The following is a 52,449-nucleotide window of genomic DNA, read 5'->3' as shown; positions in this document are numbered from 1 at the left end:
ACGAGTCGGTACTCGGTACATAATCAACAGCAAATGAAATATGGTGTGTTAGTAGGCATTTACTAAGATCTACCTGCTTCAATTAGAGTGCTGCTAGATTTATCTCTATTTTCACTTATATTTGAGCTAAAAACTGTTCGTCATGATCTATATCTTCTAATGGATTAGAAACTTGCAAAGGACTAATGTAAGTGATCATTCTTACTACAGTCAGTGTCAACCCGTTACATTGTGTCTGATTTATGAACATCAAAATAATATATATACAGTGAAATATTGCCTATTTGCCTACCTTATTGGTTGTAGCTGAGGCATATGAGATTTAAAAATATAAATTTCTCAGTTACAAGACAATAGGATCTGTATTCATAGATACAACACTCTTCGAGGATCGGCGGTGGAAACTCTTCTTCTTTGCAAACTTGGGTTTGGCGTACCAAGATGGTGGGCTTACGACACTGTCTTCAAAACTCTTCATGCTAGCGCTTCTCTGAGAGCCTTCCCTCTCCGAAACCCTGGAGGAAATCGTCTTTACGGTGCTGGGCGGGGGTTTAGCACTTTCCTCTGTGTCATATGGAATATCCTTCATCTGGATCACTTCCACATCTGTGTCACTAAGATCTTTACTCGCCCGTTTCATTTTCGAAGCCTCTGTCTCTGTATATCCGATCGTTTTAGTATAAGTACTCATACGCCTAGATTTATCTCTGAATAGTAACTTCCTAAATTCCTTCCGGAACGTCGGGTGGGTGATTATGTAAATGAAAGGGTTTATACAAGCCGCGGTCTTGCAGAATAATGCCGGAATCATAGAAGCTATCGGCGTAATTAAATCCTTCTTACCGAAAATGCCCATGAGCGCTACGATCGCGTAGGGGGTCCAAGATACGAAGAACAATGCAATTACAACTATAACTAGAGCCGCTAGTTTGATTTCGGCTTTACGTTTGACTTGTTCTTTGACGTGCCTGGAGGAGAGTCGTTGTTCTTGGTTTTTGGTTTGAACGTTTCTATTGCAGACGACAACGCGGAGTATGTTGAGATAGCAGAATGTGATGGTTAAGAAGGGTGCGACCCAGGCGGCGCAGAAGAATGTGAAGATGAAGTAGCGGGGTGGGAGTTCGTCAGTGAGATAGTCAAAGCTGCAGCTGGTGAGGTAGCCTTCGGGGACGTAGCGGCCGTAGCCGATGTCTAGGGCCGGGATGGAGGCGAAGACACCGGCGTAGATCCAGGCGCCGACGGCGAGCAAGCGCGCGCGCACGGCGGTGAGCGCGCGTAGCGGCTCCAGCGGGCGCACCACGGCCCAGTAGCGGTCCAGCGCGATGGCGGCCAGCGTCGCGATCGACGTGGTGCCCGTCAGCCCGCCGACGAACCCGTAGATCACACATCCTGGGAACAATACCTCCAATAAAATATTTGTTTAAAATTTCAGTTGGGTGTAGAGTTACAGTAATTGTCATTGGTTAACAGACATATCTGATTTTAAGTGGGTGCTATCAATCTTAACTTGATTTGTCTTATATTTATTTATACTTGGTAATGTAAAATCAAGTAATATTATAAAAATTCTTCCACTGCTACTAGTCGTTTGTTTAACGCTTTACGTACATATTCATGAATATTTTACATGAAGCCAAAATGAAATGTTAACCTCATATCATACATTTAATTACATTTTGAGATATATGGGCTTATAAATGAAAACAAACAATAAGTACATTAAACATTATTTACATTTTTTCCTCGCGTCATGGAATTTCAAATTAAATGAAAAGCAACGTTTATGTCACTCGCGTAAAACAAACACTCGACTCTTTTTAGTGTCGCACCAACCGTAAGGAGCACGCTTTCAACATTACTCTTTTCATACTCATTTTACTTGCGTGTGCAATTCCATTTATTTAAGTATATACCATTCCTTTTATTTCCCAGTTTATTGTATTGCGAGACCTTTTACTGACACTTTAACATAATTTACTCTTATTTATCCTCGTAAGACCCAGGCCAATTTTTGCGTTTTTGAATTCGGAACTTTATTTTATTTCTATAAGAGTTAAACATTCTAATATAATTTGTAAGTGTAAAAGTAAAACTTACGTGGTTAAGGAATAGGCGCTTTTATACTTTACTACTTTACCTTGGTCGTCCACTGCAACGACAAGATTTATCGTCACGATATAGCAAGACACTCAAACGTACCTACAGTACCTACACAAACACATATGTTTCTTTTGTGAGAGAATGTCGATCGCTACTCCCTATTGCTTTAAATATCATATGTGAACTTACCGGTTTTCCCAAAGCCGGTCCCATATTGTACGAGTTGAATATGAAGACCGGCGTCTTAGTCAGCATGAAGAAGTCGCTCAGCGCCAGGTTGGCCACCACGTTCACATAGTACTTACATCTACACGTACGTTTCTTTAGCGAGAAAATGTCCATTGCTACTCCCTGTATGCTTTAAACATCATCTGTAAACTTACCAGTTTTCCCCAAAGCCGGTTCCATATTGTACGAGTTGAATATGAAGACCGGCGTCTTAGTCAGCATGAAGAAGTCGCTCAGCGCCAGGTTGGCCACCACGTTCACATAGTACTTACATCTACACGTACGTTTCTTTAGCGAGAAAATATCCTTCGCTACTCCCTGTATGCTTTAAACATCATCTGTAAACTTACCAGTTTTCCCCAAAGCCGGTCCCATATTGAACGAGTTGAATATGAAGACCGGCGTCTTAGCTAGCATGAAGAAGTCGCTCAGCGCCAGGTTGGCCACCAGGATGTTGCCTGGAGTGCGCAGAGTGCGGCATCTGAAACGTGGTTGTTGTTACTTAAGACCGAAGCAATATGTTTTATATGGCGCAGTCAAGTTTTTTGATGTTGTTAGGCCCTGTAAGCCAGGGGATATCAAAAACACATATCTTGTTAACATACACGGAAGGCGGATTTTTATTTAACAATTAGTTAAGGTTTTGATCTTGTTTTGATACGATCCTGACAATCGCTCACGCTGATTGGTGCGCTCGAAATGATATCAGAGGAGATGCCCCATAAAAGTGCGAGCGATCGTCAAGGTCGTGTCAAAACGAGATCAAAACCAAAACAATTATTGAAATATAACATTTTTCGTAAATAACCGATAAGAATATAGTCTTATATCTAAAGATGCTTGGTGTGATTAAATTTTACATACCTAGGTAATTAAAGATCCAATTTACCTATAAGATTTATAATACGTAATCAGGGCATCCTGGTGCACAAAAATAATTTGATTCACCCATTTAACTATTATAAATATATTACTAGGTATTTAAATAATATTTTCTGCGACTTTTACGATTTTGGCCCTTTTTAATTCGTTATTGCAAAGTAAAATTTTTGTATACCGTAAAACGGGGTGAGTAGGTTTTGCGGGGAGAGGTGGGTTATGAATGGGGAGAGAAGGTTTGAGAGGGGGGTGAGAAGGGATTTTGAGGCTACTGCTACAAAAATAATGTATTCCGATTTAAAATGGAGCTATAGTAATACGCATAATAAAAAAAAATCGATCCAACAACCTTCCAAAATCACCTTTGTATGAAAACCCCTCTCACCCCAAATACGAGGCACTACGAGGTGAAGTGGGTTTTCCTCTTTATCGTCAAAGTTATGAAATGGAACTACCCAAAATAAAATAAAAACTAAAATACAAACGTCCGGAACACTTATTATATACACCATTCAGTTTTCATATGTAAAAATAAAATGTTATCGAGGTTTAAATTTCAGTTTTGACCCTACTCACCCCATTTTACGGTAGTTTCTCATGATAAAATACATATCAGTATAAATCAAAAATATTGAAAATACATTGATAATTTTCTCCGCAAGTCAGGCATACGTAAAAAAGATTCCACTGCTTATTTCATCAGCTAAATATTTTTATCAAAAACATCTGCCGCATTCAATGTATTTTAAGTGGGTAGTTGGGTACCTACTTAACCCTAACCACTAAGTATAAGAACATGTTTGAGCCCAAAGATGATAGATAGTTCGATAAGCGCCTTATGCTAGTTATCCATTGTTATGCTGAAATAACAACCACTTTGCGGTATTACGTACCTTAATGTACGGTTAGGTATTTTGTTGGGGCGATAAATTCAATACCTACCTAACTGTGGGCTATATTTCTGGAAAGAGTTACAGTTTAATATTTTACTGTTTCGTTTGAAAAGTGGACTATTTGTTGTCGAAATGTATTGTTATCTACACAAAAAATACGACGTGATCGGAAAAGACCCGAAAAAAAGGAAGAATGAATTTAACTACTGATTACTGAATTTTTTACTGAATTGTAACACTTTAATCATAATATATATGTAGGTACATGACTTTACAATAAATAAATGAAATGAACTATGTTTTGATTCCGATTCTGTTAAAAACCTCTTTGGTACAATGACAACTCAATGCAACACGATGCTGCTTCGTGACGATGTGTTAACAATGTTATACGTGGAAAAATTACGATTAATACAAGCTTTTCCTCAAATAACCTTTCAAGACAATTTGATCAAAGGTTTCAATACGCAAGTATTTTATTTGAAATCGAAAATAACTTGACGTGACGCAACTATTGATTACAAGTTAATTTAACACAATAAAACGTTTACTGCCGTAACCGTAATTTATCATTGTAAAAGACGACGCGTTATTACATCGTTTACTATAGTAGATTGTTAACCAAGGGTTGAAAGGAACCCATTTCTGTCGAGGTAGTTTGGCGCTCGAACGCAGTGAGAGCGCCAATAGTCCGAGACGGAAATGGTGCCTTTCACCCGAGTTAAACACTCTACTTTTCATATCGAATGCGAGGAAACCAAACAAGACAAGGCAATTTCGCAAAATCAGTGATTGAAGTACCCAATAGACCTACGGCCATGATATTTTTCCTTAGGACTTACTTGCAATCGGAGACTTTACATGTGTGAAGATTAATAACCCCTAGCGAAAATCATTTAGATTGCAATATTTACGAAAACACACATTTTTTAACAAACTGCAGTAATTTTAAAATGATTTGTTCATTATAGTATGAAAATCAGCGGGATTGCCTCTTACTTTTTAATTTTATACTTTTTCGTTATAAAAGCCGCAACAGACTACCAGACCGCACCGCGACCTTGGTACGCCGCACCACGTAATAACATAATAAAAGTATTTTAAATATTAAATAACAATTAAATTAATAATAAAAGATTTTTTATCTTGTATTTTATTTATTTTCATGAATATAGTGCTAAATAACTTTAAAAACTAATTTAATATCGTACAAACGTTTAACTGTGGCTGCCTTTGCTCATTTACGCAAGTGTAAGGTTTAAAAAAATATTTTTGGTGTATTCCTTTTGGTTCCCGCCTTATGAAATCGAGTAAATAGAATTCAACGAAAGAAATCAAGAATAATTAGTTTTTAACAATTTACTTACATCATTTTTTATAAAAAAAAGGATCAACGTGGAATTAGTAAAATTAAACAATTACCAATTATTCCAGGCGAGGAAATAAAGACACTATTTTTCCATTTTGTTTCCACCCAGTTGTTCGTGGGACGGGGACGCAGAGGAGTACACCACTTTTCTGCGCTAGAGCATAAACGTATCACTTTCTGCGCACCTTTTAGAACAACAACGACCCACTTTCAGAGCATGAGATATGAAAAGTAAATACCTACCTATGATGAAAAAATATACCTTTGACAAATATCATCATCATCATCATCATCTCAGCCATAAGACGTCCACTGCTGAACATAGGCCTCCCCCTTGGACCTCCATACGTGCCGGTTGGAAGCGACCCGCATCCAGCGTCTTTCGGCGATCTTAACAAGATCGTGTGTTGACAAATATAGCAGAATGAAATTACCAAATATTTTCTTGGGGATTGGGATATTGGGTGAAATGAAAATGTTGACGACTTTCCAATAAATAACACCAATGTACCTATGATCGTTTAGATACGAGTAACTATATACCTAACAACACAGAATGCCTAAAATTTCTTGACTATTACTCTGCATATGCATGCTATGTATGTAATGTATGCTTTATTATTATGAGTACGGGCAATACCATAAGTGTATTGTAATAACAGGTATTTGTTATAGATATTTGGGGTCGCGGTTTCGAACACGGCTCCAATAATTTCGATGGACTAAAATACCAAATAATCTTTAGTACTCCAAACATGAATCTAGTATTAAACTGGATTGGGTATGAGTGGTGGGGATAACTGACAGAACGGGATAGTCTTACGTATCTTTCAGTAGGAGTAGCAGAGAAAGCGCTATTATTGTTTGTCCTTATCACAGTCTCACATATTTTTTGTTCCCCACAATTTTTTTAGTATGGATACACAACGGAGTGGGCAACAAATAAATTCGACCAATCACAGTGTCGCATTTATTTGCGTATGTTTTGTCCTTCACGGAGGCACGCGTATACCACTTCTATCCTATCCTACCTTCTATGGCTCCAAACAACACAGAACAGAAATTAGATGTAAGTAGATATTTACATACAACATGCAGAAATAATACTTATCGTAAAGGGTACCTACACTCCAAAACTTTCTCCGAAATTATAAATTTAATTTAAATTTTATAATTATTATAATGTGGTAGGTATGTTGATGCGGACCCCAGGCTCCCATGAGCCGTGGCAAAATGCCGGGATAATGCGAGGAAGAAGAATAGAAATGGTATGTTTATATATATATATGCCGATATAAATTAGACCATCTTTACTATCATGTCGTAAACCCAGGGCCGTCTTAAACTATGCTGAGGCCCATGAGCACATAAGAATTTGGGGCCCCTTTAGAAAGTAAAGAAAGCGAATTAAACTAACATTTTTCTACTATGACCTTCTATATATTATAGGTAATCAAATATAGGTACTGTTACTGTCTGTACTTCGGGCCCCCTGAGGATGGGGGGGCCCTGGGCGCGGGCCCCGTGTGCCCTTAAGGCAAAGACGGTACATGAGGTTGTAACTTGTAATATAGTTTTCATATATAAGGTGCTAACAAATTAGTCACGGATATTTTTACAGCTGATAGTACTCGGTTCTCGGAGTACATTTAAGTATGAAACATCATTGGTTTTGTTATGTTTTTTTGGAGAAAACTAGGAAACAAATTTGCTACGTTAAAACACCCTGTTAATAAGATAATTAAATGAGACCTGTTTAGACACTCTAGAACCCTATTAAACTTTTAAACATCTTGACAAGTACATAATAGGGGTGATTATTTTAAAAATTAATTATAATATTTTTTTTTGTTCGGTAAATGAAAACAAAAAAATGATATACATAGGTTCCTTAATTACAGTTAAAAGTTAATTGTTTTAATGTAATTAATGTATTATCTCTTAAAATATCCGTGAATAATTTGTTAGCACCTTATATACAAATTGTTGGAGCACAATAACCAAGTGGGGAGCAAAGTTACAACTTTGGGCCCTTCAAGCGGATATGATTCTTCTCAACCGAGGGAACGCTCAAACCTGTGTGCGACACCAGGGCGGATCCGTGGTGGATGTTTCTTTCGCCACCCCCGAAGTCGCGCGCAAGGTAATGGACTGGAAAGTAGAAGGGGATGTCGAAACACTGTCGGACCATCTGTACATCCGATTCAGAATTTCACCCACTTCTGGACAAGCAGTTCCTTGCGGAGAACCTAGTAAGTTTACACGATGGACCTGGAGCAAAATGGACAGAGAATTGGCCCTTGAAGCCGCCATTGTTCAGCGCTGGGCCAATACAGGTCTGAACAGAGAAGTCCGGGTTAGTGTAGATGAGCGAGCAGTTCACCTACGTGCGTCATTGAGAGAGGTTTGCGACGCGGCCATGCCCAGAGTACGGCGTCGACCAGCGAGACGGCAAGTCTACTGGTGGTCGCCGGAAATTAACGCCCTCCGGGTCACAAGCAACGTTGCCCGCAGACGATACGTCCGTTGTCGTCGACGTACAGACATAAGCCTGGAGCTAGAAAACCAACTTCATGGAGAGTATCGTGAAGCACGGAAGGCCCTACAAGTGGCAATCAGTCAGGCGAAGTCCAATGCGAGGGAGATACTTCTAACCGAACTGAGCCAGAATCCGTGGGGCCGCCCTTACAAAACAGCTCGAAAGAAGCTTCGGACTCAGACTGTCCCGGTTACGGAGACCCTCTCAAGCTTGGAGCTAGAAAGAGTAATGGCAGGGCTATTTCCAGATTCGACGGGTCATGTCCCACCGCGAATGGCTCCACCCCAGCCCATTGACGAAGGAGCGGAGACAGATTTCCTACCGATTAGAGATGGGGAAATGAACGCGGCCCTAAATAGACTTCGAGCCAAACGAACTGTACCAGGTCCAGACGGCATACCGGGGCGGATGCTGTTTGTGGTGTCTGAGTTTCTAGGTGATGTAATGCGGGAAATATTTGATGAATGCCTCCGCCTTGGACAGTTCCCGAGGCCATGGAAAGAGGGTCGAGTCTGTCTCATACCAAAAGACAGCGCTCCGGGCCAGCCTCCGAGTTTTAGACCTATTGTGCTGCTGGACGAGGTGGGTAAATTATTTGAGAAAATTCTCACTACTCGCCTAGTTCGTCACCTTGAAGACGTTGGACCCAATCTTTCGGAGGCTCAATACGGCTTCAGAGCGGGCCGATCCACAATCGATGCCCTTACCCAACTAAAAGCCCTAACAAAAAGTGCGGTTGACCAAGGAGAAGTGGTCCTAGCGGTATCCCTAGATATCAAAAACGCGTTCAACAGTATCCCGTTCGAGACGCTGATTGAGGCACTTCGATATCATAGAGTACCCTGCTACCTAGAAAAAGTGATTTGTGCGTACCTTCAAGACCGCCAAATTATCTGGGAAGGAGCAGACCGTAAACTAGGTCGAAGACTGGTTAAACGCGGCGTTCCACAGGGATCCGTTTTGGGACCAGTACTCTGGAACATTGGTTTTGACTGGCTTCTGAGAGGACCGGTCTTGCTGGGGATGGGAATGCTGTGCTATGCGGATGACACTCTCGTCACGTATAGAGGGCGAAATTATGAGGAAGCGGCACGCAGGGCGACCGTAGGGACCGAGATGGTGATTTACCGCATACGTCAACTCGGTCTCAGTGTCGCCCTGCATAAAACGGATGTCTTACTCTTTCATGGTCCACGCAGAGGGCCGCCCCGTGGTGCAAAAATTGAAAACGATGGCGAAACCATGCTGGTTAAGGCCCAAATGCGCTACCTTGGCCTGGTACTGGACGGACGGTGGAGCTTTGGGGCACATTTTACTGCTCTCGCACCGAGGCTGGTGGCTGCTGCTGCCGCGTTAGGGCGATTGCTGCCCAACATTGGAGGGCCGGACAACCGATGCCGGCAGTTGTATTCTGGGGTACTGCGCAGCATGGCCATGTATGGAGCCCCTTTGTGGGTTGACGCACTCACCACGCAGAATAAAGTCCTCTTAAGAAGACCTCAGAGGGCTATTGCGATGAGGGCAGTGCGGGCTTACCGCACAGTTTCGTGGGCGGCAGTGACGATATTAGCGGCGGATCCCCCATGGGAGCTTCAAGCACGAGTCCTAGCTGAAGTATATCGCTTCAAAACCCAACGGATGACGGATGGCGAAGTCCCTTGCTGGCAGGAGTTAGAGCGTGTACGTGCCCTGGCACAGGATCACATGCTTCTCCAATGGGACGAAGACCTAGGGGCATCGCCTTACGGCCGGGCAACAATAGAAGCCATTCGTCCTCACTTGGACCATTGGGTAAAGCGGCGCCACGGGGCTCTTACCTTCAGGTTAGTGCAGGTCCTCTCTGGCCATGGGTGCTTCGGAGCGTACCTGTACCGGATTGGACGAGAGGAGTCTCCAGCGTGTTACGAGTGCGGCGCACAAGTAGATTCAGTGCGCCACGTGCTTGAAGAATGCCCCGCCTGGGAACTCAGCCGAGCCGTATTACGCCAAGAAGTGGGAGCTGACCTGTCACTGCCAAGCGTTGTATGGGCGATGCTTGACAGCGAGAGGAGCTGGAGAGCTGTAGCCTCTTTCTGCGAGGACATAATTTCGCAGAAGGAGGCTTCGGAACGGGAGCGAGAAAACGATCCGGAAGCGCACCCGCTCCGTCGACGCAGGCCAGGAGGTCGGCGCAGACGTTATGCGCATCTGCTACCTCCGCCCTAGTAGACCCATGTGGGGATTGGGGAATCACCCACTATGGTAGTATCATTGAACGGGGGGGCACTAAACTACTTAATGCCCCATGGAGCCTGCAGCCCGGTTGCGGGCTGCCCGCTGGAGCGTCGCAGTTGAATGCTCACCGCGATCCTGCGCCGCTCCGTTATAGGCGGAGGTGGCACTCGTTGGGTTTTTAGACGGTAGTAGGTCCTCGCCCTTTAGTCCGTCATACCCGTCTTGCTCCCCTCGAGACGGGATGCGTAAAAGCATTTTCCCAGCGTAAAAAAAAAAAAAAAAAAAAGACCTTCGAAAAAAGAATCTGAACAATATCGGTCGTTGCGATATCGTAAATGTGTGTAACACAAATGTAATAAATTATTTTTATGTCTAATCAAATACCAACCAAATATGTGATAGCCTACTTATCACGTATAGGTATATATATTTGTTATTGAGAAGGTACTGAATTGACATAAGCATAGCTATTTTATTTGTACAGCTGCCTCTATAAACGTATAAGCAATAACTTCCATTCTTCCATTGTTATTAGTCATTACCATTACCATCCGATAAGTGGTCGCGTCTAAATATGTGGAAGTACAATTTATTCATAGTTTTAACGTTTCTGTGTGCAAGGGCTACAAGTAATGATATTTTTGACGAGGCAAGGCTTGTGCCAAAAATGTGTGATGAAGATGAAGACAATACAGAGGTAGATTTTTTGCCGGGTGTTTTTGATACAGTAATTAATGGTACCAAAAATGTGATAGAAAGCGTTCCATTGCCTGATTCAAATGCTACAGGTAGGTTTCATTTTCATTTATATTAATTTAAAATATAAATACATACCTAACATGAAAATGAGTAACTTTATTATGGAAATTTCTATATAAAGTGAATAGGTAGTACATACTCCTTTGTGCATAAAACTTAACGAGCCTCTGTTGTATTTTCTCTTTTTCTGACGAATGCAAATGTAAAAATGACAGATAACGACAAACTACTATCAACGGCTCGGCTGTTAAGGGGCCCACTGATTAACAGTCCGCCGGACGGTATCGGCCTGTCAGTTGTTCGGAACTGTCAAAATTTTGTACTAACTGACAGGCCGATACCGTCCGGCGGACTGTTAATCAGTGGGCCCCTTTAGATTTGGCAGACATTTATGAATAGAGTCATTCGATTATTTTGAGCACTTCGTTCAAGTAGCTTATTTGGCTTCTGACCGTCCTTAAGCATTACTCGTTTAAATATCTATAATACTTATCAACAAAAGTTTTATCAGACTGCGTCTCAGAAAAGTACGCCGATTTTAACAAAAGCAGTTGAAAGTACCTAATTTATTTAAGTAGTTCACTATTTTCTCTATCGGTGCTCTCAAAGATAAGGACGGAGCACATTTAAGCACATTTAAGCTAGGTAACTAACCATAGACTTGAAGTCCATTTAAACTGCCGTTTTAAAATAGGTTGTCAAAGAACCACACCTTAGATCTCATCTTTTGACGGCCAATGAATTTATTTTCAGTACCATTTCGTACCTTGTCACAGTGACAATAGTAAATAGGTATGATATGAGGTACCTAGGGAACTTTCATATTGATTGTCACTGTAACAAGGTACAAAATGATAATGAAACTAAATTCTTTGACGGTAACAAGATGAGGATATTAACAGTTTTTATTATAGCGATAAGATGTGGAAACGTATGATATATCGGAAACGGATTTTTGGCAGATGTATCGTTTGCTGAAGCATGTGCTTAAATGCATTGATTACCGAAAGCATAATATTTTATATTTTTTAAAATAAGCATCGTAAAGCAACAATTAGATAAGATTTGTTTGAAAACTTTACAATCTTTGAAAATAAAATACACGCTTTTAGATAAATGAAATTTTTGTTATGTAGGATATTACGCTACGCTAGTAAATATCTCTCTTATATTTATTTAAAAAGAAACTAAATAGAAAACTGTACTCATGAACGTTCCTTCAGGCACATATATTATTAGTATTACATTTAACATTACACATACTATATACTATATACTATATGTATTTTTTATTTTATTTATTATTTAACAGGACCTTTATACAATTGTACATATCGGCCCTATCAAGTCCACTTCTTAGGTATAGCTTCAAAAATTCCAATCAAAAATAATATCCATATCAAATTTATAACCTGTTATTACAATCAGAACCGCCTTAGGATTACATGACTCAAAATCATAACAAAATAAGATCATAACCGTAAAAAAAATCTTAAGACAGAATATAGGCCTTCAACAAAATTCTGTATAACTAAATACAGGGGCCAACCAAATTCATTAACGATTACATTTTACGCGCGCAAAGCATATTATGTGAGTCATTAAATTTAATAAGTAATCTTTTTATCTTTAGGTAAACATGATGACTTGGAAAGTACCAAGTGTGTTGGTGACGGGCTTCTGGACTTCATACAATGTGTGGTGGCATCGAAGATAGAAAGTTTTCGGCAAGATCTTAGCGAGGTCGCGTTCCCCAAAACACAGCCAGGGATCTTCAAGAGGCACAACATGAACTCCAAGATCGAGGGCAGCCTAGAAGAGTGGATTAAGGAGTTTATCAAGGACATGGATCCAGATACAAATTGTACATCTGATGAATAAACGATTTGTGTATACCTATATAAATTGATATTGAATTGAACTTACGCATTTTAATATATATGTAGGTGTAGTCAATAACATGTACGTCTGGTTGATTTTATTATTATTAAAGATGCGCAAAACGATTCACTGAGTTGAAGAGATTGATTCATATCTTTCGCTCGCGGTGATGGTACATTTACATCACTCATTTCGCTCATTTTGTTCAGTGGATCTGTAGGGTTTACCTTTGTTTTGCCGGCGATTTTTCTGCAGATTTTCGTTTCACAGAATTTTTTTCAAGTAATTTGAAATCATAAAATAATGTTTACACTAAATATTTACTTCAAATAATTTTAGTTCGGAATAGTTTTGTTTCACCAAAAAATTCAAAACATTAGTTTTGTTTCAAGAACAATTTGTTCATTTAATTTCATTTCACAAAATCATCGATCTGTGGAAAAGTTACTTCTTATAAATACGGTTCACCAAAATTTGAGATGCAGAATAATCATTTAGTCGAATTTTATTTATTGAGTCGTTAATTAAACGCAATCTGCTTCTCTGGAAGGAATTCGTTTTTTAGGGGTTGCCGTTCTAACCTAATCCGTTTTTCTGGCAACAGTTCGTTTTCTTGGGGGTCGCAGTTCTAACCTAACCTAACCCACTTTTCTGGCAACAGTTCGTTTTCTTAGGGGTCGCAGTTCTAACCTAACCTAACCCACTTTTATGGAAAAAATTCCATTTTTTGGGGGTCGCAGTTCTAACCTAACCTAACCCACTTTTCTGGCAACAGTTCGTTTCCTTGGGGGTCGCAGTTCTAACCTAACCTAACCCACTTTTCCAGCAACGGTGTGTTTTCATAGGGGTTGCAGCTCTAAACTAACCTTAACTCCTTTTTTAGCTATTTCAATGAATACTACGAGTATGTGAAAGGTAATTTAGTGAAATAATAATTGTTGAAATTAATATTCTGTGTGTCGCACAAATAATATTCATCATCATCATCATCTCAGCCATAAGACGTCCACTGCTGAACATAGGCCTCCCCCTTGGACCTCCATAGGTGCCGGTTGGAAGCGACCCGCATCCAGCGTTTTCCGGCGACCTTAACAAGATCGTCTGTCCATCTTGTGGGTGGACGTCCTACGCTGCGCTTGCTAGTCCGTGGTCTCCACTCGAGCACTTTTCGACCCCATCGGCCATCTTCTCTGCGTGCAATGTGGCCTGCCCATTGCCACTTCAGCTTGCTAATCCGGTGGGCTATGTCGGTAACTTTAGTTCGTCTACGGATCTCCTCATTTCTGATTCGATCACGTAGAGAAACTCCGAGCATAGCCCTCTCCATAGCTCGTTGAGGGACTTTGAGTTTTGAGATGAGGCCGATAGTGAAAGACCACGTTTCGGAGCCGTAAGTCATCACTGGTAACACACATTGATTAAAGACTTTCGTCTTGAGGCACTGAGGTATGTCGGACGAAAAGACATTACGTAGTTTTCCGAACGCTGCCCAACCGAGTTGGATTCGGCGGTTGACCTCTTTCTCGAAGTTGGACCTACCTAATTGGGCTACTTGTCCTAGGTAGATGTACGAGTCAACAACTTCGAGTACCGAGTTCCCAACAGAGACTGGGATGGGCACAACATTGGCATTTGACATAAGTTTCGTCTTGTCCATGTTCATTTTCAAGCCCACCCGTTGTGAAACTCTGTTGAGGTCATCGAGCATCACGCTGAGTTCCTCCATCGACTTTGCCATGACTACGATATCGTCGGCAAACCGAAGGTGAGTGATGTATTCGCCGTTGATGTTGATGCCAAGTCCTTCCCATTCCAGGAGCTTGAAGGCGTCTTCCATTACGGCAGTAAACAGTTTCGGAGAGATAACGTCTCCCTGCCTTACGCCTCTTCGCAATGGAATCGCCCTCGTGCTTTGCTCCTGTACTCGGACCGACATGGTGGCGTTACTATACAAACACTTCAACACTTCGATGTACCGATAGTCAATATGGCATCGCTGAAGAGACTCAAGCACCGCCCATGTTTCCACCGAATCGAAGGCTTTCTCATAGTCCACAAACGCTAAGCATAATGGCAAGTTATACTCTTCGGTCTTCTGTATAACTTGCCGCAGCGTATGGATGTGGTCTATGGTACTATAGCCTTTTCGGAAACCGGCTTGTTAATAATATTAAATGAATAATAATTCTACAGTCAGTATTTTATTTTATTTAAAAATCTTTAAATAAACAATTCTGAATTTTAATCAAGTTACAAAGTATGTTTCTTTTAAATGAATAATCGAAGAAACAGAATTAATTGTAAGAATAATATGCGATTCGATTATTCTATGAATAATTTTCTGTATAACAAAATTCATTAAAAATTTGGCGGTAAAATAAGGGTACACCAGGTAGACTATATTGTTCACGAGTGAGTAGAGAGAGATGTCAATCAAGCGGATGAGATAGATGAGTTACTGAGCGAGTTAAATTATCAGTCAGTTGAAGAGTGAGTGAGTTCAATCAAAAGATATAGTTCATTTAAATCACTCACTCGTGAACGACACATGTCTAGTTATTATTAATCTTTGAAGAAGATTTCAGTGCCATTGTAATTGTTGAATTAATTTTACCTATTATTTATACCTATGAACACAGTCATGGATATTTTCTATGTACCTATACGTATGTATATACTTCGTCTAGTACCCATAGTAGGTATAAGTACCTAGTTAAATTATTTTAAGTTGGCCGTTTAGGACTATGCGGTCAGCTTAATTTTTTTTAACTTATACAAGCTTTGCTTAGTTTGAAGCTAGGTCGATCTGTATAAGATTGTCCTCAAATATTTTATTGTTTTGTTTTGCATCACTCACAGCGCATATTAGAATCTTATTGAATTTAGCGCGAATATTTAAGTTTCATTCCAATGTCGCCCAGGCGTAATCATAAACTACCTTACAATACATTATTCATTTAAAATTTCAGCATTTTCATTGAAAGGGGTCTGCAATCGAAGTTGATTTCCTGGCAAAGTCACGGCGCTCTATTGTTAACATAAACCTTACTTATTCCGAGCTTTTTATTCAAAATGTTCTCCAGAAATTTCCTTTTGTTAACTTCCTTTATCGTAGCTTCATCTCAGTATTGATTTATGTCACATTGCCAGTAATGAGGTCTACTGATAAACAATTCTCGCTAAACGGAAGTTAATTTTCAGCAATAACGATGAGTATTTGATCATTGCCATTTAATTAATTTTGATTTGGGGATTTAAGATTATCCGTCATTTGTAGATAATTATACTTATGTTGGGGATTTCTGCTTAGGACGGATTATCTGATTTACTGTCTCCCATCTCCGCATCAACGTTATACATAGGTACTGTTTATCAGAAATTTAACAATATTCTCTCAATTCAGAATAACAAGATCATTTAGATCATATTATTATGTTCATGCTAAATGTTGTTTAGTTAAATTAATTAAGTTAATTAGGTGTCTCACGGTACTTATATCAATTAAGGCACCAAGTTTTTTTGTTACTTTTTGTGTTATTGACGAATATAATTTTCATTGTCTATACGTACTGATGATATTTCGCAGATCTCGATCACTAAGGTTAAATGCGATACTTTTTACTTACCTATAAATAAAGTCAAATAAAAAATCGTTCGAGAATGATTCGCAAAATGGACATCAGATGACTTAAGACACACTAAAACGGTTATCATTTCGCGCGGCCACCGGATACCCAAAGTCTTCGAGCAACACCGGCTTCCGACACATCGGAAGGGAGGGGCCCAAGCGATATCTCACTGTACAAATCTTTCTGCCATTTTTCGCGGGGGGAAAGGTGCACACAGTCACACTTCTCACACACTTACATACAAAATCCAATGTGTAATGACGACACAAATACATAGAAAATGACACACGTCAATGACAAATCTTGCAAACCTCGATCTCTTTTTGTGTACGGACGAGTGACAAGTGTCACAACACGCACACTAACACATTTTCGTTGAAGTATGTTATTGTATTCTGAGAGATGAGAAGTCGGATTTGTCGCTCGACCGATCCGCAATTTGTACTGAGCGAGCAAAATCGATAAATCCAACAATTACATGAGACTAAAATATAATAATTGTGTTTGAATGTAATTAAACGTATGATATGTAAAAAAAATATTACATGTGAAATGTAACACTTTCTTTTTGTAAATTTGATGTCCCCGACCTCTTTTTATTATAACAAAAAACCGAGCAAACAGGCATTTTTGTGCAGCAGTGTTCACGCGCGCGTCTGGACTCGATCTAGTGAAAAATCCAAGTGCAACTAGTTTTATTACCCGCGCTAGATTAGATTGACGCGCTAATCTTGTACCTCGGCAGAGGGGAAATAGTGCGAATGCCGCCTCCCTTCCGTGTTGCTCGAAGCCCAAAGTAGAATTTCAGCACTTTATAATTATAATCGTAATATATAATATTGATTTATTGTAGGTATTCAGAGGGTCGTTTGACAGAAATAAATTTAAACCATTTGTTTGTTTTTGATACATTCCGATTCTAAAGATGCTTACAATAACAAGAGCCATTACTTTGGCGTCGGATACCACTAGACATAAATTAATGTCGAGGGTCGCCATCTAAAGTTGGACCCTTTCCGACCCGATGGGTTTCCCAAGTCTTCTCTGTGAGGTGCGCAGACATATTGCAAATGATTACTTAGATACCGCAAAGCGCTACGGTGCCGTTTTCAAACATATAGTAAAAAAATGAGCTCTTTCATTTGATATGTAACACGATATAGTTTAAAAAACATTATTTTTAATTTTCTCATTTACCCCCCAAAAGTCACCTCCATGTTTAAAATTCATTTATTCACGTAAGATGTCCGTCTTTGGGTCACGAATTTACATATGTGTGCCAAATTTTATCTTAATTGGTCCAGTACTTTTGGAGAAAATGGGCTGTGACAGACGGACAGACAGACAGACAAACGCACGAGTGATCCTATAAGGTTTCGATTTTTTTCCTTTTGAGGTACTGAACCCTAAAAAATCGTAAACTGGTATATTTTAAAGATTAGGTATAAAAGGTGTTTTTGATACGGAAACTTTGTTTTAATACCTTCCTCAAATAAATAAAGATTACAGAGAAAAATCGATTTCATTAAAATGCAAATTCTGCGATACGAATGTATCAAACGAGATTAGCATTATTAACGAGACTGCATACTTATACTTGTATCTTTATTTGTGTTAAGTGGAAACTAAAAGCCCAAAGGTAAATACGTACTTAAACCTCCTTGCTTTATATTTTTGAAACAAATAAAAAAAAATTGGACAAAAGCTGAATTGCTGGTATAAGCTAGTTCATAAACAGGTATATAAATAAACCTTGCCTACTTCAAATCGTGGCGGTTACATCGACAGAGTTACTGACCAGTGCATTTAAAGGTTCTTTGGGTTCAAATTGTTATGTTCTAAATAGGTATTTTTTTTTTATCAAAGTCAATAATATTATAAAAGCGTTGGTAAGGTGTGACCAAGTTATCTGTTTGGCAAGAGTGTTGCTACACAAAATTTTTCGTCTATTTAAATGTGTCTATGGATTGAGTTACCTTGTTCGATTTTCTGTGCCAATGAGCACTATGGAATTATAATGGCAAAATATGGCAAAAAAAAAGAAATGCAACGTGGCACTACTACAGTTTATGATATGTTTAACCATACTCTGAGGGGTGAATATGTACCTAGGTCATACTGAACAACTTGTGCAAACGGTCGAAAGTATTAATGTATGACCCATTTCGTACCTTGTCACAGTGACAATAGTAGATATGAGGTTTCTAGGGACTTTCATATTGATTGTACACAAAGTTGACAAAGGTACAAAGACGGAAGATTTAATTTATGAATTAAATCTTCCGACTGTACTACACCGAAATTGCGAAAAAAAATCTGCTGTTCCATAGAAATCATTGACATATATTATGATTCGCCGAAATGTATGAGATAGCAGTTTTTTTTTGCGTTTTACAGGGTTGGCCTCATGGTCAAACTTGTTCAGTATAACCTACATTTGTTCACCCTCCAGAGTATGATAAGACATACCAAAAAAACTCAGAATATTTCAGTAAGATGGAGTCAAGGACTATTCATAATGCGAAATGATATTTACAACAGTATTGTGGATGTCTACATTTCCATAGTTTGATAGTAAATAATTAATGTGCAACTTCATCGAAATGCGTCAAAACATAAACGCACAAATCACTTAAGATTTGGTTAAATACATAGAACAAGAATAATACAGAAAAATTGCGCGATTTTACTTCTTTCTGTAAATTAAAGTGCATAAAACAAATGAAAAAGTCTTAAAAGTCCCGGGTACAATAATACAACTGCCATTTTAATTCGAATACTCAACCCCGAGGGAAATTTTATCTCGAATAGTGTGGCTTACCTACATAAAAAATCGGCAAGTGCGAGTCGAACTCGCCTTCCAAGGGTTCCTTACATTATGCAGTTTTTAATAATGTTTGTTTTGGAAATGAAACGTGAATAAAACGTCTTGAAAACCCGAAGGGGTCGGATAAAAAACCAGATGTAATAAACATTCCTGCTTGTCACGTTTATATTGATCTAGTGATTAATTTAAATTTGTATTTTGTCATTATTTGTATTTTCGTCTGTTTTGTAGTTCTCAGTGTCTTATTAGTAATACTGTGATGCTGCGTAACTAATTTAATTTAGTAAAAAATATAATAATATACTTTTAAATTCATATTATAAATAACCTAACTTAAGATGAGAAATAAATAAAGACAAAAATAATAATATGATTGGTTACCACAACATCAAATATTTTACCTTAAACCGTAAATATGTTTACCATGATTCTAAATCTAAATACTTATTTACATAATAAAACCGTTACTGCGAACAAGGGCTGCAGGCTGGCGGAAGGCTGTAAAAGCTAACACAGCTAGATTTGCTCTGATTTTAATAATCAAGCAGAAAAACAGCATTATGCAAGCGTTACTGCTTCGTTAATAATCCGCGCGCGATAGCAGAGCCTAGTAGGTAAATATAGAAGACAATCCCATAACAACACGGTCCATCGTGCCTCAACATTGTTGAATTGTAGACATCCAACAATGGCGATTCTCGCGGCATGGTATGAGATTGTTAGTTTACTTGCCTTTAGCGATAGTAGGTATTACTTGGAACATTGAATACTTATAAAACTGCCATGAGACTTGATCAGTATCTATTTACATTATTTAAAATTCACGTAATTTTAGTCAAAAGTCTGTCGACGTGTTTCGATCCGGTGTGAGGTCGAAGGAGCACTTGCACTGCTTCTCGCGTGCGAGATTTCTCACCTGCGGGTTACGTGGTTACTCACTCACGTGTGCTCACGTTTATAATAATTTTAATACTTGGAACCATTATTATCTTTATTTATGTGAACTCTTAGGCTAGATGATTTATAATATGAATATAAAAGTAAAATATAAAAAAACTTACAAAACAATAAAAAATACATATAAACACATTATTATAAAAAACCGTAGGGTGCCGCCGGCACCGGGGTTCGGCTGAACCATTATTATTATTTATTATACCTATTACATAACATGGCGACGGCGACTTGATATTGGATTTTATAGTTTTAGTTTTTAACAAAATAAAATACATTTCGTAAGTTTTGATTCAATCAAAAGTAGGTACGCCAGGTTGTATTTTTAAGGAGCCTGTAGTTTTAATAAAAGTAAGCGTAACAAAACGAAACTTACCTATATTTTTTCAGCGTTCGGAGCGTCTAATAGACTAGGTACCTATATAAAGATAGCAGATTTGGTTCCCGATAGCATGCCCGCTCGTTATCACAATGTTTTAGTTATTCAAACAAACAAAATGTTTTATAAATAAACCGTTTTGCCGCATAAATAAATCAACGCATAAATGTAATCACATAAATGTGCATATAATCGCATAAATAGTGTTTAGTTTTTAAGTTTATAAAATACATATGTATGTTAGTCTGTAAGTTATTTGTAATATGGGCCTTGTTGCCTGACTTACATTTTAAATAAATAAATAAAAATAAGCTAACTCGACTACATACCTGTATTGAATGAAAATGAAATGAATGAAAATATTTTATTTTCAGGCAACTATTGGCCCGTAGATAAATTTGAAATTGAAATTGAAATTGAAAATCTTTATTTCAGGTCTGTCGACCCATATTCTGTTAGTATACACGGTGCTTAAAATATGTTAGTTGAGTACATAAATTGTAAAATCAATAAATTAAATTAAAATTAAATTACATTAAAAATAATAAAACAATTAAAATCTAAATCAATTAAAATACATAAAAAATATAAAATAAAAACACAAATCATTCTACTTAACATATTGCCATACTGATTTGACTTGCCCAACCCAGTAATTTTGAATTGGACAGTCGAATCTGTCTGCAATCAATTTCAGAATGCTGTTGTGGCTATTTCTTACCCGATTCAAGATGGATGCAATTTTTTTGCGCCTGATTGCATAGAAGTCATCCGTTCGGGCCTCAGCAAACATGCCTGAAGCACTGCACCACCTAGGTAGCCCCAACAGCATTCTGAAGGCATTATTATACTGCACTCTTAGGGCATTATAAGCTCGTCTAGTATACTTGACCCACAGGCCGCTCGAGTAAAATGATTGGCTGTAGGCTTTAAATAGCGCAATTTTTACCTCTGTAGAGCACTTCGCGAACCTGCGGGCGAGCATATTACTCCTCACTGATAATGCCCTACGCTCTCTTTCTATGTCTTGGTCATCACAGAGATCCTCAGTAAGTATGTGACCAAGATACTTAAAACTTTGCACAACTTGCAGCACAACCCCTCCAAGAGTAACGGGAGGTACAAAATATGGCTTAATTTTACCTGCTTTAAAGACCATCACCTCACTCTTGGAGGAGTTATACCTCAAGCCGTGCGAGTGCGCATAGTCTTCGCACCTGCCTACTAACTGCCTCAGCGCCCCGATCGACGGGCTCAGCAGCACCATGTCATCGGCATAGCTCACATTGTTGACACATAAGTCTTCAATATGGCATCCTGCATGCATGCTGCTGAGACCGCCTATCAGGTCGTTCATATACCAATTAAATAGGGTTGGAGAAGTCAATCCCCCCTGCCTAACTCCACATTCAAGCCTGTATTCCTCAGACAGAGCCCCCGCCCACTTAACCTGATTTGCTTGGTTATTGTACCAATATTTTAAAATGCTGATACAATTTGCTTGTACACCTGCTTCCTCTAGCTTTTTCCATAAAATATTATAATTAACCCGGTCGAAAGCTTTTGAAAGATCGAGGAAGCAGGCATAAACAGGAGTTTTCCTAGCCGTGTAGTACCCGACAGTATGCTTCAAACACATAATGGCACTTTCAGTAGACAAACCTGCCCTGAAACCAAATTGGGCTTCATGCAGGTTTAGTTGCCTTTTAAGTATGGCGTTAAGCATACTGTCGAGAACCTTAGCTGTTGTGGTAGCCAGAGAAATTGGGCGGTAATTACTCTTGTCTGATAGATCACCATTTTTGTTTTTAACTATAGGGATGACTACGGTTTTCATTAGGGCCGATGGTAAGTATGAGTGTCCAACACACAAGTTTAGGAGCATGGCTAGCACCCTGGGCAAGTGAGCACCAGCATACCTAAAATGTTCTATACTCAGGCCATCGTGGCCCGGTGACTTTCCTCTCTGCATTTTACGTATGGCATTTTCAATGTCAGTACTTGAAAAGTATAAGTCACGTGAGCTTCCGATGACCCGCGTACCTGGCGCTACCGGTACTTCCGGCAACACATCATGCAAGAGGGATTTTACCGTGAAGTGTTCCCGGAATACTTCGGCAATTTCCTTTGGAACACACTTGTCACCGACACTCACAGGCAAGCTTGGTTTTACATTTAATTTTTTTGTCATTTTCCAGAACTCACAAAATTGTTTGTTATTGTGGGCCAAGGCCAGTTTATCCATTTTTAGCTGGTCCTGTCGGTCTTGGCACCACTTTAATTTCGATTTAAATTCTTTTCTACTGCTATTCATCATATCAAAAATCTTACCACTACGCGGTTTACCAGCATTTTTCCAAACTTTAAAATGTAACCTAGCTTCCCTGTGGGGTTCCGCCACAAACCTGTTCCACCCTGCAACGTACTTACCCTTATTTTCCCTCTTTTTAGCGTAGTGCGTATTTTTCGAGGCTTCGGTAAGGACAAGTACAATGCTATCATATAGTTTATCCAAAATACCACGGTGCTCACTGTTACTGCAATGTCCGTAACAACATTCGCGTAGTTCAGCTGGAAAGTCGAAAATACCTTGAAAATACCTTAAAACAGGTAACCGTAAACGTATTAAGTTAGGTATCTTAATATTCTAACATACCTACAAATATTTGTAAAATTACGAGGGCTGACGACTGTTTATGTCTACAATCATTCCAACAAAACATAACTTATTAAACTACCAGTACTACCACATTACTCATAAGACCAGATTGCTCCGAACTTTAGCAAAGTTTAATTAGTTTCATCAAAGACAATAGAGTGTATAGAGACGGATTGTCAAAGTAAATTATGTAGCCACTGTAAATTTACTGCCATCTTTCGACAGAACATAAAACTGTTAGAACGCCATTTGACTTTGATCCTTATTCTTTCACTGATATGTGTTAACTTATTAAATATTAATATTAACGCCATCTTCTCGACTATAGGCCAAAGGTAATGACGTATGGAGAAATCTTTTCGAGTGATAGCACCATAACCTTCAGCATACTCTCGAATAGATGGCATTCATATTAATATTTAACAAGTTAACACATATCAGTGAAAGATTAATGATCAAAGTCAAATGGCGTTCTAACAAATTTAATCTTCTGTCGAAAGATGGCAGTAAATGTACTGTAGCTACATAATTTACCATGACAGTAACTCTCTATTTCACATTCTCTTTGGTTTCATTAACGCGTCTGCTCCACCATTTCGTATTCTACGACGTATACAAGATGAAACCTTAGACGTGGCACGCTTAACCTTTCATTTGTTTTGCTCACAAAAAATCTGCGATCGAATAAAGAATATTTACGCACATATTATAAAAATAGATCATCATAACGAAATTCGTTATGATGTCGTATTCGTTTAACGAGTGCTTTTTGTTTTCTCGGTATGTAACTATGTTTTATTATATCTTACGTACAATATAAGTATGTGTAACAAAAACATCAAATTTAATGTGTCTACACAATATGTATTGGCATAATATTTAATTTCATAAGCCCGCTCCACACGGCGCGAAGCTGCGATACGCGCACGAGTGTGGAGGGGCTATAGATTTTTTTTTTTCACAGAAAGATCAAAGTATTTTATAATTATGCACTATGTAAAAGTTTGTTAAAGCTTAAGTTCTAAACGAGAATTCGTATAATAAATCACCTTTTTATGTGAAACAAGATTCTGTATATACAGGGTTGGGCAGATTAAGTGTCCTAGTTTTAAATAACCATAAAATTAAAACAAAGCTTCAAATCTGAATATTAAACTTGTTTTTATTTTAAGCATACTCTATATTTACAAAATTAATTAACTAGCTCAAATCGCTCTCCTTTAACCTGTATAACTTTACGCATTCTACCATAGAATGAGTTGCACGCGGCACGCACTACCTCATCTGGTATATCGTCACATATCTTGACCAACCGATGATTGAATGAATTTAAATTCATTCCCTGTGTGCTGCCAATCCTGCTGAGCATGTATCCCCATATAGAAAAGTCCAACGGATTCAAGTCTGGTGAAGATGCAAGCCATTCTTGCCACGGTATAAAATCTGTCAAATTTGTTCGACACCAATCTTGTGTACGTTTAGCTTTGTGAGACGGGGCACTGTCTTGTTGAAAGCAATAATAGTCATCCCCAAACAACTTTCGGATATTTTCTAGCATATGACCCTGCAACACGTTCTGAATATAATAGTCGTAGTTAATTTTTACTCCCCGGTCAATGAACAGCAGTGGTAGTTTGCCCCTAGGTGATATGGCACCCCATACCATGACAGCCGACGAACGCTTTGAAACCGCTGTACGGCTGTCTACTGGAATATCCCTTAATGAAGCACCGTAAACGCGATAATTTTGTTGATTGTGGCTATCTTGCAATTGAAACATCTTTTCGTCGGAAAAAATAATATCTTGCACGTTCGGAATTTTTGCTTGTATAAATTTACAACGAGCTGGCGTTCCGCGTTCATGGTGATAACAATATAAAAACAATAGATATCAAGCTGACGTCTAGAAATCATAAAGACGCATAAATTCTCGATTAATAAAAAATAAAATAGTTAAAAAAAGTTGCGCTATATTTAAGTAAAATGGCAGTACAAAACTAGGACACTTAATCTGCCCAACCCTGTATATACAGAATCTTGTTTCACAATTCTGCCTTTAATATTAAAGGCTGACTACGTGAGTATGTTTACATAGTAGAGTACACAAAGGTATATTATTTTATAAGTAAGACATGTAGTACATATGTATGTATATAGTTTTGAGAAAATAGGTAGTCTAAAAACTTATTCTGGGTGATTTTGGGGTCATGATTAGATTATAAAAATCTATTTGACACCTTGAGGGCCTGAAGTAGACGACCATACGTTTTGTCCCAGGGGTATTTTTACTCTACATATTTTCTTGTAGGTCCCATGGGAAACCTTGTTCTGTATTTTGACATTCGGATAACGACCCGAAAATGGTTGCACTGAAAATATAAAGGAGTTTTAAATTGCAATGCTTTGTAATATGTGCTACTATTGTAAGAACACTTAACTGGATAAAAAAATATTGTACAGGTAATAAAGTTTATTAGATTGCAACTAAACTAAAATTAATTATCTTGTTAATTTGAAGCAAGCCGAAATAAAGGCAAATGAATTATCTCCTGGACAAAAAAAGGATATTTTACTTAAAAAAATTCGTTTGACTTTGAGAAAAGATTCTTCTATTCTTTCTCAGTTAGCGTAATGAGTCATAACGAACCAACCAAAGAGATCTAAAAATAATTATCTTTAAATGTTAATAACGCGTTTCGCAGTCCAAAGGGGAACGTCGTTTTCCATTGTCAAAGTTTTGGCGTGAGAGCTTCGACAAACAGTCGGATTTGAAACAAAATACTGCCGTTTTCGAACTTCAAGATATCCAAGACAAGAGACGACACGTACTAGATCCATTGTAGATACGTTATAGTTTAGATATCAACTAGTTCCGCCTATTCCACCTATCCCTACCGCGATATCCCCCCCAGTGGGGATATGTGGAATATTTTTCCATCTATTTCTACTAGTAGGGATACTTTTCCATCTATCCCTACTAATTGATGCCAAATGGATTTTTTTCCGCATATCCTTACCATTTTCCCCCTGGTAGGGATAAATGGATTTTTATCCTCCCGTCCCTACTGTTTCCCCCCCCTGGGGGGGACAGGTGGAATTATTTCTATGTATACCCATTGGTTTCCCCCCCGGTGGGGATAGGTGGATTTTTTTTCACTTATCCCTACAACCTCGCTATTTGGTAGGGATACATGGAAACTTTTCCAATCATCTTAACCTGATTATATTTTGGTAGGGATACATGGAAACTTTTCCAATCATCTTAACCTGATTGTATTTTGGTAGGGATACATGGAAACTTTTCCAATCATCTTAACCTGATTGTATTTTGGTAGGGATACATGGAAACTTTTCCAATCATCTTAACCTGATTATATTTTGGTAGGGATACATGGAAACTTTTCCAATCATCTTAACCTGATTGTATTTTGGTAGGGATACATGGAAACTTTTCCAATCATCTTAACCTGATTGTATTTTGGTTGAAATACATGGAAACTTTTCCAATCATCTTTACCTGATTGTATTTTGATAGGGATACATGGAAGTTTTCTCCAATCATCTTTACCTAATTACATTGGAAAGACTGGCCAAAAAAATTGTGACGAGGCTATCTGAACATATATATGAAAAGGTGCAGGGGCGGGTGGAATAAGTCCATATTATATATCTACTAAACGCCTGTGCAAACCGGCGGAGCGCAGCGCAGATCACTTTAAATTTATCAATGTGTATTCTTCCCTATTTCAATTTCATTCAGGTATAAATTTGAATGCTCTGAGACATGGAGCATCTCGGAGCATCACGGAGGATTGTTACTCCGCGGCATCGAGGAGCACGTTAATCCTCCTGGGTGATCTGCGCTGCGGTCCGCGGGTTTGCGCAGGCCTTAAACAGCTAGGTAGCAGGGCGAGTGGATGAAATTCCATATATATCCCTACTAGGTAGCAGGGACGGGATGACTGGAAGAATTTCCATATATCCCTACTAAACAGCAAGGTAGCAGGGACGAATGGAAGAAATTCCATATAGCCCTACCAAACAGCAAGGTAGCAGGGACGAGTGGAAGAAATTCCATATATCCCTACCAAACAGCAAGGTGGCAGGGACGAGTGGAAAAAATTCCATATATCCCTACCAAACAGCAAGGTAGCAGGGACGAGTGGAAGAGATTCCATATATCCCTACCAAACAAAAAGGCAGTAGGGATAGGTAACATAAAATCCACCTGTCCCCACCTGGGGAGGAAAAAAGAGGTTAAAGTGGAAAAAAAGTTACTTATCCCCACCAGGGGGGAAATCAACAGGTACACGTGGAAAAAAATCCACCTATTTCTACCAGGGGGGAAAGTAGTTGGGAAAAGCGTAATAAATTCCATCTGGCCCTACCATTCAAAAATAGGGGGGATAGATGGACGACTTGATTCCATGTATCACTACCAGTAGAAATAGATGGAAAAATATTCCACATATCCCCACTGGGGGGGATATCGCGGTAGGGATAGGTGGAATAGGCGACTAGTTCTCTTTTGCAGCGCAATTCGCGCAACCAATGTCACTTTTACGTTAGATAGAGTAGGATATCTAAAAGATGTGAATTGGATCTCTAAGTCCTGTGGAAATCGTCCAAGGGTATCCCCAAATTCGCGCAAATGTCAAATTTGACATGTTAGATCTTAAACATATCGTTATCGTAATTATCGTATCTTGGTGATGTCTAAAAGATATCTAATAGATGTCTATTTCAAAATCCGAATCGGGCCCATAGGATGTTCTCAAATTGAAATGAAGACGAATGCCCCTTTCAGCGTTTAGCGTGACAATTGCCACTTTAGGACCGAGTGACAAATGTAACGTAAAACAATGAAAAACTTTTCGTCTTGACTTGTTGTTTGAGTGTCAGAGCGTTCTGACAAATTACCCGGAGGTTTAGGTTAGCATTAGCATGGCGATTAAAGGTTTTGTATTACTCTTTTACTTTTACTGGATTAGATGCGAAACTGAATAGATGCATTTTTGTGTTTCGCGTAGATATTTCAAACTGATTTTAAGGTAATGTGATTAGAAAGGGGGTGGCACAGACCAATTACTTGGGTTGGTTTTGATACCTGTTTAGCGTGAATATGTATGTTTCAATTGAACTATGAACTCGAATGTTAAAAATGATGCAAAAAAAATATATAAATAAATAAATAAAGAAGGCTTGTGTTGTGGGTACTCAGACAACGATATATACAATATATAAATACTTAAATATGTACATAGAAAACAACCATGACTCAGGAGCAAATATCTGTGTCATCACACTAATAAATGCCCTTACTGGGATTCGAACCCAGGACCATCGGCTTCATAGGCAGGGTCACTACCCACTAGGCCAGACCGGCCGTATGTATATTTTATAAAACTCGATGTTCAGAATAAGTCAGGGGTACTCAGGAGGCAACTTAACATACACAAAACAAGAGTAACAAAACCGTGCGCGGTTATCTGTAATATCAGTGCAAATAAAATTAACGAAAACAAATAAATCAAATTTCTACCGCAATGTTCAATGATAAACTGATTACAAGTACGTGAAAATGTGGATACAATAAAGTAAGTATTTAATCTTTCTTTTCATAGGTAAGTTACGAACTTATTATGCTCCGGTATTTTTTTAAATATCTTTCCATTTACCGCGGTAGGTACCTACTTTAAATAAAATTAGTTAGTTGTTATACTTGTTATACTCCGTATCAGATATACAAAGTGACTAATAAATAATTATAATGTTATCAACACGTCGTTTTCCTGAAGCATAAATATGTAGGTAAATAAACCTCTAGGTAACGTTCGAATTTAAACTGTAGTGAGACATACTGACATTAATTTAATTTTTAACAATTAGAAACGTCTGCGAACGATGCTATTAAGCTTAGAATACATTTAAAAGTGGAAAGATTACTGTCTAGGGTGAAACTTGACACACGACGAGACGACGCGCGTCTCGTCGTGTGCGAAACGTAGGAAATAAATATGGCGGGTACTCACAAGCGACGCGTAGGATACGCGTACGAAACACAAATCGCTTGAGAGTAGCCTCGTGAGAGACGGGCCTTAAACTCACGGCCTCTGGATCGATACTCCAGCGCTCTGCCATCTGAGCCACCAAGACCTCATCCATAGCCAGCCAATCTTCCCCCATATGGGTCTAGGGGACCCTAGCGACATCCTAGACATCCTAGGGTAGATTATATCCTATCCTAGGGAGATAATTTATACTAAATATTAAGCTAATTTAAGCGAATGTCTAAAACACGTGAGTGAGAAAAATTAGCATCTCTAGGTAACGTTGTTAAAACTGTAAGATAAGCAATGGAATATAATTAATCAAACTAGAAATCGCATTACTTGCATTTTCAGTGGCATTAAAAGAGACATCGACATTCTGGTGGAATGTTCTAATATCCGTACGAGAAAGTGAATTGACGGTTCTGTTAATAAAAGTCTGACAATGATATATGATGGAGAATTTATGTTACACATTGGAAAAATGTCCACAATAAGCGCTTCTTTTTTTTTATTAGGAATAACTTCGTAGAAGTAATAATGAAAATATATTTCTTGGGGTAATCGTTGTGATATAATAATTAAACTCGAGTAGCATCGAGGAAACGTTGGGATGTATTTTAAATTGATTATTATAATACGCGATATAATTCGTTTAAATAGTTTTGTTTCATGAATAGATAACTATCGCGTTAACCAATGCGTTATTAAATATTACTAGGACAGTATACCTAATTTTTTAGCATTAGAAAAAAGGTAAGCAATCTTGGTGTCTTTTTATTGAAAAACACTTTTGAAAAATAAGTTACAGCAAATATGTAACAATTGTATAGCAAGGATATACATATACATATTTATATTCTTTTGGTTTCATAACTTATAGTTTAAGTACAAAAAATTAAAAGCGTTTTTCAATAAAAAGACATGTCAAGATTGTTTACCATTTTTCTAATGCTACTCGTAAAAAAACGAGGTATAAGAAGACATCCATTTACAAGCGGACTCCAGGCTCACGCCGGCTATGGCAAAAAGTCAGGAAAACACTAGGAAGATGATGATGATGACGCACATTTATATCAAATTCGTGCCGCATGAAATCCCGGATTTAGAACCCCAAGCTTACGTTGTGTTACGCTTGGTAAGCTGGGTTTCCATGACATGGACAGGACATGGACATGACAGATCCCAGTATGACATATGACGGTTTTTACACCTCTTTCCCATTTGGGAAAGAAGTGTATAAAATATAAGTTCTCCCCTGCTTCGCTCTCTCTCACAAATTGAATGTACTCTTGACATTAGCACCGGAGTGCGATTTGACTGCGTGGCGATGGGCGGCTGTGAGAAGTGAGTGCCTGAGATTTTGAGAGATGATGGATGCTAGGCCGACAAGTGTTGTTGTGTAGTTTTAAGCTGTTGATTTATATTTCATGACGCATTGGTTACGACTGTAATGTTATGTAAATATGTTTGAAATAAAATGAAATGAAATAATATATTTATATTATACTAGACGGGCCCGCAGCTCCGCTAGCGTAAATGAAATAAAGAGTTCGTCTTATGTTTAGTTAAATACCGACATTATTATGTATTTAACCCTGCCATGGTTTAAAACTGTGATAGGGATTTCTTATTTGTAGCCGTTATTTGGATAACTCAATTCGCAAATTTGTCAAAAAATGATGTGATTTGATAAAAGGCAAGATTGTATTTTTTCATCTACACGTATTTATTTAAAACTCGTTTCAAGATAAAATTATTATTTGTTCTTATAAGCCTAGTTGCAAAAACGTTCATTAGATTAATTTTCGCCTTAAGACGAATATGGACGACCACCGCCCTTAAATCGCCTTTTCATACAAACATAGGTAGTCTAGTCCTCTCGGTCTTGCGATAGCTCTCGCCAGTCGCCATGGCCGAGGTTGAGCAGGTCTTGAGCAACTACGTCGTTTCAGCGGTACCTAGGACGTCCACTCGGGCGTCTCCCATTTTGTTGTCCCAAGTACCTGAGCTCTCTTCACGGCACGATCCTCTCCCATTCTCTCTAAGTGTCCGAGCCACCACTGAATTTAGCCGCTTTTGTCTCTCAATATTTCGCCACTATATCGGATCACATCCTTATTTCTATGGCAACAAAATTATATTACGATATTTGGCCGACTGCTGACTGTACATTTGCTTATTTTTATCAGGTCGCTCAATAACATCTGAACATGCACTTTAATCTACCTACATAACTTACTATCAACTTTGTATTTTTGGCCCATCTCAGCATTCTTAGCCCGTTCCCCGGACGAATGGCAATGTTTGCCGAAGCCGTGAAAGTCAATCTGAATAATATAACTGAAAAATAAATTTAAAACAACAAAATACAAATTGATGATAATAATAATATAGTAATTACTTTGATTGATAAGAATGATAAGTCATATATGACATAAATCACTCGTATGGGCTCTATAGACTAAGGTTGAGGTTGGCAGCACTTTTTATTTTACTTCGTGTAAAAAAACTCAGAAATACCTGTATACCAACATGACAAACATAATTTAGTTTACTTTAACTTACGGATTATTTGGTCTAATCTGTAGCACCGCCAAACGAAAGCAACCGAGAGTTGCCGAGAAATGGCCGATGAAGATTGTTATGAAAATTTCTTTTCCTTATTGTAAATTAAATACGCATCGGAAGCGATAGTTTTTATGGTCTAGTTCTATTCCCATATGTAGATAATTGATTTGAACAGGTTTTTCTTATCATACGTGCGTCGTATTCGAGAAACGTGTCAAAAACTTTTTTAGAAATTTGTAAGGCGCCATCTCGCTTCTTCCCTCTTTTTTTATCCCGTTCTGGTTTTTCAATTTTATATATATGATGATGATAAGTAACAAACAAAAGTGACGCGCCCATACAACTGATAATAATCAACGGAGTAAACTGCCATGAATCTATTTTTTACCTATAGGTACATGTAATTGGACTTTTTATGGCAAATCATAATAACACTTTATACTAGTAGGCTCTTGTCTATGCATCACCTTAAATTAATAAAGGAATCTGGGTTAGGCTTAGTCCGATTCGCATAAGCTGAATTAAATATTTTAAATTGCTAAACCCTCTAGCGGTCCACGAATCAAAATTTGCCAAGAAAATTCCACTTTTGTTTCATCAAATTAAAGATTCAAAATTTCAATGAAATAACGGCGCGATTCGGGAAATGAATTAGACATTCACTAGATATGAAATAGTAACGATATGTGACGTTCCACGGCAAAAGGTACCCTATGGCGGTTGGCGCTTACGCTATTATTAACGCCGCTCCAATATTATCGCGGCCATAAGGTACCTTTTGCCGTGGAACGTCACATATCGTTACTTTTTCATATCTAGTGAATGTCTAATGCATTTCCCGAATACCTAGCGCCGTAAGAGACCTTTTTGATTCGGCCTCAGGGCGGCTAGAGTATATAATTACGACATAAATAATTATAATCTTACTCGTCAAATAACCGATTCCAAAATATCGATCGAAGTGAGTAAGATGCCTCACTTCTATCATTAACTAATTAATGGGTAATGTTGAAACATTAATTAGTCAGCGTTAATATATACATATTTGCGAACACTTACTATTAAGAACATTACTGTAAATTACTTATTACTAATGATTTTCTTGGCAACTCCAAACGTAATTATGTCACATCTGCGAGTTATTATGAAAATGCTAATTAGTTTTGAACTAAAAATAGTTCATAGCAATTGGATTTGGATAATCTTAATAACTAGTTCGTTCATGATATTACCACGATAACCATGATTTTATATGAAAATTTCAAGTGTAATAGAACGTTTTCCAAAAAAATGGTACATTTCATTCATGTCTTCAAAATACTGACTTCTTGGGCTCATTTCACTCAGAATCATTTGTACATTCACGCCTCATACACGAAAAAATGTGTCCCAAAATTTTGTATGAAAAAATATTTTTCCAGTGCGTCACATTCATACAAATAAAAAAACTTTTCAAACAAAAATGTGACGATTTGGAAAGGAAATCTTTTTTTTGGAAAACGCTCAATTACTTATTAGGTGTATAACACTTTGTGTTAAATAGGTGTCACGTATTTAGGAACCCGTTCGTCTGTTTATTTTCGGTTCAGCATAGCATTTCTTGGATACTTTAAATAAGGCTATTCAAAATAAGTTATTATTAAAAAATAATATTTATGTATCTTCTCATTTTAATTCTTTTTAAGATTTTATTTTTAGATGAGGTGGTGGTACTGGTGCTCGACGCGGTCCCAGTACATGTCATCTTGAAACTTAAGTCATTGTCAATAGAGGTGACAGAAGGGTGTCATCTATTGGGCATTAGCATGTCGAGCACTAGTACCACCACCTTACGCATAGAAAAAAATCTTGAGACTCCTAGCTGAGCCCTGATATTAAGTTAAAATTTTTGAAAATATTCTCTCTAAAAGTCGAAAAAGTGTCTCCTCCTGTGATCACTATAAATGAAAATCAGGCTCATTGAACCGTTTTGAAACTAGGCAAAAATTCGGTAGTTTATTTGTAAACACAAATGGCAAAGATAAATTGAGACGAAATGTTCTGCGGGTTCCTTGTCGGATTAGGTACCTATATGTCTTATGTTGCCCTTAACACGATTTATTTAGTTTTCGTGACTTGTTTACAAAATATGGCTATGAAAACAAGCACAGCCATCACGCTTGCAAACAAAAGTTACAAGCTTTTGAACACATAAACAGTTAACGATTTTATCAGTTATTTGATAAGGAGTATCCCTTTATGCGGGTAAGGGTTCAAACAGAAAATTAACTTTTATACCCCGTATCTTTGGATATTTCCGCAGGAGAGACCTCAACCTAATTGCTTTATATGACCATAATTAATTCTATTATCACTGATAATACTCATTATAAGCAAACGACTGAAATCAATTTTTAAACGATTTGGTTTCCTTTTTTTAATTTATGAACATACGTGGCCACGTATGAAGGTACGAGCGGAAATGAAAGCAGCTGATGGCTATCGGACTCGAGCTACATAAGTTATGTATAGGTACCATCGACCACTGTCAACTGTACATCGGTAGACCTTATGCCTTTTGTAATAAAGTCCATCTATGTACAGTTAGGAGTGTTGCTGTTTGTATGTGGCAATATGGAGTAATCATTTTAATTTCATTTTTGTTTTTTATGTATAATTTTGCTATCTATACTGTGCCCTATTGTACTTTTGGAACTGTATATTCAAGAATAATGAAAATCTCTTCAGTGAAACGTGCTGGTGAAGCTAATGACTAATACATCAGCGATGCAGCACGGCTTGCTACTTGCTTCTTAGTAGGTACCTACATCACTTTTTGCGTAGGACCCATATTTATAGAAAGCATAATGTAAGGCGCACAACACATGATAATACGGACTATATACACAAGTATAAGCAGGGAATCTTGCTATACCTATATTTTCTTTTTATATACGCAGTATTTCAGAAATCAAATTTACATTTTTATTAATTCATAAAAGGTTTATAGATAAAATGTCTGTCTGGCGATAGAGTAGCGAAACCTAAGGAGCAGCAACACTAACATAATATATAAGTATGTATCTACATAGGTACATTTTTTAAAGTCAAATCCAGTAGGCAGTCCCAAAATCGGTAAGGATTTCATTCATCATCATCAAAGAGAAACAAAGCTTAATAACAAGTAGATTATTTGAATTGAATCTGGATTCGTTATTACCTACGTAAATTCTCATAGGAAATCGGAACATCAAACTCAATTTATTCGCGCGGATAAATACATTTTTGAAACGGTCTTATTATTGGTAATGACTGAGTGGTCGCAAGCTTAGCCCAACTAGAAGAGCGATGAAATAATTGTATTAATTGTGAACAAAATTAAAGTTAAGTAGCAGTAAGTTAAGTAGTAGTAGTAGCATTTAAGTAACTAGGTCCCTAGTTAAAAGTAAGACATCATTTAAAATGTTGTACAACCTAAGTACTTAATCGAAATCATATAGGTACCTAACCTACCACAAACTCTTAGAAACCCATTAAGTACCCTTATTATAGCGGTGTATTGTACCTACAATTACAAAACTTTCGTGACATAAGTACAGCATTTGTCATAGGTAAATATATGTATCTACGTTCAAGATCACTTCAAAATTTTATCGTTTCTAAAAGCAAAGTTTTGCAAATCTAAACTCCTCAACGAAAAGGAGTTTACTTAGACGACAAACAATTTCGCTAAAGTATGTTCGCATGAGAAGCAGACAACCCAGAGGGCCTACTGCGACACGTTCGACGTGTTGCCTCTCTTTCGCACTTGAAAATTCGTACGTAAGTGTGACAGGGAGGCAACACGTCGAACGTGGTTCGCGGGGGGGCCTCAGGTTCTTACTGTGAAATCTGTGTCTGTGTAATCGTCCGTTGTACCGCTGGGCACAAAATTCCTTTATTCGGCAAGAGGAAAAGGCCTTCAGTCCATATAGGATTATTTTTACGCGTAGAAAAACATTTCAAAATAGTATAAAACCAAATATTGATTAATTGACTACTTACTGGTCTTGTAAAATGGAAGGTGCCGGCCCGATTCAAACTTTTAGATACTTTATTTATTTATTTATTATTTATTTATTTAAAGACGAAAAAAGAAATATCGTATATCCATTAACGAATTTAATCGCATAAAAGGTGTGGAATACAAATCCTGACATCAGTTCCTTACAGCAATCGTGGTCGCATGATAAATAACATTAATATTTATGTAGAACCAACATAAATATGTCTTGTTAGTAATGAATTATATAAAGGCACTCGACCTTTATAGGTAAAATTATTATATTTACTAGGTATTCTGCAAGTCATTTCTTATTTTATTTGGATAATAGCTTCTTAGGTACTCGCATAGTTGGGCTTGTATAGGAAAAGCCCTCAATTAAGTACCCTATTTAGATTTATTCCTTCCGTAACTAGAGTAGGTACCTAAGTACATAATATATATCTAACCATATCGTTTCTGGATGTTTATCCCGTATCGATATGACAAGCTCTCCTGAGAACATCGGGTTTCCTTCCAAATAACGCAATGTTTATGATTACAGTTGTCTAGTTAGTTAGTTTACTTACGAACACGTGTGGGTTTACTAGTTAATAAGACTCTGATTTTACGAGATAGTTGACAATTTCATATGCGAATTTATGCAATGCATAAACAGGAATCACATTCAAGTCTAGGTGATTAAGGTTAATGATAACCGTGTGTCTGTAACAAGTTTTACGAGTTGCATTTGTAATAACTCGTCACCATAATGAGAGTTGCCAAAACAGTGACTAGCCACAGACAGTTATAAATGAGCTTTTCTTTAAATTCTTGCCATTTTTATACAGGGTGGAAAGGCACGACGATCCTTTCCGGAAATGGGAGATAGTTTAGCCTAAGCTCTATATTTTCTCCATAGAAACTATGTTAATATGGGCAACCGTTTCTAAATTATGACCTTTTAAACATCCACGCAAAAAACTACTTTGTTCTAACCCTAACAGGTGACAGGGTCAATGAACTTACTTGTAAACAATCAGTATTCGACAGGAAATTATGCTAATTTGTTGCCATCTAACCATTTTTAGGTCTGCTTACAGCACGGTAAGAATCATTGCAGGATTTTCGCTTTCTTAGTGGTTCCACTTGTTCAATACTTGAATGAAATAGTTATGTTATTCCTTAATATTAATAATAATAATACTAACCACAACATTGTTTACAACGACAGTTCAAATGGTGACATTGACAACCACTCAAAAGTACGCAATCGTCTTATAAATATCTCTGGTTTCCTTGACTGATAAAAAGGTTTTAGTTTCTTAACACGTTTCACAAAATTATTTTCGAATAATTGGAAACTATCTAAAATAATTAAAAATAACAAGTAGGTTGTGTTAGTTGCACCAAATGAACTTGCAAAAATTAAATACTAAGAATAAATCAAGAATAAATACTTCTTCAATACCAAACTAACAAACCTTCTTGCGTGGTAGGAAATAGACAAGACGTCTGATGTTTGAAATTAAATTTTCATTGAACTATACTTATTGAATGTCATATTCTTCAAATAAAAATGTTAGATGCTCGTGGCTATTTAAATTTGTGGGGCTGTGTAAAAGATATGGTGTACCAAACCAAACGGAATGTGAAACTGCGGACGAAATGAGACAAAGGCTAATTGGTGCTTTCTGCGGAGGATAAATGACGAAGAGCATACACTATATCGCATGTGCATCGACATACTCGGGTACGGGCTGCGGCGGCGTTGTAATTCACGGAGGTACATTTGAACACCGTATGTGAAAAGAAGATAGTATTAAATATTGGAAAAAAGTAATTATCTAAGAAAGTAATAAAATTGTTTGTAATATTTTTGCATGCATTTGATTTATTTGACATTTATGCGTCATTCATACATCATTGCGATACTGTCAACGATCGGAAAAAAGTGTAAAGTCCCGAGCTTTCCCGACGGAGATCCTTAATCTAGCCGTCATGTGCACATGCTATAGGGTTATCACCACAGTTAAAAAGTAGTATTTTTGCAATTTTTATTTTTTACTCAATTAACGATTCTTACCATTACCAATAGTCTCTGTATCACTTAAACGACCTAATACTTCCGGGAAGGATCGTCGTGCCTTTCCACCCTGTATATTGTGACCTTTTTTGCCACTTTTGTGTTATTTCTACTCCGAATCACTAGCTCTTTCGATCCTAATGGGATAAAAAAATGTCCCAGTGTTTTTTTCCTATTGTGTTACCATTTCCCCATATACTTTGTATGGCGGTAACAAAAAGGAAAATTTGAAAAAATTGTGGAAATTTTAGGACACTTTTTCTCCTATAAGGATGAAAAGGGCTCGCGATCCTGACTAGAAATAATACAAAAGTGGCAAAAAAGGTCACAATATATAAAAATGGCAAAAAATAAAAGAAACGCTCAAAAAGGTACCGCAAAAGATCGAGTCGATACTGACCTAAAATACATCAGGAGCACGAGAGCATTTCCAGTGGTGCCCACCAACATCATGAGAATGTACAGTGTGCCGAGGATATAGTTCGACGACGGGTCTGGCGGCGCGAAGTGCAACCAGTGGCTGTTGATAAGCAGCAAGTAGTCATCCGTGAACAAATAGTTCCGCCATAGCTCCACCGGCCATCGCCTTTTAAAGTCCTCTATCAGAGTATTTTCATCAGTGACCGAAGACTCCGACAGCCCCAGTCGTCTGACCGGATTTCTCGGTTCCGAACTTCTTTTACTCCGCACAAACAAATCTTTATTCAACTTTAAATAACACAATCTTCTACGCTTTTTCCACTGTTTCAAATGGTCTAATGAACACAAGAAATAATCACCAAAGTAACTGCACCGTTTGTTTTCGAGTTCGACAATTGCACTCGAATTTTCACTTTCACTTGTTAGAAGTTTTTTTTCTTTGGTATCGGGAACGGTGTTTAGATTGACGCACTGTGTGGTTATTAAGATTATGATAAATTCGATGTTTATTGCTTTTGACATTGTTTGAAGAGTTTGGGAGGCATTGGGAACGCGGGCGCGCGAGTTTTCCGAAGAAAGTGCTCCCTGAAAGCGGGAGATACGTCGATGCCGACGGCGGCTCACCGACTGAGGGCCGCCGCCGCGCCGGACTCCCTAACATTAGTGCTTCTCAGTAATAACCCACATAATTTCTACATTATAATTATTAGACTTCATACCCAAGTTCAAGATCCAGCCCATAATGTCATTAACATATTTTGAACTGCGTAAACAAGTATATTTTTCAATCACGTTGTAATAATGAGTTTTAAACCTGTTTTGTATTTAGGTCAATAATTAGCTTAATTGGGTTAGCTTGCTTTTCTGGTTCATATGAAAGTCAGTTTCGTTCACTTCCTCCTTCTTTAGACAAATAAATTTCGCTAACGGTGTTGATATATTGGACGACTAATCATAGTCTAATAAAACATGGTCTTCTCTTCCCAGAGTGACACAAGCCTACGTCACAATAACATTGCCACTTTATATAGCCGCATATTATCATATAGCGCTGTCGCATGATGACGTAGGCTTGTGTCAGAGAGTACCAGGCGGAGTATATTATTATACCATGCGACTAGGCTGCCACGATTCCCACAAGATCCAAGGCTACCCTCGGAAGGATCTAATAAGTGTCAGAAAATATAGGTACGTCGTAAATGTCACACTGCGATATTACATGTTGAAATGACAGGACGCAGTTACACACTTTTTTTCATTTTATTCACTTTCAGCTTTGATCAACTTGTAGATGTGTAATGATTTAGTCTCAAGAAAACTAAATTAGTATAAACTAAATAGTAAATAACCTATTTTTGATTCAAATGAAAAGTGGAAATATATGTTTACCATCTAACCAACTATGCTAAAAGATTGTTAACAGTGTATAACTAATAGACGAGATTATAATCTCATGTTGGCAGGTAAGTTATATGGTTAAGTTTATTCAACAGCGGATTTTCGTTTTGACTCATTCTTTCATTCCCTCGTTACACTTATTAAAGGTTAAAGCGTCAGTTTATATTGAATGTACACAAACCATGGCAGCCTATCTTCTGAAATAAATATATCTACGAGACCAAAAGTCACGACGAAAATAACCCGAATACTAAGAAGGGTGCGGAATAATATAAAATTCATAGGATTCTACGAATGTCAGAATTTTTATGATAAAATTCAATGTAAGACTTCATGTTGACAACAACGAAGGCTAACATTTGTTATGAGTAATTCATTTCATTATAGCGTATAAACTCAATTTTATGCGTTAATTTAATAAGCGTTAAAAACATAACATTTTTTTGTTAATTTCTTTGTTTTGTTATAAAATAACGTTCATTATAATCATTTCTTTCATACAATTTAATAAACGCCATAAAGGCATGTCGTATCATTTCCAAGTAAAAAATATAGTCATTTTTAGGGTTCCGCTAGAAAAATGTTAAACGGAACGCAAACTAAGCCTCCGCTGTCCATTCGTCTGTCTGTCAGCGGGTTGTATTTATATTGTAAAAAAAACTTTAGTAGTTGGAAAAAACACTGAACTTGTCTGTTGCTGCTATAACAACAAATAACAAGAATGTATTAAGGTGCATCGGGATGACTCAGAAAACGCGTTTAAAATACGGGGTAATTTTAAAAACCACTAATATCTACTAAACCTTCTGGTGGTGCCCTACCTGCTGATTTTTGTTTCGCCGACAACGATTCGCAGACGGGATGTTTGGCAGAGTAACGATTGGTCGAATCTCATTACGCATTATGGCACTTGTCCCACCAAGAGCGAGTAAGCGATTAACTATCGGCGATTTTCTCGCCCAAGAAACGAACAAAAGATTAAGATCCTGTGTTAGTAAAAGATATATTAATATATTACACATATATTAATAGTTCATCGCTGGCTGTTCACACTGCCGGGGAGAACACTCGCTCTACTAGTTTCTCGCCGCGATAAGATAAAAATAAGTTCAAAAACTAAAACCCGACTACTGCAAATCGCGCTCTAAAAAGTATGAAACAAGATAGAATTCTTATCTGAAATTATCATATAGGAAAATTATAAGAGTTATCATTTTTTTATATATTTACAGAGATTCAGAGGATAGCCGTGGTCGTATGCCACTTTACCTTAAAGTTTATAATGTGGTGCATGCAAGCAAAGCCGGGTGCAAAAGCTAACAATATGTATATATTTGAAATGTGCTAATTGAGCTCTTTCAAATGATATACAACACGTCATCATTACTTATTTTTATTTTTTTGGTTCGTGACTTTATGACCTCTAGAGGGCGCCGTGTTCATTTTTTTGTGACGTCATATAGCCTATAACCAGCGGACGATTAAGACGATTCGAATGACACGTCGTTTGTCAAATTTCAATGAGTACTTTAGAAGTTATGAGGGAACAGATGAACATACATACATACATACCCACAAACATACCGGTCAAAATCATAACCCTCCTTTTGCGTTGCCGTAGTCGGGTAAAAACTAGCTCAGCGGTACTTGCTCGGCGATGCTCGCTTCGTAGTTAGAACTCAAGCTGCGAGACCAATCAGTCTGCGTGTTCGGCTACGCTGCACCGCCCGAGCGAGTGACGCGAGTAATAGCCCGTCGCACTCGAACACTCGCCTAATAGCCGAGTGACAAAACTATTGGAGCTAACACTCGCTTCTCGCCGCTCGCCCACTCGTTTCTAGTTTATCGTTCTACTCGCTTATCGCTCATCGTCGGCGGTGGGACAAGTGCCTAATAGTCGTTTGCGAGAGTAGTCAATAAACAGAACATTGATATGCATATTTAATAAGTATTCGTAGAATAATCATTTAGTAACTGTCATAATTACCCGAGAAACCATTGGTCGAAACACAATAGGTCGAATGTTCATTTGGCATTAATATTGACAAGCAGAACTTCTCTCTTATTTATTTATGACTAGACTAGGACATGACTAACCTACACAACAAAGGCTATAGTCGGTTTTCCATAGTAAGTTGGCCCTTAAATCAATTTGACTCGGGTTTTTTTTTGTGAGTACCTCTTATGGTGAAGGATATTTTTGCTGAGTATCAACATCCTACCAGTGACAGTTTTTGACTTATGATTTTTTATTTTTTTTTCTTTAATGTATTGTTTTTCGGGATGTATTCAAGCGATTTGCTTAATTTTTTTAAATAGTGTTCTTTATTTTAGGTATGCATAGATACTCAAAAAACGAATACCAGTTGTCATATAAAAAAAAAGAAAAATGAAGGAAAAAAATTAAACATTTTTTTTAATGTCGTTGTGAAGTAGCGACACCTCTAATTTTTTTTCTAGTTGTAGGCCAGACATTGGCCTACTACTTGCCTAAATATCAAAATTTTCCAAACGGTACTTCCTGTCAAAAATTAGCAATGTGTGTGGTCAAGTCTTGCAGTCACGCGGTGTTTTTCAATGTAGTATACAAACATTAAGTTGTCATTGGCATTTTACTCTTAAATACGATCAACCTGATAAGAAAACGCAAACATAATCGCAGAGTTTGTATACTACATTGAAAAACACCGATTGAATGCAGAACCTGACCACACACATTGCTAATTTTTGACAGGAAGTACCGTTTGGAAAATTTTGGTATTTAGGCAAGTAATAGGCCAATGTCTGGCCTACAACTAGAAAAAAAATTTGAGGTGTCGCTACTTCACAACGACATTAAAAAAAATGTTTAATTTTTTTTCCCTTCATTTTTCTTTTTTTTTTATATGACAACTGGTATTCGTTTTTTGAGTATCGATGCATACCTAAATAAAGAACACTATTTAAAAAATTTAAGCAAATCGCTTGAATACATCCCGAAAAACAATACATTAAAGAAAAAAAATTAAAAAATCATAAGTCAAAAACTGTCACTAATAGGATGTTGATACTCAGCAAAAATATCCTTTACCATAAGAGGTACTCACAAAAAAAACCCCGAATCAAATTGGTTTAAGGGCCAACTTACTATGGAAAACCGACTATGGCCTTTTACTTTGAGTCTGATAAACATGGTTTTAGATACATTTAATTATATACTTATTTTCACGTAGGTACACAAATGACCATAAAATTAAAATCTATGTTGCATATATACAATATACCTACCCATGCTTTTGTTGGTTATGTAGCATAATTTCTAAAATCAAATTACCTAAGTACGAAATTCCTAAAGACAGAACATCGAAAATCAAAATGCCTAATGTACGAAATTCCTAAAGATGCATGTCCTACGGTTAATCAACCTATGTTTTAAATGTCTAAAGTACAATACTGCTAGTGCACGAAAATGCTAACGACCTTTTTTCCTACGTTCAGTTGACCTAAGTTTAAAATGTATAAATTGCGAAATTTCTAACGACAGTTGTACTACGTTTAGCAGACCTTAGCTTAAAGAGTCTAACGTACGAAACTTTCTTTTCAAAAAAACATTTCCTTTACAACTTAACTAGACGGAGCCCCGCTTCGCGGAGCTCCTATTTCTGGGCGGTTTGCCCTTCGGGCATCTGAAGCTACCTAACGAACCTAACCTACCTACCTCCCTACGCCTTTTCCCCCAAAGTATACTGTTTTCACGGACGTCACACTAAACTAAATCAATAGGTAGGTAGGTTAGGTTCGTTAGGTAGCTTCAGATGCCCGAAGGGCAAACCGCCCAGAAATAGTTAATTTAATAAGCGTTAATAACATAACATTTTTTTTGTTAATTTCTTTGTTTTATTATAAAATAACGTTCATTATAATCATTTCTTTCATACAATTTTATAAACGTCATAAAGGCATGTCGTATCATTTCCAAGTAAAAAATATAGTCATTTTTAGGGTTCCGCTAGAAAAATGTTAAACGGAACGCAAACTAAGCCTCCGCTGTCCATTCGTCTGTCTGTCAGCGGGTTGTGTTTATATTGTAAAAAAAACTTTAGTAGTTGGAAAAAACACTGAACTTGTCTGTTGCTGCTATAACAACAAATAACAAGAATGTATTAAGGTGCATCGGGATGACTTAGAAAACGCGTTTAAAATACGGGGTAATTTTAAAAACCACTAATATCTACTAAACCTTTTGGTGGTGCCCTACCTGCTGATTTTTGTTTCGCCGACAACGATTCGCAGACGGGATGTTTGGCAGAGTAACGATTGGCCGAATCTCATTACGCATTATGGCACTTGTCCCACCAAGAGCGAGTAAGCGATTAACTATCGGCGATTTTCTCGCCCAAGAAACGAACAAAAGATTAGGATCCTGTGTTAGTAACAGAGACACATATATTAATAGTTCATCGCTGGCTGTTCACACTGCCGGGGAGAACACTCGCTCTACTAGTTTGTCGCCGCGATAAGATAAAACTAGCTCAGCGGTACTTGCTCGGCGATGCTCGCTTCGTAGTTAGAACTCAAGTTGCGAGACCAATCAGTCTGCGTGTTCGGCTACGCTGCACCGCCCGAGCGAGTGACGCGAGTAATAGCCCGTTGCACTCGAACACTCGCCTATAGCCGAGCGACAAAACTATTGGAGCTAACACTCGCTTCTCGCCGCTCGCCCACTCGTTTCTAGTTTATCGTTCTACTCGCTTATCGCTCATCGTCGACGGTGGGACAAGTGCCTAATAGTCGTTTGCGAGAGTAGTCAATAAGCAGAACATTGATACGCATATTTAATAAGTATTCGTAGAATAATCATTTAGTAACTGTCATAATTACCCGAGAAACCATTGGTCGAAACACAATAGGTCGAATGTTCATTTGGCATTAATATTGACTAGCAGAACTTCTCTCTTATTTATTTATGACTAGACTAGGACATGACTAACCTACACAACAAATTTTACTTTGAGTCTGATAATCATGGCTTTAGATACATTTAATTATATACTTATTTTCACGTAGGTACACAAATGACCATAAAATTAAAATCTATGTTGCATATATACAATATACCTACCTATGCTTTTGTTGGTTATGTAGCATAATTTCTAAAATCAAATTACCTAAGTACGAAATTCCTAAAGACAGAACATCGAAAATCAAAATGCCTGATGTATGACCCTATTACTAAGACTTCGCTGTCCGTCCGTCCGTCCGTCCGTCCGTCCGTCCGTCCGTCTGTCACCAGGCTGTATCTCACAAACCGTGATAGCTAGACAGTTGAAATTTTCACAGATGATGTATTTCTGTTGCCACTATAACAACAAATACTAAAAACAGAATAAAATAAATATTTAAATGGGGCTCCCATACAACAAACGTGATTTTTGACCAAAGTTAAGCAACGTCGGGAGTGGTCAGTACTTGGATGGGTGACCGTTTTTTTTTTGCTTTTTTTTTTGTTTTTTTTTTTTATATGGTACGGAACCCTTCGTGCGCGAGTCCGACTCGCACTTGCCCGATTTTTTTGTGACACAAACTAACAACGGCAGCAGGATGTATGTATGTGATTCTTAATAGGTAGTCAACTAACAAGAGGATACAGTAAATAAAACATACTCGTATAAATAAAATAATTTTAATTTTTTTTACACATTGTTTTTGTTAATCTGTATTTACTGGTAAGAACCTATAATTGGCTTTTTGTATCACATTTATAGAACACATTGACGGTGCCCAATTGATATTCTGAGAAAAATTACGCCGATTTTTGTTTCGCCGACAACGATTCGTCGACGGGTTCTTTGGCAGAGTAACGAATTGGCCGAATCTCATTACGCATAATAGTCGTTTGCCAGAGTAGTCAATAAGCACAACATTGATACGCATATTTACTATTCATAGAATAATCATTTAGTAACTGTCATAACTACCCGAGAAACCATTGGTCGAAACACAATAGGTCGAATGTTCATTTGGCATTATTATTGACTAGAAAAACTTCTCTCTAATTTATGACTAGACTAGGACATGACTAACCTACACAACAGCTTTTAGTTTGAGTCTCATAAACATGGTTTTAGATACATTTAATTAACTACTTATTTTGAAGTAGGTACACAAATGAAGCAGGATGTAAGTATGTGATTCTTAGTTAGTCAACTAAGAAAAGGATACATAAAAAAAAAACATATAAATAGATGTACCCTTATTTTACCGCCAAACTTTTTGCCGAATTTAATTACACAAAATTATTCATAAAATAATCGAATCCTACATTTTTGTTACAATTAATTAAGTTTCTACGTTTATTCATTTCAAAGAAACATACTTTGTAACATGATTAAAATTCAGAATATTTATTCAAAGTTTTTTAAATAAAATAAAAGACTGACTGTAGAATTATTATTCACCGAGTATTATTTGTGCGACACCACAGTTCACAGAATATTAATTTCAACAATTATTAAATGAACCGTTGCTGGAAAAGTGGGTTAGGTTAGGTTAGAACTGCGACCCCCAAGAAAACGAACTGTTGCCAGAAAATTGGGTTAGGTTAGAACTACGACCCCCAAAAAAACGAACTGTTGCCAGAAAAGTGGGTTAGGTTAGGTTAGAACTGCGACCCCTAAAAAAATAATTCTTTCCAGAAAAGCAGATTGCGTTAAATTAACGACTAAATAAATAAAATTCGACTAAATGATCCTGTATCTTAATTTTTGGTAAAAACCGTATTTATAAGGAGTAACTTTTCTACAGGTCTATGATTCTGTGAAATGAAATTACATGAACAAATTGTCCTTGAAACTAAACCAATGTTTTAATTTTTGGTGAACCATAACTAATCCGAACTAAAATTATTTGAAGTAAATATTCTGTGTAAAGATTATTTTGCCATTTGAAATAACTTGATTTTTTTTCTGTGAAACAAAAGTCTATAGATAAATTGCCGGCAAAACAAAGCTAAACCATATAAATATATATATTTTTTTATAAATCATCATTTACTTAAAAAAGGATAATATTTTATTTCATCCTTTTGGATGTGGGTTTTCTTTATTTATGCAAAAAGTTTTTGTTTCGTAAATAACGACTTATATGTAAAATGTGAAACGTTATTCGACTAAACATTGCTTAAACGAAACGATTACTCTGCTAAATGAAAATCCTATGAAGTATTTGAACAAATTAAATTATTTTTCAGAAAATATTTTAATTTGTTTTTATCAAGTAGAGGGAGACTGGAGGCCTTGGTCACTTTTTCTTAGTATATGACATTTATTTCAGTTTAAATGAAAATCGTCCAATAATAGTTCTGCTAATTTACACAGAAGCGAACTGAACGGTATGTCAACCAAGAGTCTACGTAACGTTAGTCAACCAAAAGTTACATTTACAAATAAATGACTCTGCGACACGATGTTCGGCGAATCGTTGTCGGCGAATCGATAATCTGCTAAAAGTTTCTCGGAGAATCATTAGGTACCCCCTTCAGGCGGCTTAGCACGGTCGCGTTTTTATCCCTTGTCACCATGCCTGTCACGTTCTAACAATTATGTAAGTGCGAAAGGGACGCGCATAGTGATAGTCGATAAAAATGGAACCGTGCTGAGCCCGCAGGTACTTCATACTTCGTCAATATTTACACTAGGTACCTACTGCAACGCTTACCAAGACATCTTGCTTGTTGCAGTGATGCAAGAGCAGAAAATTCTTCTAGTTTCGTAGATATTTGTTATCTTCAAAATTACCTACCTTCCCCATTTTCGTAATTACTCCAATAAACCTTATAAATCCTAACGCCTGTCGTGTAACTCTACTTGAGTCCCTGTATTCTTTGTATTATTTTCTTGTATATTAATTGAGGTGTTAAAAAACCGGCCAAGTGCGAGTCGGACTCGCGCACTAAGGGTTCCGTACCATTACGCAATAAACGGCAAAAAATCACGTATATTGTATGGGAGCCCCACTTAAATATTTATTATATTCTGTTCTTAGAATTTGTTGCTATAATGGCAACAGAAATACATCATCTGTGAAAATTTCAACTGTCTAGCTATCACGGTTCATGAGATACCGACAGACGGACAGTGGAGTCTTAGTCCCGTTTTTACCCTTTGGGTGCGGAACCCTAAAAATAATAATTGTGTTGTATTGTATTTTACTTCAGAAATAAAAGTTAAGGGTCAAACAGATCTGCTTACATGCCCACAAGCTGTTAACACCTTAGTTTTCTCTCCTGTGGGCAATAGTTAACAGCTTGTGGGCATGTAAGTAATGATTTTATCATAGTTCTTTAAATAAAAGGAGGACCTTTTCACGTGGATAAGGGTTAAATAAGAAAATTAACCTTTATAGCCCTTAACTCTTGTGTATGTCTACAGGAAAGACATAACACAGTGATCTGTTTGACCCTTAAATGGGATCACTCTCTCTCCTCTCCCTCGCGTTGTCCCGGCATTTTGTCACGGCTCATGGGAGCCTGGGGTCCGCTTGACAACTAATCCGAAGAATTAAATGGGATCACTAAATTCTTATAAATATTTTCTTAATGTAAAATGCTATAGAACCTTCTAAACTCTCTGTCAACATGCACTTGTCGGTTATATATCCACTTAGGTAGTTAGTTAGGCGAAGGTAAACCTACAAGGGAAGCTAATACAATACAAACCGTCTAATAAAAAGAAAGAACCCTCATCCAACTGTGTTCGCGTAGTAGTCGAGACTGCCAAGGGGGCTACCGCGTAAACCGAAATTCGCAAATTGCGGGTTCTTTCTCTTTGACTCCAATGAAGGCTTAATTAGAGTGACAGAGAAAGATGCACGCAATTTGCGGACTTCGCGGCTTCTTCGATTTTCGCGGTTATAGCCCTGTTACAGCCCGTGCACGCTACACTAGTACTACATTCACAGCCCGTTGGGTAAGCTTTGTTATATTGGCAAGTGACAATTTTCTCAGTGTGCGCTAGACGTGAAACCTAGAAGTTAGTTGTCATGTACAGGGATAGATGCAAATAAATCTAAATTAGTTTGTTGTTTCCCTAACCATTCTAGGACAGAAGGATTTAGAATCGACTGTTATAGGCAAAGTTTTTCTCCAAATTCCAAATTTCAAATTTAAGCACCTTACATTTATTATTGCTCTATTTATCGCTTATTTCTGCTCGGGACTTTGGCTACAAAATTATTATTTTGTTATCCGTTTTTAGGTTATCTGTTCCGTACCCAAAGGGTAAAAACCCTATTCCCAAGTAACAATTTGTGGTACTATAGTGGTCAATAGAACGTTTCCTAAATACCACCTAAGGTCCTATAAAAGACCTAAGAAGGTTGTATAAAGCCGAAATGGCGCATCTTTAGTGCCATTCAGTGATATAGTAGACCTGTAGCAGTGTCAGCCGTGACGTTTTAGGTCTATAAAAGTGATGTAATGCATGACTCTTGTGCTAATTTGTTGTCAGAAACGCCATTATAGTGTTAATTTATACTATAGTAGCATTTGAGATTCCATTATAGTGCTTGTTTTATATTATAGTAGTATTTGAAATTCTATTATAGTGCTTTTTTATACTATTGTAGAATTCATAGTTCCTTTACTACTAGTTGTGTGTTTACTTCACAAAAACGGTACTAAGTAAAATGGTGATAAATAAAGACGTTATATTAATATGCGCCATTTAGATGTCGAATAATTCGGTCTTTAGTGCAAAAAGTATATGGGACGGAAGTTTTACCGTTAGAATAGTATTAGGTTAATGAGGAATTTTAAATGCCCCCTCGATTTATTTATGTTTTTAATAAAATAATTTAATAAAATATTATGATATTCACCATAGTTACTACTATACAGCCAAGAAGTAAATCCGACGCTTTTATAGGCTAACTATAGAACTTAGGACGAAATATTCACCGCCATCATGATTAAAATTAGGGTTCCAAAAGAATTTTGCTGTGACCCAGTTGCACCTACAAACTCTTTAGAAATATATAGGATTTTTTTTTAATTTAGATGTAGTCATTACTGTTGTTTCCTTTTTCAATGAGATTGGTAAAAAAAATGTGCTAATAATGGATGTCGATAAATATCTAAACCGTCACGATTTTATGCTTGTATTAAATCATTGATGATAAATCTCACCTACAATCACTAATATCACTGGGGTCTTTTTTATCAATTCATTAAAATATAAAAATATTTTGTACGGAACCACATTATGTGGCTTAGGCCTGAACTTATATAAGCAAGATATAAGTAGCCATTACAGATCAAATTGATCATTTACAAGTAGTCGTTTTCTACCTTTATGTATCTAACTCGGTTTATAAAAGACATAAAAACTCAGCTATAACGCTGTTGTCTTTTAAAAGAAAAAACAAAACCACTATACAACAGTTTTGTGATATAAAAGAGTCATTGTGACGTTTACAGCGATGAGATATAATAGGGATTTAAAAACTACTAAAGCGCTTTTTAACGCTATAAATATGTCCCAAAAACGCTACTATAGAGCAAAACAGTTCTATAATAGTGTTCATATGACTACTAAAGTATTATGTACTATAGCAGTGATCTCTAAAGCCACTATATCCTATAATCGTTGTATAGTTGGGTTTTTGTCACTGTTTAAACACAAAACTATAGCGGCTTGCAGGGAACCTTAATAGCGCAAACTACTAAAGTATTATGTACTATAGCAGTCATCTCTAAAGCCACTATATCCTAAAATCGTTGTATAGTTGGGTTTTTGTCACTATTAAAACACAAAACTATAGCGGCTTGGCAGGGAACCTTAATAGCGCAAATTAGTTGCATAAAAGTGATTCCAAATACTATTATACAGTAATATTGCTCTATAGTGATTATATTTGAACCTGTTATAGTACACGCCTGTAACGGCTCTATAAAATGATGATGTAAACCTTTACATCAATTGCTTATAGAATATATTAGCTGTATAAGCCTATAGAGCAAAAAGGTGTTGCCAAGCGCTTTTATACGACAGGTGGTCATCTCTGAAACCTTAATACGACGTCTATACAAGCTTTTAGCGATAAAAACTAAAATTATAGGACTAAAATGTTACTTGGGTTATTAAGACTCCACTGTTCGTCTGTCCGTCTGTCTGTCACCAGGCTGTATCTCATGGACCGTGATAGCTAGACAGTTGAAATTGTCACAGATGATGTATTTCTGTTGCCACTATAACAACAAATACTAAAAACTACGGAACCCTCAGTGGACGAGTCCGACTCGCACTTGTCCAGTTTTAATATATTAATCCTGCACCCCCTATTTTATTTTCCTAGGGAAACTTTTCTAGAATCTTTAACACAAATAGTGATTAGTGATTAAACCAGGGTGTTATAACTATGAGTGTCCTAGTCTTAATGTGTCTTTCTACTTATATGTCAGTGCCTCGTGTAATGGAAATTCGATGTCTCGGAGAAGAAGAGAAATGTTATATTGAAGTATTTGAAAATGTACCCTATCTCGTATGTTAACAATCTTGAAAGAAACTGTTCTTGCTACGCTCGCTTTTACTTTTGATATTAGGTTAAAGTTTACGAGATTCAACTTAGAAATATTCTACAGTAATATAATACGGCTAAACATGGATGGAGTAGGTAGTATTTTGTATGGAGACGGCCGATATATGGTGGGCCATCATTGATGGCACCGCTATCCAAAGAAACCAGACGGTCTAGTATAAGTTACGTTTACGCGCGCGACTCGCCATACTTGAAGTCGCGCTAAATGTATGGAGTCGCGCGTGAGAACGCAACTCATGCTAGTTAGCAGGTCTGAGTTTTAGCGCTAAGCTAATAAAGGTGCTGTTTAATATAAAATTACAGCTGTTGGTAAGTACTCGCTTGTACTCATTCAGTATATCCCGGTGTTTTGGGTGCGGAAATGTTTTACACTAGCACAAAATAGGTAAAAACTGGAAAAACAAAACAATTTTTTTTAAGCTGATTACCTATTTTTAATCAACAGTTTGGTAACTATTTCTATTTTACAATAAACAAAGTTATATATTAAATACATGAAATCCCGCACCCAAAAACTCGGGGTTTGCTTATCAGTGGTTGAATAACTCACGTGTCAGTGCTTGAAAATGGAGACTTAATGCGTCTAAATTCTCTAAATTAGTCGCGCGTGAAACGTGAATAAAACAGTTTAATTAAATGCCTAATGTAATGTGAAACATGTCAAACAAAAGTTTAAATTCGATCAGTGATGCTTAGTAGTCTGTGCACAAAGGGTGACAATAATTGAAACTAACGTTAATGTGTGGGGCACCGCCATCCATTAGCTTCGCCTTTCCCGCTACGTGCACAATGTATATAGAGTCCATTTCCTCACATCGGATTTAAATTGGTTGGTCCGCCATTTTATTAATTTTGGATTAATTTTAAATTATGCGCCATACAACCACCGTTGCAAATATAAAAAAAAAACATATTTCAAATAACTTTTAATTTAGTATTAACCATGACCATGATAAATTAACCAAAGAAAATGTATAGCCAAAAATTTGTGGAGTAAAATTTATGTAAACAGTAAAATGCTTTTTCTGTACTCTGTAGGT

The 52,449-nt window shown here is 37.3% G+C and overlaps 1 protein-coding gene across 1 annotated transcript; it reads right to left on the bottom strand.

Moving 5' to 3' along the window:
- Nucleotides 1-249: 249 nt before the first annotated feature.
- On the bottom strand, nucleotides 250-39,072 carry LOC134792367 (opsin, ultraviolet-sensitive-like). Its single transcript, XM_063763648.1, has 3 exons — nucleotides 38,418-39,072; nucleotides 2,679-2,809; nucleotides 250-1,389 (listed from the first exon to the last, which is right to left on the bottom strand). Exons 1-3 carry the CDS (start codon nucleotides 38,957-38,959, stop codon nucleotides 344-346), a joined length of 1,719 nt encoding a protein of 572 aa, XP_063619718.1. The 5' UTR covers nucleotides 38,960-39,072; the 3' UTR covers nucleotides 250-343.
- Nucleotides 39,073-52,449: the final 13,377 nt, after the last annotated feature.

The sequence above is a fragment of the Cydia splendana genome, chromosome 7 (genome assembly GCF_910591565.1).
Source record: "Cydia splendana chromosome 7, ilCydSple1.2, whole genome shotgun sequence".
NCBI lineage: Eukaryota > Metazoa > Arthropoda > Insecta > Lepidoptera > Tortricidae > Cydia > Cydia splendana.
Note: the sequence above shows the minus strand (reverse complement) of the source record. Positions and strands in the feature narration are given on the sequence as shown.

Excerpts from the sequence above, each read along its gene's own strand:
- LOC134792367 (XM_063763648.1), bottom strand. The coding sequence starts at position 38,959 with ATGTCAAAAGCAATAAACATCGAATTTATCATAATCTTAATAACCACA. Across the intron at positions 2,810-38,417 it reads GTGCTCCTGATGTATTTTAG|ATGCCGCACTCTGCGCACTC; the intron begins GTCAGTATCGAC and ends ACCACGTTTCAG. Across the intron at positions 1,390-2,678 it reads ACCGGCTTTGGGGAAAACTG|GATGTGTGATCTACGGGTTC; the intron begins GTAAGTTTACAG and ends TATTGTTCCCAG.